The 72,089-nt window shown below is 36.9% G+C and overlaps 3 protein-coding genes across 4 annotated transcripts; 2 read left to right on the forward strand and 1 right to left on the reverse strand.

Moving 5' to 3' along the window:
- The first annotated feature begins 2,162 nt into the window (after positions 1–2,162).
- LOC142847153 (olfactory receptor 8B3-like) lies at positions 2,163–3,095 on the forward strand. Its single transcript, XM_075967882.1, has one exon. The coding sequence runs from the start codon at positions 2,163–2,165 to the stop codon at positions 3,093–3,095; it is 933 nt and encodes a 310-aa protein (XP_075823997.1).
- Positions 3,096–22,018: 18,923 nt separating this feature from the next.
- Positions 22,019–52,151, reverse strand: LOC142846204 (von Willebrand factor A domain-containing protein 5A-like). 2 transcript variants are annotated; one of them, XM_075966328.1, is made up of 19 exons: positions 52,039–52,136; positions 48,202–48,259; positions 47,887–48,089; positions 46,150–46,372; positions 45,861–46,036; positions 45,467–45,581; positions 43,137–43,306; positions 42,798–42,886; positions 42,479–42,623; positions 41,916–41,995; positions 29,088–29,202; positions 28,156–28,320; positions 27,794–27,894; positions 26,871–27,118; positions 25,446–25,535; positions 25,240–25,353; positions 24,603–24,733; positions 22,685–22,811; positions 22,019–22,213 (listed from the first exon to the last, which is right to left on the reverse strand). In XM_075966328.1, exons 2-19 carry the CDS (start codon positions 48,242–48,244, stop codon positions 22,134–22,136), a joined length of 2,415 nt encoding a protein of 804 aa, XP_075822443.1. In that variant the 5' UTR covers positions 48,245–48,259; positions 52,039–52,136; the 3' UTR covers positions 22,019–22,133. The 2 variants fall into 2 exon arrangements, with proteins under 2 accessions (XP_075822443.1, XP_075822444.1); XM_075966329.1 differs by lacking the exons at positions 25,240–25,353; positions 25,446–25,535 and having other exon boundaries at positions 52,039–52,151.
- A 10,281-nt stretch (positions 52,152–62,432) lies between these two features.
- LOC142847154 (olfactory receptor 8G50-like) lies at positions 62,433–63,377 on the forward strand. The gene has a single exon (XM_075967883.1). It carries the CDS (start codon positions 62,439–62,441, stop codon positions 63,375–63,377), a length of 939 nt encoding a protein of 312 aa, XP_075823998.1. The 5' UTR covers positions 62,433–62,438.
- The last annotated feature ends 8,712 nt before the right edge of the window (positions 63,378–72,089 follow it).

The raw sequence follows: 72,089 nt of genomic DNA on the forward strand, positions 1-72,089 counted from the left end.
ATACTGACGAATATCTTGCATACCACCATAGAACCTTCATCTGGTGATGGATGGAGATGGGGACAGGGACCCACACTGGAGCACTGGTCTGAGCTCCCAAGGTCCCAAAGAGGAGCGGAAGGAGGGAGAAGACGAGCAAGGAAGTCAGGACCACGAGGGGCGCACCCACCCACTGAGACAAGGGGGGTGATCTAGTGGGAGCTCACCAAGGCCAGCTGGACTGTGACTGAAAAAGCATGGGATAAAACCGGACTCTCTGAACATGGTGAACAATGAGGGCTGATGAGAAGCCAAGGACATTGGCACGGGGTTTTGACCCTACTTCATGTTCTGGCTTCGTGGGAGCCTAGCCAGTCTGGTTGTTCACCTTCCTAGACATGGACGGAGTGGGACGGACCTTGGACTTTCCACAAGGCAGGGAAACCTGACTGCTCTATGGACTGGAGAGGGAGGGGGAGAGGGCTGGGAGGAGGGGGAGGGAAAGGGGAGGCTGGGAGGAGGTGGAAATTTGTTTTTTTTTTATTCTCCTTTTATCAATAAAAAAAAAAGAATGGGCCTCATTCCCAGACTTAAAAAAAATAAAGAAAAAAAGAAATTCAATTTTTTTTTCTTTTTTAAGTCAGGGTTTTCTGTAGCTTTGGTACCTGTTCTTGAAGTAGTTCTTTTGACCATACTGGCCTCAAGCTCACAGAGATGGGTTTTCCTCTGCCTCTTAAGGGCTGGCACTAAGGGCTTGTGCAACCACTGCTTGGTTAGAAATACAATTTTAAAAATACCATCTGTGAAGTTTCTGGTAGCACAACACTAGAGGTGACTTGCTACAACACTACCACTTTCAGACACATAATTTAAAAAGTCAAAAGCCAGACCTGTGGGCAATTATTTAAATGCAGAAAGCAAGAGATTGAAAACTCCAAACTCAGATTTCCCTACACATAATTGAGGAGGCAAAAGTCTCTCTTCTTAATTATATTAGGGGAATGGACTTTCTCTAGAAAGAGTAGTAATGATGATTGTAATTGTGGGTCCCTCAGAGAATTAGAATCAAGATCCACGGTGTAATACAATTTCTTCAGCTCCGTCTTTGATTTAGGAGGAGCCTGGGCATTTTTCAGCCCTGTTTATAAGCACACACACACACACACACACACACACACACATACACACACACACACACACACTATGCAGTTAAAGGGTACTTTCTCTGCTTCCAGAAAAGACACAAATCCTTGATCACAAATAATGTTCTGTAATTCAGAAACTGGTCCAGTAAAATTAAGTATTATATATACCTTCTTTGAATCGAAAGATCTGAAACTTTGGAATCTGAAATTTATCATCCAGATAGACAGGGAAATGGGAAAACAGGAGTACTCTTTGGATTGAACTGAAAATTGAGTTCTGAATTCCAGGTATACTAATAGCTCTCTTTCTTTCCTCTTTCCTTTTAAATGAATATTAGTATTTTTTATTTTATTAAAGAGCTTTTTTCATATATTATATTCTTACAATTATTTCCTGTTGCAAACTCTTCTGTGTTTCTGCTCTTCTCTTTCTTGTATCCAAATCTACCCCTTTATGTCTCTTAATATATGATGAATTTCAGCAAGTGTCTCCATTTTCCTGTGCAAAATGAGACTGAAGTGAAACCAGCAGTAGAAAGTATTCAGAGGGATTAGGGAGTGTTAGGAGGCATTGGACACCGGACTTGCAGCATCTCTGCTGAGGTTCTCCTAAATAGTCAGAACTCAAGCCTTTCAGATTCTCTCCATGATTCTCTCATGCTTTTATTTTTAGATTATCTATATGTTTTTCATTCATACCACAGCAGCCAGCGCTGCACTGTCCCATCATCTGCTTCCAATTTTAACTTCGTAGGAAGGGCTCTAGGGAAAGAAGATATGAGATATTGAGGTTAAAATCTTCTTATTGTATTCTCCTTGATCTTGTGACTTTTTCAGAAATCATACTATAATTCACCATCAGTTTCTTCTGACTTAGGATAATTTGTTTGTGACTATACCAGTGGTTTCTCTATGTATAGTTCAGGACAGAAAAGCATTTCCAGCATATACATAGTGGATGGGACGGACCCATGACTAATGTGGATCATCCTCTAATACAGGTCTACTCTCTGTATCCACAGATTCCCTTACAGAAACATGGACTCAGCCAATGTGTCTGTGGTGACTGAATTCATTCTGTTAGGATTAACAGACCAGCCTGAACTCCAAATGCCCTTGTTCTTTCTGTTCCTAACAATGTATCTGGTCACTACATTTGGAAATTTGTGTTTGATAATTCTGACTGTGCTGAACTCTCACCTCCACACGCCTATGTATTTTTTTCTTTTTAATTTGTCCTTTATAGACATCTGCTACTGTTCTGTGTTCACTCCCCAAATGCTGATGAACCTTATATTATGGGAGAATGTCATTTATTACATGGAATGTATGACCCAAGTCTATTTCTTTTGCTTCTTTATTATTTCTGAGTGTTATGTGCTGACTTCAATGGCCTATGATCGCTACATGGCCATCTGTCATCCACTGACATATAATGTTGTCATGTCTCCTAAATTATGTTTGAATCTTATGCTTGTTTCCTACTTTATTGCATTTTCTAATGCTGTAGCTCACACTGCATCCATGTTGAGACTGAGTTTCTGTGATGCCAACACCATCAACCACTACTTCTGTGATATTCCTCCTTTGCTCCAGCTATCCTGCACGAGCACATATGTCAATGAACTTGTCATTTTTGTTTTTGGCGCCATCAATATAATTGTTTATTCTTCAACTATCTTTATCTCCTATGGTTTCATCCTTTCCAGCATCTTCCACATCCGTTCCTCTGAGGGCAGATCCAAAGCTGTCAGCACCTGCAGCTCCCACATTCTTGTTGTTTCTCTGTTCTCTGTTTCAGGTGCACTTGCATATTTTAAACCCTCCTCAGCGGTGTTTATGAATGAAGGAAAAATCTATTCTGTTTTTTATACCAATGTGGTTCCCATGATGAATCCATTAATCTACAGCTTGAGAAACAAAGATATTAAAGTTGTCCTTAAAAAAACCTTAATAAGCAAGAGTTTTTGATTAAACAGGGTTGTCTTTATCCCTCTTGTTTTCAGCACAGACATAATTTCAATTATGGGCATTACTTCAGCATAAGACTTTAGCTCTTCTATTTTTTCATAGAAAATATTTTACTTTTTACTTTTATTTATATATTTTTATTTATTTGGTTTTGTTGTTGTTGTTTTAGTTTTTGAACAGGCAAAAATCCTTGGTGTAATTATGATTCTTTATATGTTCCACTTTCTATCATAAAATGAAATATGATTCCTCTATACTTAATTTTAATATTTCCAGATTTTGTCTTCTTCATTATTGTCATTTCCACTATTTTTATTGTTTATTACTTAAAAGTTTTGCAATTGAAATGACTTACATATTGCCCTCATTAATTACAAACAAATGTTTTCCTTTCTACATTAAAATAGAATTTCAAAACATCAAATGAAGTTACAATAAGATGGAGATTTCCACTGTGTATAGTTTTTTTTTTCATTTTCAATGTGCAGTTCAAACTTCTGATTCTTTTGATTTCTGTACATCTTCAATTGGAAAGCAACATAACTCTTTCAACTTCCAATGTGATAGATATGATTTATTAGTAGTCAATAGCTTAATGAAAACAGTAGAAATATCCAGTGATCACAGTTTTCAAGCATGTTATTACTCCATATACCTTTTTCATATGTGTGTTGTCATCATTTATGAAACATGAACATAAGATTTTATTTCAGATTTGAATCTTTACTATGGTTTGTCAGTGGGAAAAACATTTGTCTATAGGTGTTTTAGTGGTAACTTTATTTTGCATTGTTATTTTTTATTTTTTTCTGTTTCTTTGGATTTTTTTATTTGCCTCATTGTTTTGCAGTGGGAGTTTTATACATCTATAAAAATAAAAGGAGAATAAATTAAATGTTTTAAGTGCCTAGTAATTCAAGAAAAGAAGATCTAGGATAGAAAGTGTGCCGACAAGTCATTAAATGAGGAAAAAAGAAGAACATACAGTGAGTACATACATGCCTTTTTATGGAAAGCCTCACTGAGGGATTCTGAAAATCATATTATCTTAATCTTAACTTTCTTCTGTAGGTCATTATTAATATTTCCCTTATTTTATTAATCTCCCATTATTTTAACTCCCACATTGACTGTATATTAATATTGTTTTGAATAATAAAGAATGTTTTACTGGGAACTGAAGACAGGCTACATTTGTTGAGTCCAAGTAGAGTGAGGACAGTTAAGTCAAGGAATAAAGAACAACTGGTCATTGAGACACTAGTTAGAAAGAAGTCTTCAGACAGTTCAGGATAGGCAATGGAAACCTCTTTCTATGCTTTCTTTTATCTCTTCTGGAACTTCCTAGAAATATTGTGGAAACTGAAACTTATCTCTGGATAGGTTAAATTATTTAAGCTAATTGACATTTAAAAATTAAGCCCAAAGAAAGATTAGTAGACAAAGAAATCATTCCATTGTAGTTGATTTGCATATGGGATTACCACATGGAATTTATCTGCAAAATACACAAACTATCACCAAACTGAACTGTGTTTGGCATGGTAATTTTATCAAGAACAAATGAATTAATAAAATATAATTCTTTAAATAACAGGCTTTTTCTCTTCTGTGAATGAACAAGACTAGGAAAGTGTTTATAGACAGGAGTCATTTTAAATTATTCAACAAAAATATTTTAAAAGGCAGTATCTGTGGAAAGACTTTCAATTATAGATAGAGGCTGCCCTACATAGTAGTGGGAGGAGAGTGGTATCCTATGAATTTTTTAAAACAAATATCTCACAGTCTAAGGGAAATAATTCCATTGTGCATATCAATATAGCATTAGGAACAGTAGTAAAACATATCCGTAGTCCAAATGCCTATGGCGTCAGGTATAGATGATGGTTTACACTCTTACAAAATAGCTATTTGCCAGCATTTGTTGCAATGAGGTGTCCTAGGACAATTCAAGACAAAACAAACAGCATTCTAATCCAAGACTGAGTGTTTTCTACTTTTTCTTTGTACGCATATGGGCAATATGGAGACAAAGAGGCCTCACTTTGGTCCTAAAGCTTTAAGGAAACCAGGAAGATATTTCAGCATAGTCAGAATACAAGTTCGTAAAATAGAGTAATGATTCAAATGTATGTGCATCCATATTTGATGAAGCAAGCACTCAGTATGTCCAGGAATACATAGGTAATTGAAATGCTGAGGAAATATGTCAATCCTGGGTGCTTGCTTAATATGTGTTAATCATTGGGGTCAAACCTGATTACCACAAATAAATAAATAAATAAATACCCCAAGGGGAAAAATAAGGAGCATATTAGCCATTGATTATTTACATAAACTGCCCATTTCATAAAAAATTGCTATAGGACTTGCATTATATAGCCATATATAAAATTTATATACTCATGTATATGTCCTGATTTGTACCACCAAATGTTCTTAAGAAGCATTGATAAGAGTGTTAATTATCTGCTCAGGTAGGAAACTAGAGCAAACATGAAGAATAAAGTCCCAAATGATGTTGTTCAATGGTAATAGAATAAAATGAATCTCATGGAAGGGAAACTACAAATGTGATGTAAAATTGTAGGAGAATCTAGACTTGTCCAGGGCAGAGACAGCCTGTTCACCACACCAAAATAGGAGTTTTCACTTACATTTATTAAAAGAGGGAAGGCAAGGTTCTGCCTAGTTGTATAGATTTGTGAAGAGCAATAAAATTATTCTATATTAATAATGTAGAGGGAGAATATATAAATTCAATTTATAGAATATTATTTTAACATATTTTGTTATCTATGTAAAGTTGCCTCTCAAATTAAATTCTTTAAATTGTTGTTAGAAAAACTATTATGATTACAGACTGGGCTCAAACTCATGGCTTCATATTTGCGAGTGAGTACTTTACCACTGAGTTGTATTCCCAGCACATTAATTTTCATTTCCACTTGCCAACAATAAAAGTTTCACATGGCACTTAATAATTCCATGTACCAAAAAATCCCAAAGAATAAAATACTGAATAATTACTGTTATATTCATAATCGAAGATCTGAATGACTTTTACAATGAAAATTGTGTAACATTGTTAGGAGGAGTTGATGTATAAATACACAAGCACATTTTTCTCATATATTAGCCATAACTTTATTGATATTTTGTTCTCGCATTCATACAAGTACAGATGCACATATCCTTGCACACCTATATGACTGCATACACTTGTGTAGCCATATCCACTGCAATAAGTTCCAATAAGTACATGCCACACACCACAAAAGTAAATACTAAAGAAATAACCAAGGAGCTGAAAAAGTTTGTAGAAGAAAACCACAATATTCAGCTTAAAGAAATCAATGAAACATAAGTACTTAAAAGCATAGCCTTTGTTATTGGTCAGAAAGCTTACTACTGTTATGGTGTCAATACATTCCAAGCCATCTATAGAGTTATTGCTATCTCTATCATATCCATTTGAGATTTTTTTAATTTTATAAAAATGTATTTTTATTGATTATTTGAGAATTTCACTTATTTTTTCAGTCCCACTTATCCTCTTGTCTCTCCATATCCGCCCTCAAAAATACATTAAAAGAAAGCAAACAAATAAATATCCATCTTGGTCTTCAGTCTTTCCAACACCTCAGTCATTCCAGTAGTGACATAGGAAGTCCTTCTGTATATGTGTTTCATTTATTGGTTAATGAATAAAGAATCTGCATTGACCTGTGATAGTGTAGAATATAGCTAGTCAGGGAAATCTCAACTGAATTCTGGGAGAAAGAAGGCAGAGTCAGGAGACACCAGACAGGAAAAACATGAGCCGTCAGCTTGAACAATGCCGGTAGGTCCCAAGCCTCCTGGTAAAATATAATATAATGGAAATGGGTTGATTAAGAAGTAGGAACAAGCTAGTAATACATTTAAGGTATTGGCCAAGCAGTGATTCAAATAATATAATTTCTGTGGGATTATTTTGGGAGATGGGCAGCTGAGAAACAAACACTCAGCCAAATAAAACACTGGCATTGGGAGCTGTGGTCTGTCACAAAGTAAATCCTTTTATCCAATCAACCCCACACCCAAAACATTCATTGCAGTGAGTCATTGGTATGGTTTAATGTCTCTTTTACACCATTGTTGAACTCTCATCTTGTTGAATATCCCATCTTGGATATTCTGCTATTGCCCTGAGTCACAGAGATCCTGCAGTTATCTTTCAAGAGTAATAAACCCTTCACATACTCTAGCAGGTCACAGATAATGTAGATTTTAGGCTGGGCCAGCCCAAAACTCAGGATATGAGTCTGTGTGGTAACCCAACTGGTTAGTCTGGGCTACTGGATGGCCACATCAGGTGAGGGGAAGACCACTACAATTAGGTCCATGCTATCAAGGCCAGCTTTCCCATGCTTATGGTGAGGGGTGGACAATTTCTACTAAGTGCAAGGGGTTGGGATGCTCTGCCATGATGGAGAGGGGCTAGCTTTCCTGCTTCAGTGTCCAGAAAGTGGCAGGCCAGATATCCCAAGGCTAGTGAGTAGCAGAGTAGGCACTGGATTTCAACACACATGATTGTTATTACCCACCATCAGTGGTAACATGAACAGAGGACATCATCACAGACCCAAGCTGTTGGACAAACATGAACCCAGACATGTTTTCAACAGCAGGTTGTACCTTCTTGTTACCATGTCCAACATGGGAGCACAGACCATATGGATCAGTATAGCCTCAGAATGCAGCAAAGTCCTTAGACATCAGCATGGTCTCAGGTGACTATCCAAATCTAAGGCAACCAGCTAGCCTAAAAAGGCATCCAGAGGCATGGATATCAACATATATGCTGGCTACTGCTGTGCTATTGAACCAGAAATGGACCAAAGAAAACAGTCTAGGCCCAGATGATACCATGGTCATGTGTGACATTGCAGGCTACCTAGATTGTCATGTTCCTGATAGGAATATTTCTTCCAAACTCAACATAGTTACAGGTTGTAATCAGGAACATGGAGATCCATGAAGCCTTTGGTCCAGAGACACCAACATGGAACCTTGCTGTGGTAGAAGCATTAGCCCAGATGTGGTTTTGGTAACATTCCAGGGTTTTATGCCACTATGGCCCCAGGTGGCAGCGCAGGCCATTCAGATTGATGTGACCCCCATGGCAGTGTGGCAAGACAAAATAAGAGCACCCCAGCTGCCCTATGAGTACATTTTGTTTTTCCATTGTATGATAATGACTTTATTTTCAAAAATGAGTTGTCTGCAAGAGTGAGGATTTGAATCTGGCTGGGTCGCTGATTCCATTCCATGAATCCACCTGTCTGACTTTGACAATATGATGCTGTTTTTATTATTATAACTCTGTAGTAGAACTTGAAATCAGGAATGGTAAAAATTCCAGAACTTCTTTTATTATTTCACTATCCTGTTTTTTATTCCCATATGAAGTTGAATATTGTTCTTTTAAAGAATGTAAAGTATTGTGTTGGGATTTCAATGGCAATTGCACAGAACATGTAGAATATGTAGATAAAATGGTCAATTTTTACCATGTTAATCATACTGATCCATGAGCATTGGTGATCTTACCATCTTCTGATTGTTCTCCAATTTCTTTCTTCAAAGACTGGAAGTTCTTGTTACATGGGTCTTTCACTTGTTTAGTTAGAATTACAACAAGATATTTTATAGTATTTGTGACTTCTATGAAGGGTATTATTTCCCCTTATGTCTTTTTCATCCAATTTATCATTTGTATGAAGAAGGACTACTAATTTTTATGAATTAATCTTATATCCTACCACATCACTGAAGATGTTTAGCAGTTGTAATAGTTCCCTAATAGAAAATTTCTTGTTGTTTTTATATACTGTCATATCAGCAGAAAATAGCAATACTTTTTTTTTATTTTGAATTTTTATCTCTTTGACCTCTTTCAGTTTTGCTCTTGCTCTAGCAAAAAACTTCAAATACCATTTAAATAGATATGGATAGAGTGGCCAGTCTTGTTGTAGATGAACATTATAAAGTAGCCCATCAATAACTGAGAATTGAGTATTATTTTTTAGGATTTTACCATTTATTGGTTTGTTGGTCAGTTTTCAAATCTTAGTGAAACTGAAAATAATCTTAGAAACAAAAGCAATGTTGGAGGACATTCCCTAGTTTCAAGACAACAAATACAAAGTATATAATTAGAATTACAAACATCATAAACAATATCAAGAAAAACATATGGTAATTGTTTTAATTGTTACCCTATTTTAAGAAGTCTGTCTTGTATCAGAAATGACTTGGCAAAGTCATGAGATGAAAGTAACTATGACTATCTAGTCTTCAATTCCACTGAAGACCTGGCAAGATAAATAATATTACTTGAACAAACAGGAAGTGCCATCAAGCAACTTCCAAAATAAGCAATTAATGACAGAGATAACTGACTATGTGCAATCACCCAAAATCTCATTTGCAATGTTGGTTCAACCAACTTTGTCTAAGGCCTAGAGTAACTGACAGACCATTTTCCGTGGCAGTAAAATTTTCAAAACCATCTTACCCAGTCTTGGCAAGGTTTTACAGTATTTTTTTTTAATCCTGCTTGCCCTGTCCACACACCATGTATTTTGTCAGTGACTGAGGCATGGGCACCTTCTTGCCCAAAGGTCATTTTACCAAGAAGAAAAAAAGTTCCAAATGTTGTGTCTTTGTTGTCCAACATTCTCTCTGGAATGATCTGTGCTGCCAGGAGCAATCATTTCTCACATCAACATCTCACATCCAACAAATAATTATTTGAATGCCATATTCTACAGATCTTTGATGTGGTTGCAAAGTATCTGTCTATCCAGAACACAATCTCTATGTATTTATAGAACCTGATTAGTCTAAATATAATTGTGACAAACATTTATGACTATGGACCTATAATTATTGATATCTAAAAAGCTTAAAGAGTAAGGCCTCATGTAAGAATATTAAACTACATCATAAACAATACATTAGCCACATATGTTATCAGTCTTCCTCTCTGTCATTCTGACTTTATTCATTTAACCCATCTCATACTTTGTTTCATTTAACATATGGTTCAAATTCCTAGGAACTGAACAACTGCTTTTTAAGAAGCAAATGAGGCCAATTTTATGCCAGGATTCTAGGGTAAAGATAGCCACATGCACACCCATGTCCAGTAATCCCTCAATTACAATGTTAATTAAAAACACTCCTAGCTTTGGTCTTTGATCATTTGTAGAAGTCTGTCAAATTATACTTTTCTTATTTTCTTTTGGAATTTTTTATTCATTCTCCATGTTTAATTCTTTATCCAGAACTGTATGGTATGGTCTGTTACAGCAGTCATTGGAATTTTTAATTTTCCTGATGAGACACGTCCTCAACAGGGACTGGGAATGACTTTACCATAATTGAAATGGGGGCCTGTGAGAGCCCCTAAAGAAGCTTCTGATGGTTTCTGGTTCCCTTGTTTGTCTTTGTTGATCTACATTCATTGATCCAATGCCAGGCTTTGCCACAACTTCTACATAATCCAAAAGATTGAGATATATTTTTGTTGTTCAAAATGAGACATTATTTCTAGTAATGCCTTCTGTGCAATACCTTCTCAGATGTCATATTCTACCACAATTAAAACATTTGGCATTTTGATGTCTCCTCATAATTTTGGAAATTGTTCCTCCTCAATATTATACTCAAATGTCTCAATATTCATTGTATGAAGAATCCTTCCATCCATTGGTGCTTATCTAACTTTTAAAGGACCAAGAAACTTTTGCATTCAAAGTTTTCATTTTCAAATGTCAGAGATTTAATAAGTCATTTCCTAGTTTCTGGGTCTGCTACTCCTATTTGTACAGCCTTAGTCTATTTTTTAAAAAGGTCATTAAAGTGTTCTCTTTGACCTTGTTTAACCCTAGTATGATTCATTTCTTTTTTTCTAGCTCTAGAATCCTGTCCCTAGCATTTAAGACTGCTGTGTGGCAGAGACAAAATGTGTTCAATATAAAGAGCTTGACCTTGTGGGTCAGCATAAGTGCCCTCATCAAGAATTTGATCTCGGGAAAGTTAGATCCTTTTGCTCTTCCCTATTGTTTTAAAATTTTTGTCTCTTCCCTCTAGTAACATTTTCACAGTAGTTGCAGAATATCTTTTTATTTATTTATTTATTTATTAAGGATTTCTGCCTCCTCCCCGCAACCGCCTCCCATTTCCCTCCCCCTCCCCCAATCAAGTCACCCTCCCTCATCTGCTCGAAGAGCAATCAGGGTTCCCTGACCTGTGGGAAGCCCAAGGACCGCCCACCTCTATCCAGGTCTCCTAAGGTGAGCATCCAAGCTGCCTAGGCTCCCCCAAAGCCAGTGCGTGCAGTAGGATCAAAAACCCACTGCGATTGTTCCTGAGTTCTCAGTATTCCTCATTGTCCTCTATGTTCAGCTAGTCCGGATTTGAATATCTTTTAAGACCACTGGAAGCTCATGTCTTTACCATCTCTGTAACAAATGGTGAATGCAAGCCATTAGATACTACTTCTTGCTTAATTTCCTTTAGATCATTTATAGTTATAGGTTTCAATCTATATTCTTTGGATCCTTTTGGGCATTTAGTACTTGATTGTTTGTCAGAGGAGATTATGGGGTAAGTAGCTAAAACCCTTGGTAAGTCATCTTTGACTATGACATATACTGGGGAAGCTAAATCCTGTCCTCATAGCTAATCTACCTGTTAATCATTTTCAAAGATTTCCTCAACCATATAAAATATATTTTGCCACTTTTGTAAAACCTGAAATTCTTGACCTGTGAATATTTCTAGTGTTATTATTGACTCACAAATCATCTGGTCTTCATTCTGCACTGATGATTCTGAAGTATGAAATTTTTCCATTAAGGATAACTTCTCATCCCTGGATACTATTTGGATGGCATAGAGATTGCCTTCCAGAAGAGAAACTTTATCTGCTAACTTTTTTATCAGATTCTGATTTTCAAATTCAGCAATATGAATTCTTTCAGATAATTTCTCAGTACTTTTTTTTTTTTTTTGGATTTTTTCGAGACAGGGTTTTTCTATAGTTTTTGGTGCCTGTCCTGGAACTAGCTCTTGAAGACCAGGCTGGCCTTGAACTCACAGAGATCTGCCTGCCTCTGCCTCCCGAGTCCTGGGATTAAAGGCATGCGCCACCACCGCCTGCCTAATTTCTCAGTCCTTTTTGACATGGATTAAATTTGTTCTGTCAAATTAATGTTATCCTTTTTAATAGTATTATTTTTTTCATTTAACTTTTGATATTTGATGGCATTAATCATGTCTCCTAGCTGTTCATTATTAGTCTGTAAACTGCATCATTTCTAAAAGTGTCTTATTCTTGACTATGTTATCAAGCCATTTTCTTAAGGATACAATATGAAAAATAAACCTAATTCCCAATATCAAATAAATTGATGTATCAGACAAACCATATATGCCTTGCAGAATACCATCCATATTATAAGCAAAACGGTTATTAAATTCCTGGGTAGTGATATTGTCTGTAATTATATAGCATTCAAATTTATTGGTTTATTTACTAATCAACTAATGGTACCTTTGTTATGAGATTTCAGTAAATTTTTGTACTTGTAATAATATTTATTAGCCAGCACAGTTGCAGCCTCGTGGTGCAGAGATGTAACTAACTGGTGGTATAGAGACTCAAACAGTAGCACCATGAATAGTCTCACTTGGCTCCATGTTGATACCTGCTTAAATACTGAAAAACATTCTTTGACAAATTAACAACAATTAAATTGATTCTGAACACCAAGAGAGTTTTTTGGCAGCCAGAATATTAAGAAAACCAGAGTTCATGATTTGGGGAACACAAACTGGAAGCTATGCATGTTGTCACCTGGCAGGGAAAGTGGAGGCTGTGGGGGGAGAATGCAAGCATGACCCTGGAAATTGCCAAGTCTCCATGCAGCAGGCCCACTAAAGGTGTAGCTCTGCTGAGGTGGGGTTTTTGCAAAAGACCAGTTTTTATGTGAAATCAAGCCTGGTGTGTGGGAGTAGGAGACCTTCTTGCCTGTGGACCTTTGGGCTGCAGACCTTTTGCACTGATTCTGGTATACCTGGAGTTGGGATGCATGGAGGTGCTAGATGTAGATGGATGTTATAAAGTAGTTCCATACTAGTTCAGAATTGAGTTTAATAAATGTTCTTTGTTTAGAGCTAAACTCACAGTCATAGGTCTCTGCACTTGTTGGGAACAGGAACCAAATCCAGGAGGAGAGAGAGAGAGAGAGAGAGAGAGAGAGAGAGAGAGAGAGAGAGAAGGAAAGAGAGAGAAGGAAAGAGAGAGAGAGACATGAAAGCTTTAAGTCTTCATTTATAGTGCAAAAGATCATGCCCATGTGGGCTGGTATGTTAAAGGCTATTGACTGAAGGAGTCCCCACAGCACCTTGTCTTGTTTGTGATTTTGGTGAAATTACTATGAGTTCTTCTCTATTTAATTTGATTTTGGTTATTGGCTTGCTATATATTGTCTTTATGATATTCAGTTACATCCCTTGTATCCTAAACTCTCCAAGACTTATAATGAAGGGATGTTGGATTATGTCAAAGGTTTGTATATCATCCAATAAGATGATCATATGCTATCATTTTTTTTCTTTCAGTTTGTTTATATGGTGGATTGACATGTTGTCATATGATGAACGATCCCTGCATCTTTCAGATTAAGTCTACCTGTTCATAATGGATAAAAATTTTGATTTGTTCCAGGAATCAGTTTGTAAATATTTTATTGAATATTTTTCCATCATGGTTGTAATGTTCTGTCTCTTTAAGAGACAAGCCATGCCCACTCCTTTCCTGCTTTCAGCCTTATCCTCTCTCTTTTTTTTTGTCTCCCTCTGGAAAAGGCAGCTTCTGGCTCCTCTCTCTCTCTCTCTCTCTCTCTCTCTCTCTCTCTCTCTCTCTCTCTCTTCTCTCTCTCTCCCTCTCCTATTCTGCCCTTCTCCCTTACCTTCCATAATCACTAAATAAATATCTAACATCACTCTGTATTGTGTACCTATCTGTTTGTCTGTTGCCTACCACTGCCACATGGCTCACCAAAGAGGATGTCACTGGGAAACAGCCACCTTCAGAGACCTGCCCAATGGTCTTGTTTGTAGTCCCTGACTAGGACTGACTGCTCTGGGGACCCACTGTCTTCCGCCACCAGAATCCCGCAGCAAACTGTTGGGACTTGAAGCATTTTAATGTCTCTGTTGCCCCCCCCTCACCCCACCCCACCTGCCCAGGACCAGCCACAGGGCTGGCTGCTCTCAGAGGCTGCTGCCTGCTGCCACATGGTCTGCTGCCACCACTTGGGGACCTGCAGCAATTTTTAATGATTGCAATGATCATGAGTGAAATTTGTCTGTAATTCTCTTTCTTCATTGAGTCTTTGTATGAATTGTATATCAAGGTGAATTTGGCCTAATGAACTGCATTTGGGAAGGTTTATTCTGTTTCTATTTTGTGAAATAATTTGAAGGTTACTGGTATTAGCTGTTCTTTGAAAGTCTAGCAGAATTTCACCTCAAAATCTGGTTGTAAGCTTTGTTTGTTTGTTTTTTGTTGAGAGACTATTACTGACTGCTTCTATTTCCTTAGAACTGTAGGTTTATTTAAGTTGTTTATCTGAACTTGTTTTAACTTTGGTAAGTGGTATTTATGGAGAAAATTGACCATTTCTTTTATATTTTCTGATTTTGTGGAGGATATATTTTTTTAAATACGACTTGATAATTTTTTTGCCTTTTCTTGATATCTATTATGTCACCCTTTTCATTTCTTATTTTGTTAACATGGATATTCTCCTTCAACCTTTTAGTTAGCATGGATAAGGGTTTGTCTATCTTGATGATTTTCTAATAGAGCCAACTCTTTGTTTTATTGATTTTTTTATTGTTTTCTTCGTTTCTATTATATTGATTTAAGCTCCCATCTTGATTATTTCCTCCTGTCTTCTCTTGGGTACATTTACTTCTTTTTGTTCTAGATCTTTTAGATGTGCTGTTAAATTGCTACTGTGATATCTCTTGAGAATCTTTATAGGAGCACATAGCGTTATGATCTTTACTCTTTTTGTTGTTTTGGTTTTTTATTTTTTATTATTGTCAAAAAAGAAAACAAACTATTTTTTTTATATATCAACCAAAGTTCCCACTCACTCCACTCCTCCCATTCCCTCACCTTGCCCCCACCCACCCCCATCCACCCCTACAGAGAGGGTAAGACACATCACTTTTGGGAAGGTCCAAGACCCTCCCTACTGTGTATAGGCCAAAGAATATAGGTTCCCCAAAAAGCCAGTACAAGCAGTAGGGATAAATCCTGTCACTTTTTCCTCTGTCCTCCCCATCCATGCAACTGTCAATCACATTCAAAGGGACTAGTGTTGAACTGTAGTTGGTGAGTAACAAGTATCTTATGTAGACTGGTTCAATGAGTGTACCCATCATTGTCTTGACAATTTGTTCATATTCTCAACCCGCCCACTCTTCAAATAGATTGGGAGCTCAGTAGAGTGCTCTGATGAGGGAATCTCCTCTGTTTTCATCAGTTTTTAGATGAAGTTTCTATGGTGATTTTTGGTGAAGACCGCTTGTTCGCTCAGGCTGCCCAGACACAAAATAATCACAAAGAAACTATATTTTTTTGCAATAATGTTTGGCCAATACCTTACCTATATTTCTAGATAGCTCTTATATCTTTGATATCATTTCTATTATTTTATATTTTACCATGAGGCTCATGGCCTACCAGTAAGCTTACAGCTGCCAGTTTCTGTTTATCTCCTCTAGCAGCTCCATGGCTTCTCACTGACTCTGCCTTCTTTCTCCTAGCATTCAGTTAGTATTTTTTCCACCTAGTTATGTTCTGCCCTGTTATAGACACAAAGCAGTTTCTTTATTAATCATTGGTAATCACAGCATACAGAGGGGACTCACACATCCCCTCCCCTATTCTGTTTAAATAAAAAAGGAAGGTTTTAACTTTAATATAATGAAATTATACAAAAGATATGTATAAAACAAGAATTACAATTACAACATTTATATCTACTTCATCTTTTATCATAACTAAAGAAAACTATAATTATCTATTCTTCAACTCCATCAAAGACCCCAGAATGATATATTACCTCAGTAAACAGGAAGTGCCTTGTAAGCAACTTCCAAAACTCTAGAATTGACAGAGATATCTCACTGCCTAGACAGTCACCAAAAGTTCTTCTGTATCATTGGAGCATCCAGTCTTCAGCCCTCAGGCACATAGTAACTAGAAGATTTTCCCATGAAGGAGGAACTATCAAAGAAAATTCTGCCTATATTGGCAGTTTGTCAGTAACTTTTTTCTGTGTCCTGCAGAATCTCTGTCAGCCTATTTCATGGTACAGGAACCCCAAAGAATCATCTCACTTTTAGGCAAGTTCAGCAGTCATTTTTCTGTGGGTCCTGCAAGTCCAGTCAAGTGTTTCAGGTAAAAGCAGTTTCTTGCTCCACTGGCTAACAAACTACTTCAGGAGCCTCTTCAATGCCCATCATCCTCTTTCAGTAAACTTTTGCTGCCTGGATCAGATGTGTCTCATTATCATAAAACGTGCTAAGTTATTAAACATATTTTAAATGTCATATTCTACAGTTTTTGAAAGATCTAAAGAATATATCCATCTGAAACATATCTCTGTAATTCTAGAGAACCTAATTAATATGACTATAAGACTATAAGCTTGACTGTTATATCCCTTCTCAGGTCTTCAATGAAGTTAAAGATTAGATAGTTGTAGTTACTGTACTCTTATGATCTAGCCAAGTCATTTCATATAAAAGACTTAGACTCCTCAGGATAGGATGTTTATTAAAACATTTAGTACATGTTCCTTGCTTAATATTGTTTATTCTGGTTATAATTCTAATTATACTTGATATCTGTTCCTAGTGTTTATAGTTTGGTCTTTGGTTTGGAATTCTCTTATTTAAATAAAAGGGAGAGGTGCTATGGAGGGACATTCCACCCATTAAGCCAATAGGCTTTAAGATACCAGCCCACTTGGGCATGTTCTCTGAAACTCTAAAAGCAGTTGCAAAGCATGCACCAGCTCGCTTGCTTCCAGCTCCTAATTCTGGCTGCTAGACTCTGTTCCTGTTTGCAAAGAAAACTGTTTTCTAGGACAGTGATCTGTAAGTTTTTCCCTTAAATAAATAACCTTTTTATTATTCATAGTTCTGAACTGGTGTGGGATTATTTTGTGATTTCCATCTTCAGTTAACCAATAGGAAGCTAGAGTTAATAATCCAAGGAGTATTTAAATAATATAGTTTCTGTGTGATTATTTCAAGGATGAGCAGCTGTGAACAAACAAACAGCCTCCAACCACATTCCTTGAGGTGCTGATAAAAAAGGTTATTCTTTAGTATTTGGATGAAATGTTATGTTGGTATTTTCTAGATTCATTTGCTTCATAATATCTGCTAGTTCAAGTACTTCACTATCTAAGTTTTGTCTTGATGATCTGTCATTGGTTCAAGAGGGGTATTGAAGTCTCTTTCTATCCGTGCGGAAGGATTGATATGTGATTTAAGCTTTAGCTATTTCTTGTGGGTGTCTTTGTGATTGGGGCATAGATATTAAGAATTAAAAATTCATCTTGGCTGATATCTTTTGATATCTATGAAGTATCCTCTATCTCTTTTGATTAACTTTGACTTGAAGGATATTTTGTTATATATTAAAATGACTAAACTAGCTTATTTCTTAGGTACATTTGCTTGAAAAGTCTTTTCCCAACCTTTTACTCTGAGGTAATGTCTATATTTTGATGTTGAGGTGGATGGAACATGTTTTTCCATCCATTTTGTTAATCTGTAATTTTTTAATAGAGAATTGATTCCAATGATATTGAGAAATATAAATGGTTGATTATTTTTAATTTCAGTTATTATGTTGGTAATGGCAGTGGTAGAATTGCATGCATGTGTGTTTCCCTTAGGAATTTGCTGGTTGATATTTTTATTACCTGTATTTTCATAGGTGTAGCTAACCTCCTTAGGTTGGAGTTTTCTTATAAATCTTCTGTGTAGATGGATTTGTGGATAGATGTTGTGTGGTTATACTGTCATAGAATATCTTGTTTTCTTGATCTATAGTGATTGTATGGGATATATATATATATATATATATATATATATATATATATATATATACATATATATATATATATATGTAAAGCAATCTTTGATGGCATCTCTGGTCTCGTAAAGTCTCTAAGACATCTATATACTTCCTTGTGGCTTTTACTGTCTCATTGAAATTTGGGAGAATTCTAAATCAGCTTATATATATATTTGTAGAATTTAATGTTACCTCTTTGTTTCATGTGTTTAGTGTTTTGAGTATTCTGTGACAATGAGACTTCCTTTTCTGATCTAATCTAATCTGATCTAAGGTAACATCTTGGACCTTTATAAGCATCTCCTTCCTTAGCTTAGGAAATTTTTCTTCTATGAACCAAAATAACCACACAGAAACTGTATTAATTAAATCACTGCTTGGCCCATTAGCTCTAGTTTCTTATTGGCTAACTCTTTTTTTAAATTTATATAGTTTTTTTAATTTATTTATTTATTAACGACTTCTGTCTCTTTCCCGCCACCGCCTCCCATTTCCCTCCCCCTCCCCCAGTTAAGTCCCCCCCCTCCTCATCCCAAAAAGCAATCAGGGTTCCCTGTCTTGTGGGAAGTCCAAGGAACCCCCACCTCCATCCAGGTCTAGCAAGTTGAGCATCCTAACTGCCCAGGCTCCCACAAAGCCAGTGCGTGCAGTAGGATCAGAAACCCATTGCTATTGTTCTTGAGTTCTCAGTAGTCCTCATTGTCCGCTATGTTCAGAGAGTCTGGTTTTATCCCAGGCTTTTCCAGAGCAAGGTCTGCATTTAACCCATTTCTATTAGTCTGTGTATCGCCACATGGCAGCGGCTCAGAGGGTAAAATTCCCAGTGTCTATCTCCTGTGGATCCATGGTGTACCCTGAGTCTGCCCTTCTTCCTCCCAGTATTCTGTTCTGTCTTCCCCCTTACCTAAGTTCTCCCTATCAACAGGCCAAGGTAGTCTCTTTATTCATTAACCAGAAAATGCAACACACAGACAGAAGAACCTCCAACACCAATGTATTGTGCTCATAAATCTGTAGGTATCAGTGTGGGAACAACTGAATGAAATGATGCACTCTTCACTCTAGTACACATTACTTGTCCACCGTCACTTAGAGGGGTGTAAGATCATATAGGTTTCTCCCATATGCTTGATTTTATGTAGAAAAATTTCATCGTGTGCAAGTAACGACAGTTTCATTGAGCTCACAAGTGTCAGGTCAAGTCCAGGATAAGCTGTTTTATAGCACTCCCTACCATCTTCTTACTCTTGGGTTTCTCTGTGGTTTTGGAGCCTGTCCTGGAACTAGCTCTTGTAGACCAGGTTGGTCTCGAACTCACAGAGAACCGCCTGCCTCTGCCTCCCGAGTGCTTGGATTAAAGGCGTGCGCCACCACCGCCTGGCCTCTTATGTTATTTCTGCTTTGTCTTCTGAAGTGTATCCCAAGCCTCATAGGGGTGATCTACTCTTCTATACCAACTAACACTGATTTTTATCTTAACAACTTCAAGTTGGTGTAAAGCCCTGCATTAACAGTCACCCACAGTCAAAAAAGCTGCTCTGATGAAGGCTGAGAGCATCACTAATGTAGAGATATATAGTTATCAGTATAATTTTTAATAGTTCAATGAGTCAAATCCCTGAAAGCAAGCTATATAAGATGGGATCTCCTGGGATAAACATGATCAGTAAGTTTCTGGGTCTCACCCTTTGATTGTAAGGGAAACATTAACTGAAGTAGCTGTGTGTCTTTGGGTTAGTCCTCATATCTTTCATATCTCAATCTTTGTCTTCCAAGTCATGTGGCAGTTTCAATTTAACCTCCTTGTTGTGCAAGGATCCCAGTAAAGTCCATCTACAGAGATTCTAAAGCCTACTCTCTCACCAATAGATAAACTAGAGGGAGTTTTGAGATACTTCTTAGGTAGGGAAAAAACCTTTATCAATACACAAGTAACAGAAGGCTCATGATTACCTTTCATCTCTTCCAAAAACTTTTCTTCTTCCTTGACTCTCAGAGGAAAGTTGAGGGAGAAGAGTAGAGTTGGGGAGAGTAGCAGCAAGATTTGCACATTAAAGTTACCACTTTTCAGAAAGACTGAAAATCATTTCCTATCATAGCTATGTACAAGGAACACAGCATGCATAGGAGATTGCTGGTATAATGTTAATATCCTATATAGGCTCAGAAGTCACTCGTGGCCTAAAGCTACTGAATAGCTTCCCCTTTTTAGCTCTTTATCCTACTTCCACACCCTGGACTACACCTTGTATTTCTTTGGTTACCTTTTTATTATTTATATGTTTGTTTGTTGGTGTGGACTACCTGTTGACCATTGCTACTTGACAAAGTCTTATGATTTTGAACTTGCAGGCCACACTTGTCCATCATGGATTAACTTTCATTTTTAATGATTCTCACTGTTTATGCTTTCCCTTAAGGAAATCTTTTGCAGGCTTTGATAAAGGATGAAAATGTATACAACAGTAGTCTCTCTAAACAAAGAATTATGATGTGAAATTTGAATTGCTTGAATATGTTTTATTACCACTGGTCAATAAAGAAGCTGCTGCAGCTTACACAATGTCTAGATGGACTGGCTAGTGAGCTCCTGGGCTCTTCTCTCTATATCTGTAAATGCTGGGTATAGAGGTAGCTCTACCATATCTATCTTATTATATCAACTCTGAGGATTGAAACTCAGGTACTCAGACTTACACATGAACAGTTTACCCAAACAGTTATCCCCACCCAAAATCTTTTTTCTTGAGATAATTTTCTCAAGTGTTTTATCACAGTGGCAGAACAGAAAAAGAAAGAATACCAATAGACATAATCCTTTAATACTAGTTTTTCTTCTCTAACAACTGTGTTTAACCTGGTTATAAGCTTCATAAAACAGGTTAAGTCAGAGGACTTACAGCCATCTCACAATGTGTTTACTTATTTAGTAGAAGAAACACATTTATTATTGTGATCCAGCTGCCCTCACTCACCCTGACTAACAGCAGAACTTCCTTGTGGTCTGTAATTGACAATCATGTTTGTGTTCTTTCTGGCCTGTGAGTCTCTACAGAAGGAGTAGAGGTATAAAAGGTTGCTGGGCAAAATAAAGGTTGCTGTTCTTCCACCTGAAAAGAAGCCTTCGTGTCTCAATCCCAGCACCCCCCTCCAGTCTTGGCTGTCCAGGCTGCGCTGGCCGCAGCAATTTATCCTAGAATTAATTAAACCAAGGTAATTATAAAATAGAAATAAAAATATGTAGCTATTATGACATGTACTCATTTTTACATGTACTAAGTTTTGACATGTAGCAAAATAGATAAAAATAATCTATCCTCGATATCTGAGCAGTTCTGAAATGTGAAATGTGTAGTTTTTGTTGCTTTGTGATAAGAACTGGCATTTAAATGATGTTGCTTTTCTATTTTTATACTGATTCCTATTTCTTTGTGTAGAAAAGATAACTCTCTGGTTTCAACAATCATGTAAGAACAAAGAAGAGTGGATAACAAAAATGTTGATTATTTAATTAAGCATTGCCCAGGATCTATGCTAAAGTACATACTTGAGATTCCATGTCCCTTATTTTACTGCAATTTCTCTGGAAACCTTCAAGTGTTTTTCTGCATTTGACTAAAATAAAAGTTGCAATGAAGAAAACATGATGGGAGACAACAGTAACTTCTCACTGAAGAAATGATGGGATCTGGAATAGGTAAGCAAGAATGTGGGCACACCGTTTATTGTTAGGACAAAAAGAAAAGGGTTAAGATAAGACCCAGGGACTCGGTGGTAGATAGGAAATGCTCATTTAATGAATGGTATTCTCAAAAGCCAAAGACAGCAGGAGTCACAGACACTTTCAGGAGACTATTGGCAGCTTGCACAAGCATGGGGATGAAGGATCCTGTGAGGAGGGCAAAAAAAGAGTCATAACTATGGGACATGGGAGGAGAGGAAGGCTCTTTTTTTTTAAGCCTTCTTCAATTATTCCCTTTGACCTTGATTTAACTTCAAGCAAGGTGCCAATTCTATACCTTTTCTTGTTCTGATTCTATTTTTGTCTATTCTGTCCACAGCAACACAACAACTAGTACATAATAAACATCCAGGAGTACTTGTTACATGCCTAGGACTAGTTTTATTCAATTAAATATCCACATCTATGTTCCTTTCCTCTGCTTATCTTGTACCTACCACCAAGTATATGTCATCCTAATCCTGGAAAGGAAGGATTAGATGAGGAAACAGACAATGTTCTGAGATAACATGGTAGTGGCAACTATGTGAACTCTCTAGTATTCACCCTCTGCTACACATAAAGGCAGAGCTCTTGGCACACATCTGGAAAAAAAGGAGAGGGGGACCTGTATCCTACCTGCATTGTCATGGAGCCAGGCCACTGCCTTCCTTTCTAGAAGCTCCCACTCACACTTCAAGTCCTTGCCATTGGCGTGTAGCCAGAGGACAGCCAGTACTGTGGCCCACATTGAAGGGTCCCTATCCTGCAAAATGAACAGAACCTTCTGTGATGTTCTAGGCAGGCCACCAATCCACTTGCGAGGAAGCAGAAAGATATATTATCTTCTTCTTCATCACTCCCTAATATGTGGCCCCATGGAATTTTGGGCCCATCTTTACCAAACAGCCTGAAGGAGCCTCAGGACAACTTTCAATTACCATGTAGAAAAGAACAGAAGTTGCAATTCAATGTAACCATCATCACATTCTTCAAGACACCACAAGAAACTCAGTACACAGACGATCAGACTGTACAATGTAATGAAATTTTATATTTGACTTCTTTTAAAGTTTTTTTCGTTAATTTTTCTTTGTGTCCACTCATGGCAAAACAAACACCCCCAAATATAAAAGCATTTCTTGACTTATATTTTCTTTTTTTTTGTTTTTTTTAACTTCTATTTTCTGCCATATAATTTTTATTAGATTTTCTTCATGAAAACTTAAATATACTGAGTAGAGATTTAAGGGATTGTGATTTTGCCTATAAATCATCATTTTTTTTCTGTCATATCATAAAAAGTTGATAGATTATATTCTAGCTTCATTAACATCATCATTCAAAATATAGACATGTTAACATTTAGAGCTTAGTTGGTTCAAATTTAGGTTCATATTTTGTCATCAATTTGATATATAATAGTACTACTTTTAACTGAACTATATCCAATCAGAGGATCTGTCATTTTAAATTTTTAAGTTTCCAAATGAAATTTAGATAACACCATGAGATATTTGCTCAAATTTACTATTCTTTTTTTTTTTTTTACTTGATTCAGTTCATGACCTCTTATTTTCTAGAGGTATGTTTTGCTGGTGACCAATGTCTCCAGCTAGTAGTGAATCTTATTTTTAAAAATTAAAGGTTAAAAATGAATTACCATTTTGTCAAGCAGTGAATGTAAAACAATTTTGATGAAATATTTTCATAGTTTTACCCTAAGTATTTATGTAAGTTTGCATTTTCAGCATAGATACTTCTGTTAACTAAAACATTTGAATCACATACATATAGCCAGCCAAAACTAGAAGATACAGTACAAGTAGATAACTAAAGAATACGTGAAGTTTATTTTATTATGTCTCACATTCTAATAATGCAGAGCAATATTTCTTCTTCACTATTAGTTAAATGTTTTATAGAAGAGGATTTTTTTCCCAAATAGTATTAGAAGACCCAAAAGATAACCTAAAATTCTAAATGAAGTTTATTTCTTATTTAACCTATTTAAGAACATTTAAAATAAACAATACTGGTACTGTTATTGGAGTCTCTGCAGACAGGATATTTTAGCATTGAATCTAGTTCTGCAATGACTAGTGCAAAGTATTCATGTTCTTAATACTTATTTCTTCATTTATACATAGCCATATAAATAGAACATGCCTTAACAAACAGAATCAGGAAAAATAAGTATATTAATATTAAGAATACTAAGTGCTTAAAAAACTATCTGGTACCGTGTGAAGATAAAATGATATTTTTACAAACATATCTAAGGGAATATGATAACACAGAAGAGAATTTTCTTTCCCTTTGACATCCATGAGTCTGATCATACCTTACAACAGCTAAGCTATTAATTTCATGTTGTTTATACTCTGGCTTAAATGGAAATAATTTCACCTTCTAGATGATACACATTAATTTCACATTTGCATTATCTATATTCTTATTTCTTAGCTTGGCCCTTGTTCATTTCAATTTCTATCATTATCCTACCATCATGAATCTCACACACACACACACACACAGATACCACTGTGTATCTCACCTTGGCAGGGTTTGCAGCCGTGATATCTTCCAAACTAGTGTCCAGGATCTTCGACAGATCCTCATCCAACTCCCAGGAGCCATTGGCATTTTGAAGTGAAATCAGCTGAATAGCAAAATTTTCTCCAAAACCTTTGTGAAAAAAATGAAAGAGATATCATAGGAAATTATAGAGGTCCTGTGATCACAGGCCAACCAAGAAAGTCCTCTGAGATCAGAGATTGTAGTGAGACTTCTGCAGGATATCCACTGACTAGTCTGTGATGGGTGGTTAGTTGATCTGGGCACTGAAGACAATAGCAGCAGAGTCTTCTGGAGTCAGGAATTGATGACAGGTGGACTGTGTAGGCAGACATTGGTAAGAGGACTCAAAAAATTAGAGCTCACTCAGTTACAGTAGATTAGGAGGCATCAAGTATTGTATCAATTGTAAATTACAGTAGGTTAGAAAGTATCAAGGTATTATAGATTAATGAAGCTTGATTATTTCTGGCAAATATATGCAAATGTCATATCTCACCTCCTGTCTGATGCCTCTAATAATTCACTCCATAGACAGAGAAAGCTCCAAGATGAAGAGGATGGTAGGTTAGTTTGTGAATGCCAGAAGTCAGGGACTTAATCTGAGGCCATTTTACCTTTCTTGTTGTTTTGAAAGTTGGCTTTCTTGGTGTAAGAGTCTGATGTTTTCACCATGCCTACAGATTCTAATTTTCTCTTATAAGGATTTAAAGGGCCATAATATCCAACACCTGTGACAAACAAACATTGCTGAGAAAACTGTTCCTAGGAAAAAACTCCCTCAAACTCAGAGTAAGTCTTTATGGCCTCTCAATATGCTCACCATTTTTGGGTACTGGAAACAATTCCACACCCTCATCCAATACTTCATCTGAAAAGTCGGAAACTGTATCCAGCGAAGGCTCATCATAGTCTGTGTTGTGCAGCAAGAAAAGACTTAAAAAATGTGAGTATTCCAGACTTGAACCCTTCAGCTTCCACCTAACAATGATGTTTCATTACAGTGTATCCTTCTCCAATATGGAGACATATCGGATCATTCTACTTCCTATTGACTTTTCTAGAACTTCTGACATGTGCTGAACAATCACAGCTGTGTCTTACCTGCAATACTGAAGGATTCTTCCAGATAATCCTCAATTTGAAAAGATCTTTTACTGTCTCACAAAGCTATTTTATGTCTGTCCATTTCAAACAAAGCTCAACCCTAAGGACCCAGGTTCAGAAGGTTAGCTTGGCAATTGTCTAAGCGTAAAATAAATCCTTCTCTCACACCTGAGTTGTCTTTTGTGTGTCCCTACTACTTTCAACCATCAGTAATAAAATCACCTCCTGCCAGTAACCAAAGTACACAAAAGTCATGCCACAGGCCCCCAGTGGACTCTAAGCTCTTTTGTAAATTTGAGCATTTTCATCACCCATGCTTTTTAAAAGAAAGATGTTGCCTTCCTCAGACCCAGTACCTATTGCTCTAACACAGATCTCCCATACCCTCAAGTCAAAGGTATTATTCAGAATTGTTTTTGTATAAAAATTTTAATTTTATTTTGAAATACAGCAACATATTTCTAGTCATTTAACTTAGGGTTTCCTTTATAAAATTAATCTTTGACATGACCTTCTAAGTCTTTGATTCTTATATTTTTTTCAAATATATCACCCTCATTCAAACGTTAACTTTTAATCAACCTCAACTTCAATCAAGCAAATAATCTCCCTCTTCACTGTCTTCAATCTTAGCCACAACTTCTGATCATCAGAGCTATAGAAAAATCCCACTTTAGAAATCAATTCATCCCTTAACGCAATTTATTCTTAAAGTTGATGACACCTGCTGTAAATTATTGGGAAAGCCAAATACTCTAATTAGGGCTTATATAATGAAACTGGCACCAAATACATCTTTACCTTATGCCATCTCAGCCACTGACTAGACATCAAGAACAGAAGTTAGATTCAAAATAAAAGATTTGTTAAACCAATGTTTATAGATGTTCTTGAATCGTAGTATGTCCTGATCATCTTCTGTACATCTGTAATAAATCTCTGCCCCAGATAGACAGAACCTACTTCTCTTGAAAATTTCAAGTAAGTCATACATTGTAGGTATGGAAGGAAGAAGAAAACATAACAAATTTAAGAAATGCAATTAAATTCAAAGTTTTATATTGTGAAATTTATCATTTATATTATGGGCTTAGATATTTAAGAACTATTATAAAAGAGTTTAAATTGGGATAAAACTTACTATAATCAAATCCACATACGGCCAAATCTTGAAGCATCATTGGCCAAAAATTGGCTCTGTGAGCCAGAGGCCCCTGCACTGGCTGATTGAGCTCCTTGTTAATGGCAATGAACGCTGTGAAGGAGCTGAGGACCCCAGACTGAATGCTGATGTTCACCACATCCTCCTTTTCTCCTTCTGAAGTCTCATGGGAGCCTAAGTCCTTCCTCTGAATCAAGGACTTTGCAGCCAACCGATGAATGGTGAAGCTGAAAGAAAATACTGGAGAAAATTAAAGAAAAGCAACTTCAAGTGAAGTTTCAAAGACTTTTTAAAGCTAGTGATTGCACCTGAAAAGGAATGTGGAGACAAAGAGTTTAGATGAATGAATCAGGAAACGAAGAGCTTAGTGGAAGCACCAGAGCACAGTGACAAAAATATCTGAGAATGGCAGAGGAAAAAGAAAGGGAGTGTGGTGACCTCAATAAGAATGGCCACCTCGGACTCAGGTGTTTGAATGCTTGTCCAATAGGAAGTGGCCCTAATGGGAGGTATGGTCTTATTCTTGCATTTGTATCCTTGGAGGAAGTGTGCCATTGTGGAGGTAGACTTTAAAGTCTCAGATGATTGAGGCCATGTATGTAGCCTATGCAATATTTTGATTCAGTGTGGCATTCCTTTTATTACTGCCTCAGATCAAGAGGTTGAACTCTCACCTCTTTCTCCAACACCATGTCAGCCTGCATGCCACCTTGCTTCTTGACATGACAATAATGGTCTAACCCCCTTTACCATAAGTCAGTCCCAATTAAATATTTTCCCTTATAAGAGTTGTTGTCCTTTCACGACAATAGAAAACCTAAGCAAATCAGTGAGAGAAAGAAAAAGAAGAGAAGGGAGAGGTAGGGAAGTGTGGAGATGGAGAAGCAAAGCTGAATTCTTACCTGTTATTTACCTTGGGTTGTAGGGAAAATGTCACCCTGTTTTCAAGACTCCTACCCTGGAGGGTATACTTGAGGCACACTTCTCCTGAGCTCTCCACTTGCTACAAGGAAGAGGAGAACCAGAGTGGCAAGGAAAAACAAGGAAAACGGTGAGCACTAGGGAAGCTCCTGAACTCAAGGCAATGTTACACTAAGAATCATGTACTACAAGATAACATATAGTGGGCATGAAGGAGAGGATGGGAGTATTGGTGCCTGGCAAGTGACATATCTTGTTGAAATCCCAAACAAACATCTGTGGCCATTAAACTGCTGATGCAGTGTTTCATTAAGTAAGTGAATGAACAAAAATTTGAACTCACAGGCAGAGTCCCAGTCAATTGGGCATAGATGATTAACCTCTGACCCCTAAAGATGACAGTATGCTCTGGTGAAAGCATGGTAGCTGACAGACCAGGAGGCAATTTCCAGCTCAGAGAAATGTCACCCACTGATGCGTTTAGAGCAAACTTCAGAGACCCAAGAGCCTGTTGGAGGAGAAAAGAGCCAGAATTATATACAAGAAAGATAATAATGGCAGTCATCCATTGAGTATTTATCAGGACCTAGGATGCAAAGTATGACTTATTTAGTCACCAATGCTAAGAGAAAAAGGCAATTCTCTCTCTGATTATATGTCTGGAAAAGTTATACTTGAGAGATGTAAAATGCAGGTGTGAATGTGGGTAATAGTTAAGGAAGGAGACTTCTTCAAATATGAGTTGGAAAAGGGATATGAACAACATGGAAAGTTTAGCTGAGATATATGATCAGAGATGTCTTGCATTTTTGTATACTAATAATTGAATGTGAACTCATTATGCCTTTGAGTCTATCACATACACACAAACACACACAGACACACACACACACACAAACACATATACAAACACACCTGTCTTTTCTTTTGTGCCTTTTGCATGGATAATGAATTTCTACCTGATCTGCTGAGAACACAGACTAGTCTCAGACAGAGCCATAAAAGCTTTCACCTTCTTCCTCCTTTGGAAAACAAAAGTCACAACTTCTTTATCTATTTGCTCTCTGGATTTCCAGCTACTACTGTCTGATGCCAGTCTTTAGGTATTAGAGTGGAACACTTTTTAACAAAGTATCAAGTAGCTCATTATGTCTGTGGCCTGAGACTCATAATAGTGTGTCCTCCAGGAGAATGGATCATGTGACTTTGCAGCAGTCTCCCTTCCTTTCCTACACAGTCTGTACATGCAACACTGGACACTCTGCCTACTCTCACCTTGGTCTGCATCCTGTCCTTGTCTGTGATAAACTCTGCAGTGCCACCTGTTACCCGGGCAATGCTTTTGATTAAACTGGTGGAGGCTCCTTCTCCAATGCCAAATGAGAAGCATCTGCAACAGAGACATGAAGAACATTAGACATAGATTTTCCATAACAGAATTATCAGTTAACATGTGCTGGTAAAGATGTCATGAAGAGATAAGTTACTTACCTCAAAGTCAGTGCAATACTATAATCTTTTTTTTTTTAGAAATCAGATTCTATTTCTATGGACTTTAATAAACATTTAAATAAATGAAACAAGGTTTTTTATAACGAAAGGCTTATTTCCATTTGTTAATGAAGAATTGGGCCTTGGGACATTTGAAATATTTGTTCTAAGTTCTGTTTTTTTTCTTTATCTATGAATTTCCTCTAGTAAAGTCAAGTAAAAATATAAATATTTTTCAAAATTAAATAGTCAGGCAAATGCACTGACACCGTAGGTGATATATTCAGTATTTGTGGATTTTTCATTAATGTGAGTCATCAGCTTTAAATCCCGTGACATGGGACATTAGAAATAGTGTTTTCCATATGGAAGTTTGAGGACCAAAGTTTATACTGCAGTTTTATTCCTTCTTAATAACCTATGAAGCAGTAACTATGGTCTTTAGCATTTTTAAATTGATTGATAAGACAAACTGATTGGTGGAGTTTCCAGCACTTACTCTGGCAGATGAGCTGAAGACAAAATATACAAACTCTTAGATTCTGACAATGAAGAACTTATACAAGGATCAAATAAAACACTGAGTTCTACTCACAGAAATACTTGACTGTAGGGATAAGTCCCACCCCTTGGGGGCGTGTTTGCCTTGGGCTAATGTCTGCCTATAAATTTGGCGAGCATGCTCCCAGCTGTCGCTTCTGCTTTCCTGGTCTCCGCGGGAAGGGTGGTTCTGTAAGTCTATTTCTACATTAAAGCTATAGATACATATATATTTTTACAATCTGTCTGCATTCGTTTACACCGTTACATTTTGGGATCCAAGGTCGGGCTATTTTGCCCCCCAAATCAAGCTGGTAGCCCGCTAGCTAACACAGCACCCTCCCGGGTACTGTTTTCAGTTCGTGACTCCGGCCCCAGTGTTGAGTCCGAGACATACTCGGCCACACAGGCCCATTCTGCCTGCCTTGGCTAAGTTTTGCAGAAGAACCCCACTGCCTGAATTAGCAGAAGCTCAAGTACCTGCGGTTTTGCAACAAAAGCTGCCACAGCGGCAGATTTGGTCTGATACAAAGTGACTTGACCGGGCAGTGGTGGCGCACGCTTTTGATACCAGCACTTGGGAGGCAAGAGCAGGAGGATCTCTGTGAGTTTGAGGCTGGCCAGGCAGTGGTAGTGGACGCCTTTAATCCCAGCACTTGGGAGGCAGAGACAGGCAGATCTCTGTGAGTTCGAGGCCAGCCTGGTCTACAAGAGCTCTAGGACTGGCTCCAAAAACACAGAGACCACCACTGGCAGGAACTGATCATTGCAGGTAAAAAAAAATTTTCTTTTATAAATAAAATGTCTGAACACATTACTGTTCAAGAATTTAACAGTTTTTTAAATTGTACCATGTGGGAGATTTTACAAGATGTGTCTATCACCCCACATCTATGGATCCTTCTGGGATTCGTAGTTTTCATTGGCACCAAATGGTTTGATAATAGAAATATGATAAAGTCTTTACGAGACGAATCCAGGATTCTTAAGGCAGAGATTGAACGCTTAAAAACAATTGAGAATGACAACAATCTTCTCAAGAATCAGTTTGAAGTTCTCCAGGCTGATAACAATCTTCTCAAGAATCAGTTTGAAGTTCTCCTGGCTGATGTTAAGGAGAAATTCATTACTATGGAAGAGGGAACAGCTGATCTGGATTGTAAGCTTCAGTCCCTTTCTGTAGGAACTGAAACATTAGTGGCTGATATTAAGGAGAAATTCATTACTATGGAAGAGGGAACAGCTGATTTGGACCATAAGATTCAGTCCCTTTCTGTAGGAAATGAAACATTAACTGAGAGAATCAAAACTGCTAAATGTGACAATCGGAATTTGTCTAAAGCTTATGACAGATTGATGGAAATATTGTCAATACAAGAAGGCACGGTTTATGCCATAAAAATTATGTCCAAATATGAGATGTTATCTCTAACGGACAAACTTCATACTTTAGAATCCTCAATGAAGGCTTTGGAACATAATTCTGGACAGGAGATTCAGATATTGCAGAAGGCAATGGTGAATAGAATTGAAAAGATTGAGGAATTTCTAAATTTTGATGAAGAAGAGCAAAGGGTAGAAAGGCAAATTTTAACTACATCTGTGGGTAAATCTCTCCGGGACAATTTCCACAAAGCTCTACCGACAGCTCTACCTGCCTTTCCAGTAATAACAACAGAGATGGTGATTAGTTCCAGAAACCCTAGGGTCATCAAGAAGGATACATGGGAGCCTGTCCGCATGAATGATATCAAGGAAATAAAACAGGCTATCATGACTTTTTGGATGCAAGCCTCTTTTGTTAAAGAGATGCTAAGATCTTGGGCCACAACAAGCAGAGCAAACCCCTCGGACTGGCTCCAGCTGAGCTCTGCGGTACTTGAGAGTGGACCGCAATTGAAATGGAAATGCTTATTCAGGCAAGAGGCTAGACTTTTAGAACAGCAAGAAAAAGCAAAGGGAATTAACATTTCCCTAGATAAAATTCTAGGTGAAGGGCTCTTTTCCGACCCTGAGGAACAAGCTAATTTGGATGAAAACACACTCTCCATGTGTACTACAGCAGCCTTACGGGCTTGGGACAGGGTACAAGACCCAGGACAGAGAATGGAATCATTTGTCAGAGTTAAACAGGGTCAGAGAGAACCCTTTAGTGACTTTTTACAAAGATTAACTAAGGCTGTACAAATAGGGATATCTGACCCAGAAGCAAGACGTATAATGATTGAGTCTTTGGCTTATGAAAATGTAAATGTGGAATGCAAAAGGATTTTGGGGCCTTTAAAGCTCAGATCAGCACCCTTGGAAGAATGGGTCTTGCATATACTCAATGTTGATACATTTGATTATGGCACTGAAGCATGGGTAGAAGAAGCAATTTCCAATGGTAAAAGGAGACACCAGAATACCAAATGTTTTAATTGTGGCAAAATGGGTCATATGAAAAGGAATTCTAGACAACGGATTTTCAGAAATAATAATAATAATAATAATAATAATAATAATAATAATAATAATAATAATAATGCATCTTTCAGAAATAATAATAATAATGAATCTTCTAGAAATAACAGAAATAGGAGAACTCAGCCTTCAGGTTTATGTAAAAGTGTGGAAAAGGCAGACATTGGACGAATGAATGCAGGTCTACAAGAGATAGACAAGGCAACCTGATACAGTCGGGAAACGTGAGGGGGGGCTCACAGGCCCCCATGGCAAACATGGTTCAGTCATTTCCAGTTTCTGCAGAGAACGTGCCTCATCAGGACAATTAGGAAGCCCCATGCCTACTGTTACAAGCAATAATGATCAGAAAGATAAGTTACGTGTGTTTTGGCAAACTTCTATAAATGATCAAAGACCTAAACTGAGAGTGTGTGTAAATGGCATTTTTATTACTGGCCTGCTGGACACAGGTGCTGATGTAAGTATTATTACCCCAGAATCTTGGCATCCGTATTGGCCTCTTCAGAATGTAAATGTTTAGCTCCTAGGAATTGGAACCCTATCTCGAGTAAGGCAGAGCATGAGATGGGTTGAATGTATAGGGCCAGAGGGACAAATAGAAAAATTAAAGCCATATGTAGCCAATATCGCAATAAATTTATGGGGTCGTGACCTATTACAAAAATGGAATACCGAAATTAACATTCCTGCTACTTCTAGAGCCTATAGTTCTGAGAATAATATTAAAAGATATTACAAACGGAGAAAATCGGCCATTCGGGCTGTACAAGAACAAGCAATTGATGTCCCTTCAGAGATACCAACAGCCTTGCCTCTAAAATGGTTGACTGAGAAACCAATATGGACAAAGCAATGGCCTTTAGCTGAGGAAAAGTTACAGGCTTTAGAACAGCTGGTACAAGAACAATTAGATGCTGGACATATAGAAGAATCTACCAGCCCTTGGAATTCTCCTGTATTTGTGGTTAAGAAAAAAATCAGGTAAATGGAGAATGGTAACAGATCTCAGGGCCATCAACAAGGTTATTCAACCTATGGGCCCTCTGCAATCTGGAATTCCTTTTCCCTCTTTATTACCAAAAGGATGGCCTCTCATAGTTATTGATTTAAAGGATTGTTTTTTCACTATACCTTTGCAAAAAGAAGATAGAGAAAAATTTGCCTTCACAGTGCCTACTTATAACAATGCTCAACCTTCGAGGAGGTACCACTGGACCGTTCTCACCCAGGGTATGTTAAATAGCCCCTCCCTGTGCCAATATTTTGTGAACCAACCATTGCAAATAATATGCAAGAAATTTCCCAAATCTATAGTATACCATTACATGGACGACATCTTGTTATCTGATTTAAACATGGATACCTTGAACAGACTGTTTGAAGAAATAAAGATGCTTTTACCTAAATGGGGATTGCAAATCGCTCCTGAAAAGATTCAGAAGAGAGATTCTGTTAATTATTTAGGTTATAAAATAGTTTTGTAAAAAATTAAGGCACAAAAAGCACAAATTAGGAGAGATCGCCTACAGACTCTTAATGACTTTCAAAGATTGTTAGGAGACATTTCCAGTCTACGACCAGCTATTGGAATAACACCTGATCTAATAATTCATTTGAACAAAACCTTGGATGGTGATAAAGATTTAAACAGTCCCAGAGAATTAACAGCTGAAGAAGAAAAGGAACTGACAATGATTGAGAAAAAATTACAACAGACACATGTGGACAGGGTGAATCCAGAGCTCGATTGTATTCTCGTCATACTACCATCAAAAATTTCTCCTACAGGAATTTTAATGCAGAGAGATGATATTATTTTGGAATGGATCTTTTTACCATATAAACCAAGTAAGAAACTGAAAACTTATGTGGAAAAAGTCTCTGAGTTAATTATAAAAGGCAAGCTGAGACTTCGTCAACTAGCAGGCATAGACCAAGCAGAAATTATAGTGCCTTTCACTGCTGATGAACTAAAGAAATTATGGGAAGATAATGAACCATGGCAAAGAGCTTGTGCTGATTTTTTGAGAGACATTAATAACAACTATCCAAAAAGCAAGCGGCTTAACTTCATAAAGAGAACTTCTTGGATTCTTCCTCGAATCATCCGTGATGCTCCAATAACTGGAGCCCATACATTCTATACTGATGCCAATAAATCAGGGAAGGCAGGTTACAAATCAGAAGACTTGGATAAGGTGGAACAAAGTCTGTATAATTCTGTCCAGAAGGCGGAATTATATGCCATTCTTATGGTGCTAAGGGATTTTAAAGAACCTATTAATATAGTTACAGATTCACAATACGCAGAAAGAGTTATTTTACATATTGAAACTGCTGAATTTATACCTGATGATACAGAACTAACCTCATTGTTTCTCTAGGTTCAAGATTTGATCAGGAACAGGCTTTGCCCTATGTACATAACACACATCCGATCCCCTACGGGTCTGCCAGGTCCTCTAGCACAAGGTAATGCAGAATTTGATCAATTATTGATTGGCAGAGTGCTACAAGCCTCTGAATTTCATAAAAAACATCATGTTAATAGCAAAGGTTTGAAGAAAGAATTTTCAATTACATGGAAACAAGCTAAGGAGATTGTAAAGAAATGCCCTACTTGCTCTTTCTATAACCAAATGCCACTGCCTGCAGGGGCTAATCCAAAGGGCACCCAAAGGAATGAAATCTGGCAGATGGATGTGTTCCACTTTGCAGAATTTGGCAAATTAAAATATGTTCATCATACCATTGACACTTATTCAGGCCTTCAGTGGGTAACTGCTTTAAGTTCAGAAAAAGCTGATTCAGTAATCACTCATTTATTAGAAGTCATGGCTATCATGAGTATACCTACACAAATAAAAACAGACAATGGTCCTGCTTATGTCTCTAGGAAAATGAAACGGTTTTTTGATTATTATAATATCAAGCATGTTACATGTATACCATACAATCCTACAGGTCAAGCAGTCATAGAAAGATCAAATTGAACTATAAAGGATATGTCGAACAAACAGAAAGGGGTGGAAAACACCCCCAGAAATAGGTTACATAATGCTTTGTTAACCTTGAATTTTCTCAACGCTAATGAGAAGGGAACAACGGCTGCAGAAAGACACTGGATAATGGAAAAGTCTACTGAACTAAATCAACCAGTTTATTTCGAGGATGTGCTGACCTCACAATGGAAGCCAGGAGATGTGCTACATTGGGGAAGGGGTTTTGCTCTTATCTCCACAGGTGAGGAAAAATTGTGGATACCATCAAAATTAAGAAAGGTTCGGTTTGAAGAAGAGAAGCCACTTGGAAAAGATAAATAACAATTCTTTCATAAGGATGGCGAACATACTGATGGTAAGAAATACAGATAGGTTGGAGGCAGGGTTCTTTTCTTATCTCCACAGGAAAATACTCATCTTCAAAGAAATTGAGGGACCCTGAATATTTAATTACTGATGGATGGACACATTTTGTAAGTATTAATTTTTATTTATATGTCTTATTAAACATTTCTTTATAAATATATAGAGCTGTTTTTGAAGTTGGACTCTGGCTCAGTCCCTCTCCAATTCCAAGCCTGTTAGTAAGAGAAAAACCCAGAGTTTCCGGAGTTTCTGTCTCATGTCAAGAGCCATGATATGGGACAGAAAGAAATATGAGTTTAGAAATCATCTTTGCTTTTCTTCATATCTATCATACTTTTCATTGAATATATCTATCATGCCTTTCATTGAATATATATATGTATGTCTATATATGTCTATATGATTAATGTTTAAGTTTTTCACAATGAACAATGAGTTTTTCCTGAAGTGACATTTGAAGTTTCCAGGAAGAAGATGGGGCCCCACAACAACAACCCTACCTGGTTGATATGATGTCATGATACTGATAGCTCTACTACAAGACCTGTTTTGGATACCAGCTGCACAAGACGATCCCAACTTGGTTAGCTGAAATGGTGCACATCTTGTACAACATTCTGGCCAGACCTCCACAAAATACTCAGAGACTATTTGCAATTTTAAAAGACATTGATCTTGAAACTTAACCATCATTTTACTTTCACAGGATCCCCCAGAAAGAACGTCGCCCCCATGACAGCTGGAAGTAATTCTAGAGGACAACGTCCCCTCTCCCAGTAAAGTTTACCCCTGGGTTTAGGGACATAATTTAGGGGTTGGGAGGTTGGGGGAGGAATTTTATAAGCTCAGGGATCATCATGAAAAAAAAGAGGGAATGATGGGATAATAGATTTATAATTGTGAGTTACTGCTCTTAGACAAATATATTGGTATCGATTCTTGTATATTGATGCAAAGTTAAATTATATTGGCTATTGTATGCATGCATGTTTCTATGTCTGTTTAAAACATTTTTATGTATTGACATATATTGTATTGATATATATATATATTGTATATATTTACCATATTGCACTGTACATTTCTACCTCTGATTAAGATACTTATATAATGATTGTGTATAAGTTAGATAGATATTGAGAATTATATAGATAAATAGTCATCTAAGTTTGTCATTTATAATTAGACTAATCAGGTTCTCTAGATATATAGAGATTATACTCAGTATAGATAGATAATCTTCAACCTCTTCAAAGAGCTGTAGAAAATGGCCTTTAATCTAACTCAGAGTTTCGTGATAGTGAGACACAATTGTTCCTGGCAACACCGCTCTATTCCCGAGAGAATGTTGAGCACCAAAGACACTCCATCTGGAGCCTTTCTATTTGGCAGAACTGACCTTTGGGCAAAGAAATGCCCATACCTCAACCACTGACAGAGATACAGAGCGTGCATCAATGGATAAAACAGGACTGTCATATCCTACCAAGACAGGGTAAGATAGTTTTGAATAGTTCCTTGCCTTTAATAATGGTATGTCAGTTATGTTAGGCCTTAGCCAAAATTGGTTGACTCAACGTTGCAAATGTGACTTTGGGTGATTGCCCAGGTAGTCAGTTGTCTCTGTCAATTGTTGCACATTTTGGATATATCTCGTTTGTTGAGTAGTGTTTATTCCCTTCTCAGGTCTTTGACAGAGTTGAAGATTATATAATTGTAGTTACTCTCTACATTATTTGGACTCCTTGAAATAGAATGTTTAGCAAAGATTTTGTTTTCAATATTGTTTGTTATATTTATTATTTGTTGTTATTGTACATAGTTGCATTTGGTTTGGTTCTGTCTTATTTAGACAAAAAGGGGAGATGTAGGGATAAGTCCCGCCCCTTGCGGGGTGTGTTTGCCTCGGGCTAATGTCTGCTTATAAATTTGGCGAGCATACTTCCAGCTGTCTCTTCTGCTTTCCTGGTCTCCGCGGGAACGGTGGTTCTGTAAGTCTATTTCTACATTAAAGCTATGGATATATATATATATATATATATATATATATATATATATATATATTTACAATCTGTCTGCATTCATTTACGCCGTTACACTTGACTAAGTTATTCAAGTGAGAGAGAACTTGAGACCTATAAACAGTAATTCTAGCAAGTCTTGTAAAGGCAGACAACTACTAAGACAAGAGGCTCCAATAACTGCTTAGAAATATGAGGCTAGAAGCTAATACCTGGATATGGTGTTTGGAAATGAGAAATAAGCCTGTATATTTTGTCTCCTTACCATTTGAATCATGTGGCAAGTATGGATGGCTGATCACCTAAGCTGTTTTAGAGAAAGTAGAAAAGTTGTAGATTTTTAAGTTTTGTCAGTGAGAGATGTCCCTGAAAACACCTGAGGATATTTCACAAACAAATGTAGAAATACTAACACCTGGGAGATAGAGATGCTGAGAAATCGTCCAGCCATGAAATTCATCAAGCTTTAATCTGCATTCAGGCTTTTGGCTCCTTGTCTAGACACACATTGAAATCAAAGAATATGACCTATCAGGCAAAAGATTCCATCTAAATACAATAGTCCAAAAACACCTACAAAGTCCAGTATGTTCGCCTAGCACATTGGCCATTTCTAATGAACAATTAAGTAAAAAAATTTTCATAAAATAGTAAAATGGCAGTGTTTATGGTTCATTTTTATGCAAGGAATACAAAGATATCAAAACCTTACAATATAATTTAAAATTCATTTGATTATGGCACCCAAACATTTGGTGAGAATATCCACATAAAGACTAAAATAACCACTTTTTTTAAAAAGGCTTCAAGACCCACAAAAGCAGGAGTCATTTGGAGCTTTTTGTAAGCCACACATTTTCAGATAGGCTCTGTTTGCTAGTGGTAAGCGGGGGGAAAGCTCCTCTAATAGAAGTCTTCTGGACTTAACCTTAGCAGCCAAATCTGCCTGGTTTGTGTTGGTAGCACAAATGGTTCTGGTTCTTTCAAGAGTTCCTGCGATGGAGAACTTAAATGGTTTTTGTGAGTAACATGTTAAAAGTTGCTTACTAATGACATAGACCTGCTGTATCCCTGGAATTGGGTCAATAAACGCGGTTCACAGAATATACCTCTCATACCTCTGCCATATTGGATGGAGTGGAGCCAGAAGGCAAAGTTACAGCCTTAGTCCTAGAAATGCTAGCTTAGAATATAAGAAACAAACAAACATAAACAAAACAAAACAGAAAACCACAATTCTCCTGGTCAGATAATGATTACAGATACATACTAAGACAGATTCAGACAAAAAGACCTCTGTATGTGTCACAGTGTTGGATTAGAAGAGAGACAAGAAAGAATAATGACAGTATAGACATTCATAGATTAAAAAATAAAAATAATAAGGTATATATTAAAAATAGAGTAAAAATAAGCCATGTAAAGACAGAATAACATTGCTTTTTCTTTGGATTTCCTGACCTTTAATAAGTGAACTGCTGAAAAAAAATTGATTCTGTGGACTGCTAAGCTAAACCAACATATATATTATAAAAGTATAATATCTTCAAAAATTGAGTCTAATGATATGCTACTTTGGAAAAGAGGTTCTGCTTCGGTTTCCAGAGAGGATTAGAACATATGGATTCCATCCAGGTTAATCTGGTTTGATGAAACAGGACCTTCCAAAATTGTAAGAGAGATAGTCTATGTGTCTGAAGAAGGCTTTACCTTGGAAATCTGGATTACTAAATAAAACCCCAATGCCAGAAAAAGGGTAGCCACTTATGAGTTGTTGGTCAACGAGTCACAGAAAATAAGACAGAGTCTAGCCATTCTTCATGATTGCCAACCTAAGAGAAATGTGAAGATACTAATGCTGAAGCAACAACAACCTTGGTTGTATGATATAGAGAAATCAAGAAATACGATAAAGGCTGCTGAAGCACGATTAATAAAAATAGATATTGTGGTTCAATCTGAACACCAGAAAAGCAAAGTAGTCTGACACTGGCTCTTACTTAGCCCTCAGTCCAAAAATAGTTATATTGCCTCCAGGAAATCTCAGAATAAGACTGAGACTGAAAGCCGTCTCTTCCTATTTTATAGTCCTCTCTAGTTCTGGGATTAAGGGTGTGTACCACTACTACCTGGTTTCTATGACAAACTTGCATGGCTACTGGGATAAAAAGTGTGTGTTATTGTGGCTACTGGGATTATAGGTGTGTATCATTGCTGCCTGGTCTGTAAAGATGGCCAATGTGACTGTTAATACTTTTGTGATATTCAGGGAAGCTTTATTTATTAAAATACAAATTAAAGGCCACTATAGGGAGAGAAAAGACAACAATGGTCTGAACCATCTTTGAGCCATACAAAATATAATACCATCTGCCAGGGACATTATGCTCACTGATGCAATACTTGCATGACCATTATGGGAGTGACATCCTAAGACTCAGTGAAAGATGTATTCATTGCCCTCAGTAGTATACCCAAGGTTAAACCCACCAAAATTCAATGGTCATTTCTAATCCAGTGGTCATAGAGATGGCACCGATTAAATCAAATTGGTCATGCTATAAAACAAAAAGACAAATCTATAAGAAGAACAGGTAGGGAAGGGAAGATTGATGGAGATGGGGGAAATAGGAAAGAATGGGAAGATATAGTAACCAGAATGTATATGTATATAACATATACATTCTGGTTACTATATATATCTGATAAAGAACCAATATAAAGAGCAAAATCCTTTGAAAGGAAAATGTAAAACATCAGAATAACTTGAATAAAAAAAACTTAACAGAACACATACAAAAGTCATAATCCTAAAGAAAAATTTCAGAGACTAGAAATTCAGATGGTAATTACTTGAGTCATGGATGGTAGCCCATGGCTCAATCCCAAAACTCTAGAGGCAGAGGCAGGCAGAATAACACCCAGTGAGACCAGCCTGAGGTAGTAAAGGAGTTCCAGACCATTCAGAACTGGACACAGAATCCTATCTTAGAAAACAAAGAAGAGGAAACAGTCTTAATAGTGAAAATATACGCTACAGAATAAGAAAATAGCTATCAGTATATTCATATTCAAAACATAAAAACAAATACATCTCAGTAAAAACAGGAAATATACTAAAGAAGACAAAAACAGAAGTATAGAGATTTGAAGGAATATCAAAAGAGGCCACTCTATTGCCTATTAAATATTAAAAGTAGTATGAATTAGATTTGTCAGGAAAATAAAACATTATACCCAGAGACACTCTGGACCCATGCACAAAATTGGCTAAATTTTAAGAACGTAAATACCCAAATTATGTGGAAAGTTACTGGAAACCATTTGTCAAGTCTATGAGAGTTAAATTACTACTACCATTCCACAGAAATTGGACAACTCTGTCTACTTAAAAAACAGTACATTTGGGTATGTTCATGTGACTGTGCTTTACATTCTGCAGTGTTGGGGTCCAGTATTACTTTAAAATACATGGCAACATGCACCTTTAGCTTACTCATATCCTTCCATATAAATCAAATCACCATTAGATGGCTTGTGATATGTAATACAATCACTACAGAGTCCAAAGAAAGTCGATCATTATGAACATCTATATAATATACACTGAGCTACTTTAAAGAAAAACATACCCTTGTGCAACTTGACTATGGTTCCATGTAAACTAAGTGTACATCTAAAAAACCTGGTGAAATTAAAAATAAAAGTGAGATATATGGAAAGTCATGTATACCACAAAATGCAGTAAAATACCAAATCAAGAAGACTTCACATAATTCACAAAAGTTATTCTTGAGCTAGGTTTAAATTAGTGAGTGATGGAAAAAGAGCAAAAGACTGATAACTGTCTAGTGCTAGACCCGTGATATGTGAGCAGAGTGCATACTTTGACAGTTCATCTACCCAGTTAACAATGATTTAAGTAACTTTCTATTTTAAATTGTCAGTACCTAAGTAATGAAAACATAATTCAATATATCCTTCAGAGCTTTGGAAAAATAAGGTCCAATGACCTATTGGAGTCAATGTTAAGTGGAAAACTATTTTTTTAAAAAAATAAAACATTATAAAAATTAAAGGGCAGCTAGTTAACTGGAAAATCCTTGAGTCACTCTGTCATTTTAGAAACGTGAGACCCCATGATAACATGTGGAAGAACCCCTATGTGGTGCTGCTTAGGGTCCAAGCAGAACAGTAGAAACCATACTCCCCCATACCTGTGCTTCTTGCTGTTTAACTGAACTTCTTTAATGACTCTAAATGTGTCAGCAACTTCTCCATCTGTGAAGACGAAGAGCTGAAAAGAAAGAAAGAAAGAAAGAAAGAAAGAAAGAAAGAAAGAAAGAAAGAAAGAAAGAACCCAGATGTATTTATCAAGCTTCTGTCTAGTTCAATAAAGGCAACAGCTTTGGTCCTCATGGCTCACAACTTTTTCCAGTCCTTATAACTTCTTCACACAGGGCTAGGGACCCTAGTGCTCCACTGTCATTTGCTCAGTGCTGCCACAGAGACTCTTCAGTGGAAAAAGTTTCACACCTTGGGAAGTTTCACATCCTCCCATGCAACTTGCACCTTAAATGTCTATGGTACCACAAATGAGGGTTAACCCCCTGTCCCATAGAATAAAGGAAGAACTCTGTCTCTGGGTTTTTTTCTTCTTTGCACAATAATAGATGACTTAAATTTACACACTATTTACACAATTTTATTGAGAGAACTGGAAATCAGGGTAGTGGATCATTTCACACTTTTTCTCTATTAGCTTCAATCCAAAGCTTACCTGTAAGGGATGTCCAAGGATGGAGGGAGCTTTGTAAATATCGCAGAGTGGTCTCAAGATTTCAGTGCCCCCTAGGTCTGCTTCTAAATCCTGCACTCTTTTCACTGCCTCCTTCATTGTTTCCTGAGTGTACTTCACACTCTCCCTTAGAGAAACAAGCATGACTAGTCACATGGCAATAGTGCAACTTGCTATTCCTATTACAAAATGACTATCACAAAATATTGTTCCTATTTCAAAACTACTCTGTTACATTATAAGTGCAGATCGTCCTTTAAAGTACATTCTTTTACATTCCATGTTTTTCACAGAAACTTACAGGAAGAATTTTTCATAGGAAGATCCAAATCCATAGATGTTGAAATAACACCCCATAGGCAAACTCTTCAGCAACAACAGCAGAGTTTCCTGAGTGTGAGAGAAGATGAGGAGGTGGAGTGAGAGAAAGCTCAACCAAACATCCAGACCCCAGTCTGGTTCCTAATGATATAAAAATACATCATGTTATGTCAGCTTTTATTTTAAGGCTGGGATCAGAATGGGCATGCTTATTATTGCTCACATGGAGAATAGAACTACAGCTATAAGTTGACCATACACATGCCCTTCCCAACCATCCTCACATGGCACTGCTGAACAATGAAGAATCTTGCTTTACCTTGGCAGCCTCTATGCGTAACTGAGAATGCATCTGGTTGTTCATGGGCAATTCCATACTTCCTGAGCGGTCCATGAGAAATACAAATTCTCCACAGGCCTTTGAGGCCTCTACTTCTGGGATATCTGGATAGAAACTCACCATTGCAGAAGGAGCTCCCATCAAACTATCTGTACATAAATGAGAAGAACCCTGTAAGGTACAAGGTAACACAAGTGTCCTAGAGTTCCCAAGAACCAATTGTCAATTCAATAGAGAACCGAGAAGCTCCAATAAAAAACCTCTTGTTTATTCTTCTTGTGCTGTGTGCACAGGAGTAAATGTGAGTTGTCAGCATAAAAAAGAAGGAAGCAGAACAGGAGTGAGAGGAAGGAAAACATAGTAAGAGTTAACAGACAAAAAAAAAAAAAAAACCCAAAACTTAGCAGTATCAGTATGTGCAAATTCTAGCCACCCTAACAATTGAATAGGGTACATTAGTTTAACACCTTCCATCAAAAGATAAAGATACAGCCAGGATTCCCAATACAGGTAAATCTCTTCAAATCTTATTACTAGGAAAGTCATCACATGGGTCACTGATTACATCTTATGTTCCTTGAAAGCCTGCAAACTTACAGAAAAGAGATGAGAAAATCTTCATGGAGCCAGGGAGATGTCTCAGAAAGGAAGAAAATGAGACCTTGGTTATCACATATTACATTATAGCTTCATGAGTTTCTGAAGAGTTTCTTTCTGACTGAAGACCAAGTTTGAGTTTTAAATTTCAAGATACTCAAAAAGAAGACCAAGAAACCAACAACTGAAACAGAGCATAGAGGTACAGGGAAATGAAGAAGTTACAAGAAACCCAGGGAAGCTGGGATTCCCCTCAGCAACCTCAGAGAGGAGTGGCCAAATATTGAGAGAAAAGAAAGAGCCCCTACACATGGTTCAGCATGAAGTCACCGTTGTCAAATATTGATAATGTTATATTGGTGGAGATCGAGTATAAAAACTCAGCATCTTGGTAAAGTCCACATGGTGCATATTACTACACTGGCATTAATCCAAGCCCAGTTGTCACACTGAGAACACAATGGCCGCCCAAGGATCTTTCGTACATCAAACCTGGAAATGTAAAGTTTCAGCCACCTTCTTGGTCATGTGAGGATCCCTGCAAACTTTTGCAGAATGGGCCAGAAGAGTCAAAGGGAACAAAAGCACTCATGTGGGCTATGTCAGGTTTAATAAAAGTTAAGTGCACTCATAAGGAAATGTTTTAAGTGACAATCACTAGATGTAGATAAGAGACAAAACTCACTGGCAAGCTACATGTAGTGTTAAAAAAAAGTTGCAGTAAGCTGCAACAAGACAGTGTGAGGTGGATACTTGTGATTTTTTTTCATAGTTTAATCTCTACAGGACACAGAGGACCTAAAATCAATTTTGTTTTGGCCACTCCTAATTAAAACTGAAAGAACTAGCAGGAAGGTTACATCCAGTTGTGATGAATTAATCAATAACACATATGTATTGAAAATGAAATTATTGTCCATGTAAGAAAGATTATTATTTTTATATTGCCTACATTATAGTCAAGTTACTTTCCTAATCAAACTATTATTTTATAAAGTTATTAGGAACTATAACTACTTTTTCTTTCTTATTATTTTGAGACCTTCTATCTAAATTTTTTGTTAATGTACATTATTATAGTAAGTGACATTATAACTCATCAAATACCTGATGACACAAATAGTGACTACATTATGTTTTTCATCATTTATTAATATTGGATACCATTATATTATCAGTCAATATCATCTGCATAGCATATAGACATTTAGTTTTATTTCAGAAGATTGGGTAATATTAGAATTATCAAAATAAGTATTCACTTTACTATTTGAAGTCCAAGTAGTTTCAAAACATTTGAAACTAATTGGTTTGTTTCAACACTATCTCACAATGTAAGCTCATGCTCATCACAGAATGTAAAAATGAGGCTTTATCAGATTTGAACAGCTCTGACCCTATGAAAGAAATAGTAACTAGATTATTTTTTATTTGCCATTTTTGTAAGATCACATTGTCACATTGTGATAATATTCTGAATAACTTCTTATCAATAATTTTGTCATACTTTCCCTCTAATTATCTAGTAATCCATGTAAATTAGCTTATAGTATATGATCACCTGATTACTTATTAAGAGCCTTCTTTTTTCCATGTGGAAATGAAAAGTCAATACTTTAATGGCCATATACTGATCCCAGAGAGCATTAGAAAATCAAGGCTAATTGGTAGTTACAAGTTAGAAAGGGACCATCATGGGAGACATAAAATACCTGGCTTCATGTCCTGCATCCCCATCTCCACAGTTACACTGGGGCTGTGCACTTCATTGTAGTAAATCAAGAGTTCCACATCCCGGTCAAACTTGTGTCCTTCAGCCAAGGAAACCTAAGTAGCAGACCAGTAGATTACCACCACTGATTACTTCCAGAGATAAGATCAGAGTTCAGGGTTGCAGGATACTTCGGTGATGATACAATCAGTAGTACATGAAAGACTATTTGAAAAAGGGTCTACACATTGCTCAGAGTAGGAAAAGTAGATACTGTGTCTCTCCAAGCATGGTCAGAAAAAGCAAGCGAGATATGGGAAGAATGAACGATGACCAAATCAACAATGAAGACAGAGGGGACTGACAATAGTGTTCTCTTTCTATTCACTATTCACCTGAGCAGACGTCTTGTCATCAGCCAGGTACTGCATAGGACTCAAAGAGCAGTTGGACTGGACCCTCTCAATGCCATGCTGAGAAATGATGGTGGCAACCATGCTGAGTGTGTAGGGAAGGTCCTCCAAAGGGACTATGGGGGTCTTTATATTCAAGCAACTATTTGCAGATTGTTCTACAAAAAATATATATTAATTTTGTTTTCCATATCAATTTCCAGCACAATCATAATTTGGAGTATTTCTTCAGCCTTTCTATGTCTAGTTTTCAAAGGCAGAAATGACTTACCAGAGAGCTGGTATCTTGGATTCAAGATTGCTGGGAGAACATAGCGCAGGGCCCCATCTGTCTCCAGAGGCAGCTCCTGCACATACCTCAGGGTCACTGCCACCTTGGCCCCAGGCTGGAGGTTCCCCACAGTGCAAGAAAAGACATCCCTGGAGAAGTCATCCTCTTCCAATAAGGAAGCTTGGTGGCCCTGGGAGAGGGCATCCTCATATTTGCTACGAGCCTATAGCAAGAGTGGGACAGGTCGAAATAAAATCGTATAAATTCAAGAAAATAAAGACTTTTCTGAAGATGTGTCATGGATTGTATGAACCTTATAATTATTGTGGTAGCTTCTACTGGATTCTGTCTGCCTTATTGATTTTAGGCAAAGAGTAATTAGAGGTGAATGAAAGAACAGTCAACATCAGCATTTATGAATTTATGAATTTTTTATAAAGATAAAAAGTAGAAATCAATTTGAAGTGAGAGGAGAAGAGATAATGTATGTTGTGGTCCAAGCATTATCCAGTGAGAATACATGTGACAATCTCTAGGCTAACACCCAAAGTGCAAAGCTTTGGGGATCTGCGTTTTGAATAACCGATGCCATTTCAGCAAAACCATTGTGAAGGTATAACATTTCTTTTTTTTTCACGGAGAGATTCATCCCCAAAACACCAAATTAAATTAATCAATTATTGACCATAACCTCCTCATGTGGTACTACACTGGATGATTTTTCATTTGGCTGTATAATCTTGATATATATATAATACATACTGGGTGCCTTGATTTTTTTGAAAAGGCTCCAGAGAAACGAAATTCTTGTCACTCAGGCACCAGCAGCAAGAAAGCTTCTACTTGGCCTGGAGGCTGGAACTGCCAGGCTGTGGATTTTACACTACCACAGTTCCCCTTTAATCTAGACACCTTAGGTGTTATCTGTAGAGATCAGATTCCATTGTCTTTGATCAGCAAGCATTTGGTTAAAGTATTGATATGGACCGAGCACCATCTCTTTCCTTCCCTCAGCTTACCTTAGTTGCCATGGCTGCCAAAAACACTGTGTTCCCATCCATTACAGGAAGGAAAGTGCTTAGAAAGGGCAATGTGTGATTTTTCTTTTTCTACAATTATCAATTACAAATTTCTAGCTTAACTAACCAAAAAATGTATTTAACTCACAAATTCCTTTTCCCCCCTCTTAGAAATCATAGCCCATTTCTTTATATACTTTCATCAGATATGCCCAAGTGCTTCATAGCCATGTTCCCTCTGAGACCTAAGCAAGGTAACAGGCACCTGCTTTGGCAGCCTATTCTGATGTTTAGGCCTTTGGAATGCATGCCTGATGTCCTTGTTATTACTATCAAGTTCTTTCTTTTTTTTTTTTTTTTTTTGATTTTTCAAGACAGGGTTTCTCCGTAGCTTTTTGGTTCCTGTCCTGGAACTAGCTCTTCTAGACCAGGCTGGCCGCGAACTGTGAGTATATAAACCAAAAATCTTGTGGGATAGTAATAACTTTGAAAGAACATCCAGAGAACACTGATAGAGAGAGATCATAAAGAAAGCATTGGAGGGATATTTTTTCAAAGAATAAAGAGACATGAGGGGAAAATGTGTTTGAGCTGATTTGTCCACCCTCAGGTCTCTTTTAGTCAGTTTTTGCTTGCTATAGTGTTCCTTCTGGATCCTGAGAGATTTAGGGGGATGTCATCACACATAAATCTTGATAAATTTACTTATCCTTCCAACCTGCATTTTCTCCTGCAATTCGGCCACAATTTTCTTCCCATCCACCGAGGCTTCAAAGCTGTAGACAGCAGAGTCTTCATCCATAGGGAACACAAAGATTGCCTCCAAGGGGACTTTCTCCTCATTCTCATAATTTAAGGTTGCAGAGACACTAGCCACAAAGTCATTGATGGACAAGGTTACTGAGATGCTCTTCAGTGGCACTGAGGAAGATACAAATGTATAGGAGATCAGCAAACTTTACTAGAGTGGCACCACAGATGAGTTGTGCTGGGTCCAATGACCTCATCAATAAGAGTTGTAAGTCAGGCTTACCTGGTTCCTTGTTGCCAGTGATTAGACCACAGTGCTGCTCCATGGTGACTGCACGCTTCTGTGGAAACGACACATCATTAAGAGGTTCATGATAGGGTTACAATATCAATAACTACAGCTTCTGTTCTCTCTAGCAGGAACAGCTTCAAATTCCTAGTGTGGGGCTAAGGATACATGATGAAAAGGAGGGGAGATGCTGGCGTTAACCCTCCTGATTAATGCTGCTCAGGTGGGGAGGCTGTAAGTGTCCCCTGAACAGGAAATCTCTGAAACACCGTAAAGTGCCACAAGCACCATTCTATATTTACAAAGAGTGTCAAATAAACTATCCACAGGACTTGGATAGGTACGATAATTTAACTCCAGTCTTCTTCACCTGAGAATCAGAATCAGAGCCATTTTTAATATTTTTTTACTTTTGTATTGTATGTATGAATATCTGCCTGCATATCTGTGCATCAAATGCAGGAAGATATGCTTATACATGCTATACAAAGCAGGGGACAGAAGAGGACACTGAATCTAATGGGACTGGATTTACAGATGGTTATAAGCTGCTATGTAAGACATGAAATTTGCACTTTGGTCCTCCAGAGTAGAAGGCACAGTTCATAAAGACTGAGCTGACTCTTCAGCCTCTATTGTCACTTCTCCCAAGCATACCTTTGAGATTCAAATAGCACCCAATATTATATTCCTCATATTTAATCACTGTTCTTTAATACTTGGTATTGAAAATACCCACTGTTTTATTTTTTATATTTATTTCCAACACATTTCCACATGACTCAGTACTGGTCCAATGCAGATTGATTGTGATTTCCTTAATTCTAAATAAACATCTATGTCATCTTGTCTGACAGACCCCCCCCCCCCAAGATCTATCACATTGCAACCAATGCTCAGAGAACAGAGAGAAGTGTCAGAAAGTTTCTAAGAGCCCAACGTCACAGAAGACTATCATGAGTCAGTGCCTTCCATCCATGACAGGATCATTGTAGTCATGAACTCAAAGTAGATGTTGTTACCTGCATAAGACATGCACCATCAAAACAGTCAATATTTTAGCACAGATCTGGGAGTAGCACATACAGCCCAATCCCTACTTAAGGAGCTTTGTGTTTGATATTTTCTTGTAGTGAGACAATCACTTATTTTTCCTTTAGGGAATTGGTTCCTAAAGTAAGTTGTCCATACTCCAAATTATGACCCTGCACTTCTGTACATATTGACAACACAATTGGATTCAATAGGTTAATTAAATAAAATGATATGCTTTTGGGAGACAGACTTTTTAATGGTTGGGACAACCTGGAAGTTGAGACTCAAGGGGATATAATCAAAAGAGGAACATGGGATGTACTGACTCATATTTGGTTTCTAGCCATAAATAAAGGACATTGAGTTTATAATTCGCGATCCTAGAGAAGCTAAATAAGAAGGTGAATCCAAAGACAAACATATAGGCATCCTCCTGAATATTAACCTTCATCAGGCGATGAAAGGAGACAGAGACAGAGACCCACATTGGAGCACCGGACAGAAATCTCAAGGTCCCAATCAGGAGCAGAAGGAGAGGGAGCACAAGTAAGGAACTCAGGACCGCGAGGGGTACACCCACACACTGAGACAATGGGGATGTTCTATCGGGAATTCACCAAGGCCAGCTGGCCTGGGTCTGAAAAAGCATGGGATAAAACCGGACTCTGAACATAGCGGACAATGAGGACTACTGAGAACTCAAGAACAATGGCAATGGGTTTTTGATCCTACTGCACGTACTGGCTTTGGGGGAGCCTAGGCAGTTTGGATGCTCACCTTACTAAACCTGGATGGAGGTGGGCGGTCCTTGGACTTCCCACAGGTCAGGGAACCCTGATTGCTCTTGGAGCTGATGAGGGAGAGGGACTTGATCGGGGGAGGGGGAGGGAAATGGGAGGTGGTGGCGGGGAGGAGGCAGAAATCCTTAATAAATAAATAAATTAAAAAAATAAAACAAACAAACAAACAAAAAACCCAAAATATATTGCACACACCTATAACATTTTCAAAAGATAATTTGAAAATATTATAGATTTTAAAAGACATTCTTACACATAAAGATGATATATGTACAATACTTTTCTTTCTTTTAAAACTAATGACTTTAAATATATTTCATGAATTATGTATTTGTACACATGTTTTAGGTAATATGAAGACAAAGAGATAGATTGATTTTACAAAGTAGTGATTTACATGATTATTTTATACACAGAGCATAAAGATTGGGCTAAACCCAATCATGGTCCCAAATAACCCTGGAAGCTGTTCTGGGGCTTTCTAAACCAGATCATTTGCTAACTTGTCTTTCATATGGTGACCAGAGTGTCCAACACCAACAAGGGTGGTTTTCACTGGAAATCCATCCTAAGGCACAGAAGGGCCCAGCTGGAAGCACACATAGTGTTTGTTCAGGTTCCTAGATGCCCAGCCTTCACTTTCAGATCAGGCTGGAAAACCCTCTTGAAGGATCATCTTTCCATCTCTGGCAATACAAACCAGCAATTCTGAAGGTTTGAGAGGGCTGTTTCTAGGTCCTTCAGGCTGATCCTAAGTACCATTTACAACTCTTAGACTTGGGTTATAGCTCAGTTTACAAAAAAAAAAAAAAAAAAAAACTTGAGTTCCCTATTTACCATAGACCTGGCTGAAGGCTGGGGACACCTCCTTCATCTCCTTGGAAACCATCCCTCTGATATGAGTGGTGTTTTCTATACAACTTAAATTAACCACACAAATCAATCAAAGAATGAGCTATGTTTCTACACTTGCTATTTTGGACTGTGGGAAGAGTCCTACAACATTAGAACGGCTCAGATGTGGGCAGCAGCACAGAGGTAGCAGCTAAGCAAGGAGGAGGAGGACAGCAAGCCCTGGGAAGGATCTTCCCTGGGGACCAGTAGAGGAGCCGAGAACAAAGGGAAAAGAATTTCTACTGACAGCAACAGGAAGTGTAGAGCAGGAGACTCACCTGAGTAGCTCAGTATAAGAATGGACCCTATCTGGAAGCAGAGATCTCAGGAGTCTGAGACAGGAGAGAGGATGATCAGGTGCCCTACAAAGAAATGGTGATTTCCTGCTTCAAAGCTAAGAAGAAATTTATCTCAATGAGTGTTTCATCCTCTCCCTGACCCATCCTGAGTCTGCAAGTTTAGGCAAGCCTTCAAGGCTGTGAGGAAAAGACTGGTTCCAGAGGTGACTAAAGTTACAACCTTAAATTGGATGCAGCTATAGAACCAAGAGCCCTGAGAGTTAAATCCTTCTCTCAGTTGCATGCAGAGAGCAGCAAGAGTCAGCAGGCCACACCCTGCTGTTTACTGCATCAGGAAGAGGAAGAATCCGGCTTCAAGCCCAGAAAGGCTACTGCAGTGTGGCTTATAGAGCCTCGAATAAAAAGAGTTATTTAATATGTAGACTCTCTATTTAAGTTCTTCAGTTCCAGGTATTTTGAAAAAGGCATGAGTTCCATCTCTCAGATATGAATGGATTAGTTGGGTGGAGAATGAAAGCTGCATTTCCTTAGGGAAAGCTTACCTAAAACTGAGAAAAGAAAAACAAAACCAAGAAGAAACAAGAAAGACATATTTTGTGAGTCAGAGGAAGAGTGAAAATAAGAAGAACGTGGGGGGAGATGAACCTGAAAAAGAGGTCATTTTTGTACTATTAATCTAGAGAAATCTTGAGGCATCATAGGCCAGGATGAGTTTCTACTGCTACCACCCCCAGACCCCAGGGCTTCCAGCTAAAATGCATTTACAATTCTTTGTGGGGTTGGCTAGAACAAAAGGTTCTTACCCTTCAGATGCAGCAGGTAGGGTTCTTTCCAGAGAGCAGAGCAGAGTCTGCACCCACTTCTGCAAGTCCTCTCAGCTTAAAGTGCTGTAAAGGAAAGTGAAAGCAGCTGGAGTTAAACATTCGGAAAGACCTGCCCGCTTCTAGGGATCAGCTATAAAGTTTCAATTGTATGATAAAGGGATGGACTGAAAATTCTCAGTCAAGCATTGAATGTCTGCTTGTTGTTTAATGAAAGCTTTTTTTTTTTAATTAAGAGCAATTGTCAGTTTTTCTCCTGCTTCGTCTACACAGAGAAACAATGTAGGGTAGTCAAATGTGGGGGTTTTGTTTATTGAGTTGAATGTTGCAGCTATACTATCTAAAACTGATATAAAACACTGTACAGCTGTAATGACACGGAAAAGTTTAAGAAGCTTTACTTGATTAGGATCTGGTTAAGATACATGCCCTTTGCAACATCATAGGAGTCAGCAGGGAAAAAAGCAACTCTCCCTAGCAGCTAGCCCCCTGACTACACCCAGCTTTGTGGTCTGGACAGGAGCAGAAGATAACTGTTTGGAGGGAGGCTAGGGGGCATGCACAGTAGCAGAAGTAGCTGCTTAAAGGAGGAAGAGGATATACAGAAAAAATACTCATTAAAACTAATCCGCTTGACCCTGAGTAAACCTGGCTTGCGGTTTTTGCCTATATGTCAAGCCCACATGATGAGGGGGTCTTTTTCCTACTGTGCTGCCTCTAGTAGTGGTCAAGCCCTCAGCCTGGTTGGAGAGCATGCTAAATAAACCTTGCTTTTGCATTCTGGACTTGACTGCATTCCGGTGGTGGTTTCTCTGGGGATCACAACTTGAGCACCACACAGTTTTGCAACAAGCTTGATAGATAAGAGCATCCTAGCTGCTACATCTGATGAACAGAAAACTTGAGTATCATATGTTAAATTGGCTTTGGTCAATAGGCTATACCTGGAGATAGGACATACATGTCTGTTTACAAATATTTTTGTCTTAAATTGTGTGTTGTTGAATCTATAAAATTAGTATAAATTCATCATTATCTCCTGGATGGTTTTAAGGTATAATAGGTCAACATGGATATGAAGGCTATGCATATATATGCAAATGTATAATAAATCACAGCATCACGTAGATTCTCTTTTATGAACAATGAAAAATGTTTTAATATTTTGAACTAATTGTGAAAGACAATGAGTCTGTGTAGCAGTATTATCCTGTGTTGTTCCACACTGTAGCTGATCTCTGTTGTTTGCAGTATCTGGACAGCAAAGTCAGAAGCTGGAAAGGCTGACAGAGCTCATTCTCTGGTCTGGTGGAGTTAAAGTCTAGGATCTGACTTTGGCAGCCGAGCAGATGGGAAAGTTTGCGTGGAACCGAGTTTATCAGGCAGCACATCTAGGATGCTGGCTGTTGTAGGACAATTATATAAGAAAGGAATACACAAGAGTTTATAGGCTTTTACTGTTATTAAAGCATCAATGGATTTTATTGAAATATTTGCTTATGCCATGCTTAAATAGAAACGAAATTTGACACCTTATAAAATACTCAGTAAGTTAAATAATCCAGGATTTTATAGAGAAACATGTAGTTCATTCTTTGGCAGCATATCTGCCAGTGACACTGTTTGAATGGAACAGAACAGTGCCCAAGATTTTTTAAATAAATAAATAAGGAAATTTATTTATTTTACATTCCCGCCAGTTTCCCTTCCCTTAACTCCTCCTCTTACAGCCCCCTTCCTCCCGTTATCACATCCCTCAATCCACCCCTGTTTCTCTTTAGGAAATGGGAGGTCTCCCATGGATATGAACACAAATGGCATATCAAGTTTCAAGAACATTAAGTATCTCCCTGTTGCCAGAGGCTTTTCTGTGCCCTGGCCCAATCTTGCAGCAACCTATGAACTTAGCATTCCAAGGTTTAGTATTAATTATAATTGTTTGACTGGTGGCTCAGGCTTATTTTTAGCTAGTTCTTCCATTTAAATTACTTCATTTTGATTAATCTGTGTACAGCCACATTACCTGTGGCTTACTGTACATGTCCTGACACTTTCTTCTCGGATGGCCGCTGGAGTTTCTGCCCTTCTTTTTTTCCTGTATTCAGTTTGGCTTTCCTGCCTAGCTATATTCTGCCCTGCCACAGGCCGAAGTACCTTTATTCATTAATCATTAGAGGCAACGCATATTCACAGCATTCAGAAGTACATTACATATCACCTCCCAACATATTAAGGATGGACAAGGCAATGCAGTATGAGAAGTAGGTTCCCAAAAGCCAGCAAAAAAGTCAGAGACAGACCCTGTTCCCATTTTAGGACGTCTAGAAGAGGACTAAACTGAGGTGTTGTGAAGTATTATTTAAAGATGCATTGCCTTTGTTTATTCTCAGGAATATCACTTTAACTGTGTAAAGGTATGTTACATTTGTTTCTGTTGCCTTTGACAATGATATAACAATGTACTGCATTTGTTTATGTTATATTTGTTTAATCATGAAAAGCTGCTTTACCTTGACTCCCTCTGGCAACTCATTTGGGTTGATAAAGGGTTGAAGGACCATAGATGGACAGAGAAAGGATAGGCAGACCCAAGAGGCAGAGAGAATAAATAGGAGATGGAATCTAGGTTGGAGAAAAGAGAAGAAGAGAGGAGACGGAGACAGAGACCCTGAGGATTCTGAAACCCAGCCAGCCAGGCAAACAGACATGGAGACACCAGAAAAGACAGACCTACATAAGGAAAAAAGGTAAAAAGCCCTGAGGCAAAATGTAGACAAAGAGAAATAGGACAATTTAAATTATAAAAGCTGGCTAGAAATAAACTAAGCTAAGGCCAGGCATGTATTAAATAATAAGTCTCTGAGTCTTGATGTGGGAGTTGCCTGTGTGGTTGACCAAAGGAAAAAGCCTGCTATACTACACAACTGTAACATACATGCAATGATTAGGTCAGTCCCATGAATGCTCCCTCTTTGTAATTTCGTATTCTGTGAACCCTTGTGTGCTCAGGTTGTTTGATTTTGTGATTTTTTCTTGTGGTGTTCTTGAGCTCTCTGGCTCCTACAATTCTTTCTCCCTGTCTTCTGCAAGATTCCCGAGCTGTGCTTAATGTTTGCCTGTGATTCTGCATCTGTTTACATCAGTTGCTGGATAAAGCCTCTCTGATGACAAAGGGATATGCAGAAAATCATTAGGCATCATTAAATTGCCTTTTTTTTCTTCACTCATATTTGATTTTATCCTAGGTCTCTGCTGTCATCCTGATGCTTCAGACACTGTCATGGGTGGGCTTACTCTCCTGGCAAGGGTCTGGGCTAAACTTGTCATTGGTTGGCCACTCCCTTACTCTCTAAACCTCCCTTACTCCAGCACATCTCATAGGCAGCACAGACTGTAGGTCAAAGTTTATGTGACTGGGTTGGTTTTCTACTCCCTCCACTGGACATCTTGCCTGGTCACAGAAGGTTGTCAGCTCAGTCTACTTATCCTCTATTGCTAGGACTCTTACCTTGGCTCATCCTTGTAGATTCCTAAAAGAGTCCCTTGTGCCAGGGATTTTTCCTGACACTTAATAGCCTCTTTCAATACTCTCCCCCCACCGCTCCCCAACCTGATGGCTCTTTGTTACCATCTGAACCTGGCCACAGTCCACTCATGAAATTTCTTCTATTCCTCTTCCTAGGGAAATCTTTGTACCCTCCTTGATTCCCAGTCACTCTGAGTATGTGAATTTTAGTATGGCTATTTTTATTTCACAGCTAATACCCAGTTACAAGTGAGTTGGTCTTTCTGTGAGGATGATGTTTTATACTTCTTTGCATTTACCTTTAAATTTTCTGGCACCCTTGTTTTTAACAGCTGAGTAATACTTGATTGTTTAAATGTACTACATTTTTGTATCCATTCCTTGATTGAGGGACATCTAAGTTGTGTCCAGATTCTAGCTGGCTATTACAAATAAAGTTACTATGAATATAGTTGAGCAAGTGTTCTTGGGACATGGTGGAGTGTCCTTTCGGTTTATGTCCAAGAATAGTATAGCTGGGATTGATTCCCAGTTTTCTGAAAACTGTTACACTGATTTCCAAACTGGCTGTAGAAGTTTGCATTTCCACCATTATGAGATTTCTGGAGGCAGGATTGCCATTTCCGACTAAGGTAGAAGTAAGAGCCAATGGCTGGCTGTTTTGCTTTTCCGACTTTCAGGTTGAACCCCAATTTCTGTCTCTGGGTTTTTATTAATTGTGTTGCAGTTGGTGATTTTGAGAACTATAAGAATACAGCAATTAGATCCAGTCTGTTCACCTTCTACTGAGACATTTTTAATAATATATTAACAGTTTATATGTGTTTTATAGTGAGCGAAATAACATTCACACAGACATTTTTCTGTGCTCATTTACTAACGTATAGTTTACTTCACAAACCACATTGTTTATTCTTAACTCTCCAATTTAAGAAAACTAGCTACTAAGTTTTCTTGGTGCATTCAGTTTCTGATTATAGTGAATTCAGAATTTTCATCTTGTACAATTATGAAAAGAAACTACAAAGGTAATATTTGTATTATGCATTCTGAAATACTTACAAAATTTCATTTTGTGTTGTTACCCAAAATTCCTATTTATTTCCAGATTTACTTATATAAACATGCTCTTCTCTATACCTTTCACTGAGATCCTTTTAGTAAACAGATATGAAAAGAGTAACATCTAATAACAATGACTAATGATTATTTCCCCAAGATTTAAATAATCAGAAAACATTGACCCAGCTTCAAATATTTTGAAAATATTTTTTTTAGTTTTAAAGTCAGTGACATATATACTTCTTGCAGACACACCCACTAAGGCTTGGCATCTAGCATCAACATAATGATCACCACTACTTCCAAACAGAGAGAATGACACACCAGGGAGAATGGCACAGGGGAGTAGAACAGGAGATAGTAATTGCATTTAGCTCACTCCCTGAACACTACATAGCTGACACTAATCATAAGAAATCTTGAAAGAATATACATATATTTATTTATTACACATCTAATTTATCATATCTACCTTAACTTCATTCCAATAGGTTATTTGTGGATGACACTTGATTCATAATATATGAATTACTTAGAATTTGAATTCTGTGTACTGTTCCACTAAGTACATAGAGTGAAGAGGTTTTATTTCAAACAATCATTACCTACTACAGAACTATTTCATGTGAAAGTCGCTGGCATTATACCTCACACAGAACTGGGACTGAAGTTTCCAAGTAGAGCAAAGGTGAGTGCATGAATTCAGTTTCTCCTAGCACTTTCCCACATTTATATGCGACAGAGTCTAAGATCCAGTCTCTAGCCAGTATAGGAAAGTAGCTCAAAATGTTTGTGCATATTTTGAGGAGACATATCAGAAAGGAGGAAAAATATTTCTGTTTAAATCTAACATTTTTTCAGGTTTTGATGTCAACCCAAAATCTATTTAATTGGCTGCCGTATGTCCTCTGATAAAGCAATAAATGTAGTTTGCCTTTGTGCTACTGGCGAGGTAGATACAAGGTATAACTAACTTTAATATAGGCATTCAATTTGCCTGGATTTTTAAAATTATCACGCTATAAATGCACCTCCGAATTAGAACAAGGCACTAAGAACTCTTATATTCCTTTCTGTTCTCTTGTATACAATCTTTGTTTGCATCAATAAAACCTTTAAATTCTTCATATGCTCTGATGATTTTTATTAGAACCATACATTTCGAATAAGAAGAATGTACTTTTATCACTTGATTTTGATTTTTAGCAACCAGGCTTCTGCCTCCCTCTCCCCTTCTGAGGAGCAGGGGCTCTGTGTTATGCATCTCTCTCAACTTAGCACCAAAAACATTATTTCTATTTGTTACTTTTGAATGTTTTTTACTGTAAATTCACACTGACATCCAAACAATATCTTCTTGAAGCAACATCATCCTATAAGTATTCGTTAATTTTTTCTATAAATTTCAAACTTTTGCATAGTATTATCAACTAACTTTTTTTTTTTCGAGACAGGGTTTCTCTGTGGTTTTGGAGCCTGTCCTGGAACTAGCTCTTGTAGACCAGGCTGGTCTCGAACTCACAGAGAACCGCCTGCCTCTGCCTCCCGAGTGCTGGGATTAAAGGCGTGCGCCACCACCGCCCGGCTATCAACTAACTTCTTGATTATTTTTTTTTCAAGATAAGCTTCTAACTCCAGGACAAATTTTAAATGTTCCCTAAGATCACACAACTATGAAATATTTTCTCTGTATTTATATACAAATGATAACTATATAATGCACAGAGAATAACTATAAATTATCAAATATTTTTGTTAAAAATATACAAGACTATTTAAATAGTTTCAATAAATCAGTTAAAAAAACAATAAAAATTTTAAAGTCTTGCTATCGTTTAGTGATTTTATAGTTGTTGTAATTGTATGGCATTGTTAATTTCTTCTACAAGAAATCAATTTTGTTTTATTCTTTAGAGGCAATTTTACAGTTGGAATCAACAGATATAAAATTGGAATACAATGCACATAAAGAATGAAGGCAGAAACTAAAATAAAAGCACTGAATTATTCTACTTAAATATTGCTAAGTATTTCAGTAAAATCCTTATAAAACATACAAATATGGTTACCATAAAAAGGAAGGCAGAGAGACAGGAGAATTGATCAATGTAAAAATCTTACCAAAGTTGTAATAGTAAATAATAAGATATTCTGTGTAGTGCAGTGCCTGCTGTTAACAATTAGGCATCTCTACAATCCAAACTTAAGAGGTCAAATGTCAAACATTCTGAATATACATAACCAATGAAAACACACAAGGAACCTTTAGGAGATGTCACTTATTGCCTTGAAAATTGTGGTGTCGTGAGTGTTTGAATGTGCACAATGTTAAAGGAATTAATCTGTATTAAATATGTACCGTTTGTTGTATATTATGTCTACTTTAGTAACACTATGAGATGAGCAAAGCTGGAGACTCACCTATCTCTGAGGGATATCACGTAGAGCACTGGTGCTCAACCTGAGGATCCCAACCCCTTCGACAAAACTCTGTCTCCAAAAATATTTACATTATGATTCATAATAGTAGCAAAATTACAGTTATAAAGTATTAATAAAAATAATTTTTAATGGGGTCACCACAACATGAGGAACTGTATTAGAGTGCTGTAGCATTAGGAAAGTTGAGAACCACTGATATAAATGAAGTCTAAGAAAACTAATACAAGGGAGAGAGTGTTTGGAATTGTCCACAAAGATCAAAGGCATCCAGACATGAAGGTATTGTTAGAGAAGAAAGCAATAGAATTTACAAGATTATGTCACACTTGAGGGCAATTAGTCAGTGAGGATCATCCAGGCACCCATGACTTGGGTCAAGTCTACAAGACATATTAAAACAAAATAGAGCTTGTATGATGAGAATCAATGTCTTCAGGCACATCCTTGTTAGAGGCAATGAACAGAGAAAACAAGTCAGTTGGCCAGTGAAAACAGTCAGACTTCAGAAGCTGTGTTTTAATATGCTTTATGATGGCGCGGAAAAATATTACATCTATAGTGATTATATATTGAGAAGAACTATATTTAGCTCAAGATCGGAGAGGTTTGGAAGTTCAAGGATTAGAAACATCTTCTGACCTGGTGCTTAGTTGCTGACTGTGTTTTCTGAGTTTTCTCAGAGGGCAGAATCAGAAGAAATGTTAGAGATAATGTGTTTACCTTCCATCCTTCCCTCCTAAGACAGGAAGTGCTTTTCTTTATTTTGTATTTAGGAAGATAAACACTCTCTATGATTGTATTAACAAATGATTGAAGACAATAGTTGCTGTTGACTGTGCAATGAGAAGTGCTCCAATACTGAAAAAAAAAAAAACAACCCTGAGTATTTGGTATAAATAAAGCAGTACATGGCAGGTAGATAAGAGATGGGAATGGCTTGCTCAGGCGGGATCTTTTTATTTCAGTACTCTCATTTGTTTTAAACTTATTACATATATATTATAATGTAGCGTATTATAAACTATGCTTTCTTCAATGTAATTCAGTGTTTCCAATATATTCATTGAACTACCCAACCATCATTTTTTTTCTCCTGTAGAACATTTTCAGCTCTATTCTAAATAAAACCCTGTAACTATGAGCAATCATCTTAGTACCTCCTTTCCCATCATATAATACCTAAATACATTAATGTACTTTGTTTAGTATGACTGGCCTCTTCACTGTACTTTCTAGAAATGGTTCCTAGCAATCTGTTGCCTTCTTTTCTTAGTTAATTTCACTTAGTGGTTTAAGGTCTTTGAGAACATGATCCACTCAATATTTTAAGTCTCTTTATTGCAAAATAGTGTTTCATTCCATGGAAAAGTGTACCTTATCTGATAATTCATCAGTGGACAAACATTTGGAGGAGGGTTAAAAATGAAAATTGGTTATAGACTTTATGAAAATTTCAACCTTATGAAAATATGATTAAATTCCTTTAATCACTCATGTACAAAGTTTTGTGTGAATGAGTGTTTTCCATTCTTGTGGTATATCACCTGAGAAAAGTTTCTGGACTTCATGATAACTCCATAGTTTTTATTTTACAGTATTTGGCAGTGTGTACGATTTTAAAACATCCCTGAGATTTCCCAAATATAAGAGGATTCCAATTCTTTTATATGAGGTGATACTTAGAATTTTCTTTGCCATAGTCCTGATATGTGTGAAACATTATTTCACTGTAACTTTGATTTGAATTTCCGTAATAGTTAATGCTAAAGTACAGTTTCCAATGCTTTCTGTCTATATGTGCATTTCCAATACAAGAATGACTGTTCCCATCTTCTGACCATCATAATTGCATTATTTGACCTTTATTTGTTAAACTGCATTAGTTTTTGTATATACTATTAGAATTTGTTCCTTGGATATATTCTTAAAATCTCTTTCCATGTTGCATGCCATGTTTTCAGATTATATAATGTTAAATTTACTAATGCTTTTTTTATTGAGTTATATATTTTTCTCTGAACTTTACTAATTTTATATGACAGCCTTTGATTTTAGCACCTTATCTAGGAAAGATTAACCATTTCAAATGTGTTAAATTTTGGTTGTATTTTTCCTCCATGCTTTAGCTGCTGTACTTACTTCCAGTGGCCCATTTCGAATTATCTTGATTGAATTTTATGAGACAGCACTACATATTAATAACAAATACCTGTTTAATAATTCTATGCCTTGTAATAAAAAAGCATTTCCATGTTGACCTATCATAAAACCCTTATTCCAAAAGTTTGTAAATATAAGCTTCTTTCTGGGATTTTAAATTCATTCCAATAATTGGCACATCTCTACTATGGCAGTAATACACCGTGCAGAATATTACAAGGCTGTAGTGAGACTCAAGAGGTGTAAGCTCAAGTTTTTATTCTCCCATTTCAAACTGATTCTGATTTTCTTGACTCAGAATCTTCATGAGGTACAATGATTCATGTGCAAGACAAACAAAAAAAAGTTATAGATATCACTAGGTTAAGAGATTGAGAGATTGATTTGGAAATATATTCACTGCAACAAAGATGTTTATTGACTCACAAGCAAGGAAGTATTTCTTTTATTTGTGTCTTTAATTCCTTTTCATAGAACTTTGCAATTCTAAGTGCAATGTATTATATTTTTTATATAATGTACATTTATACAAATTATAATTTTTACTGAATTACTAATGAATTTAATAATTATTGAGTTTTTCTTGGATCTTTTTTTCTAACACTTGCTAACCATTAAATTCACTTTCAAAGTTCTTTATGTATTAATTAAAATTTTTATACAGAATATTATATTATTAAGATGTACAGTAGTCTCATTTCATGCTTACAGTTATAGGAACTTCTTAGTGTCTTTCTGCAGTCAGAAATTAGTCAGACTTTCCTAGAAAGTCTTCTTTCTAGTTCCTTTTTATAATTAGAATTTACACTACAATATTAAAGAAATATGTTATGATTGCTTTATTAATAAACTTATGGTGAAAGATTTCAAGAGGAATTATTTGAGAGTTCATGGAATATGTTAATGTTTTAAGATAAAGCAATATTTATAAGATACACATGAGGAATTGCTAGAAAACTCCCTTAAATTAGATATATCTGTGTTTTGGGTGTTTATGGATCATAGATAGACTTAGATACATTAAATATCTATTTGTACGTCCCATGTTAGAGTTTTAATGGATAGTAAAAATGAAGAGCTATTGAAAACAGGAAACACCAGAATGGAAATCTTGAATTGAGGGTCACATATCAAGCACATATGTGATAAATAACCTTTTTCCTCACTTCCTATATAGAACATCCAGGGAGAAATGCCAGAAAGAAATCACTCCACAGTGACTGAGTTCATCCTTTGTTGGTTAACAGACCAACCAGAGCTGAAGCTTCCTCTGTTCCTCCTCTTCCTTGGAATCTACCTGCTCACAGTGCTGGGGAACCTGGGGATGATCATCCTGATCGTGCTCAGCTCCCACCTGCACACCCCCATGTACTTCTTCCTCAGCAGTCTGTCCTTCATTGACCTCTGTTACTCCACTGTCATTACTCCCAAAATGATGGTGAACTTTGTGGCAAAGAAGAATGTCATCTCCTACCCGGAATGTATGACTCAGCTCTATTTCTTCCTTGCTTTTGTTATATCTGAGTGTCACATGTTAGCTGCCATGGCATATGACCGCTATGTTGCCATTTGTAATCCCTTGCTCTACAATGTCACTATGTCGTACCAAGTCTGTTCCTGGATGATAGGTTGGGTTTATGGCGTGGGCATCATTGGTGCATCTATCCATACTTTCTGCATGCTAAGAGTGGTTTTCTGTAAGGCTAATACAATAAACCATTATTTCTGTGATCTTTTCCCATTGATGGAGCTTGCCTGCTCCAGTACTTTCATCAATGAGGTTTTCCTCCTGTATCTCAGTGCTTTTAACATTCTTGTTCCAACCCTGGCCATCCTGGGTTCTTACATCTTCATCATAGTTAGCATCCTCCGTATCAAATCCACTGAGGGCAGATTCAAAGCCTTCAGCACCTGCAGCTCCCACTTCTCTGCTGTTGCTGTCTTCTTCGGTTCCTTGGCATTTGTGTACCTACAACCCTTCTCATTAAGATCCAAGGACAAAGGCAAAGTGTCTTCTGTGTTTTATACAACTGTTGTGCCCATGCTGAATCCTATGATCTACAGCCTAAGGAACAGGGATGTAAAACTTGCTCTATCTAAGTTATTTCATAAAATGAAGTTCCATGTGTAAAGAAACTTTTGCAATAGCAAAAAGAGAGCACCTACAATCAATAAATTTTATTTTCTAACCCTCATCCAATTAACTTCCAAACAAGAAATTTTAGTTTGGAGTCAAATCCACATCAGAAAAATCTCAGTATCTCCTGCTGGAATCTAACATTCAATTTTTTTCTGAAGACTTCAGCAGCAGCATGGTTTTTCTCTAAATCTATAATAGATCTACTAGAATAAGATACATCCTAATTGCTTAAGAACTTATAGACTTGTGATTCCCATCAACTTAAAGCAGTTAAAAATGTTGCATTATGAAATAAAAATAGACATTTCCAAATAGCACATGGTACCTTGCTTGATGTACTAATCTGTGTGAGAAGCAAACCACTGGAGCCTTTATTATTCTTCCCAGCACTAACATTTTAAAACTTATTACCTCACATCTATTATTTTATCTAAATCCTATAGGAGGAACTGAACAGTGGTGACTTTGTCTTCAGCTTGCCTTCATTTACATGACAAGACACCTCTTGTTATATGTCCGTTACATCATCTTGCAACACCAAAATAGGAAAAATAGAACTTCACTTTGAAAAAAAGAATAAAAGCCCCTTGATTTTTTTAAATAATATTTGACATCTCAATCTATCTTTTCTATTATCACACAAAATTCTCTGTATGTATATCTATTTCATTATTTGTTTATGTTACATGACGTGTGGATGACTTACCACATTCCAGTATAAAATAATACATTTCCTCAAAAGTTTTAATAATTGAAGAGAACATAAATGGGACAGAAATGCCCAAGTTAAAAAGTGTGAGTGCCCTGATTCCGTTTTTTCTAGTACCCTACCACCTAAGCACATGTCAGACCATAATGAATTCTAGTCTTTAGAAATTATAAGAACCTACAGCAGCTGAAAAATGATCACTAATAATCTACAGTGATATGGTAGAAAACAGGAAATTATATTTTTTCTATATCAAGCCATACTTTTTCTAGGCTTCCTTAATGATACTCTATTTTGATGTTAACACAAAAATGAATCTCATTAACCATATTTGTCTCATCTCTTAAAGCACAGGATAAATGCATACTTTATTTTCATTATTAGTCATATAGATATAGAGCATAAATAACTTTCATGTAAGTATTAAGATTTTGTGGATAATTTCTCTTTATAAACTTCTGTCATCAAATACAGCCTCAAAGTAAGTCAATTCATCAGATTTTCTTTATGTTGTTTTCCTTATTTTACCTGTACTGTTCATTTTCCTAAATCATTTAGCTTATTCATAAGTTACAGTTTTATGCAGACTTGTTTGTATTTATCTTATCTGACTCTTAGAAATCCTTCCATGACCATCCTCAGCTAGCAACATAGCAACTTTGCTCCTGAAGATCTGCCAGTCATAATATTTATCCTATGGTCTACCCTGCCATCTTCTCTGAATTGTATTTATAAGGAGTAGGGACTCTGTATTACAAAGCATTTTTTCTTAGCATTAAGTTGGCATTAAAAATATATTAAGCTACAATTCACTTCCATATCTAACTAACTACTTGAAGCATTATCATCATAGTTGTATTTGTATTTAATCTCTATAAATTTGTATATAATTATCAGTCTATTATTGATAGACTGCTTTTGTGAAAATAATGTGTAATATAATGTCCTACAATAATATTTATAATTCTAGAACAAATTTTAGATGTTCCTTGAGTTCTCATAATTATGAGATACTTTTCTGTTTTAGGCACACAGAAACCATGTGATCTGCATAAGATAACTGTAAATATTCAGCAAATATCCTATTAACTAATATAGAAAAATCAAAATATTTCATTGTATTCTCCTAACAATATTTAATTAAAAAATATACATAAGCTTCAGCAATCCTATTATTATTATGAGTCATTAATAAATTGTTTGGAAGAGTACAATTTTGTTTGTTTGTTTTTTACTGTGAAGGAAATCTTTTTTTAAAAAACCTGGAAAATCAAGAGGTCAATGTGAAAGGTAAAATGTCAATAAATAAAAGAATTGAATGACCCTACTGGCATAGGATAATTATAACAGGGTTTTCCTGGTTCAAATAGAGAACAAAATAATATTTACCACATAATAAGAGAATAGAGACTGGAAGTAGTTTTTCACTTGGTGTCATTATGTGATATTTTTAATGAATAATTTACAAAGATGATGTATAATATAATTTATGTAGTTAAAAATGTGATAAAGAAACCGGGAGTTGGTGGCCCGTGACTTTAATCCCAGCACTTGGGAGTCTGAGGCAGGAAAAACTCTGTGAGTTTGAGGCCAGGATGGTCTACAAGAGTTAGGTCCAGGATAGGCTCCAAAGCTACAGTGAAGCACTCTTATGAAAAAAAAAAGGTTTACTCAAAACTAATGGAAACAGTTCTTATATTAAACATTGAAAATACAGAAATACAGATGAAGATTCTATGGTGATATGCAAGATATTTATCAGTATGGCTATAGGATAGAGCCATTTCAGATTCCCTCTGTTGTCTTCATCAATTTAGACCATGAAACCCAATATGGACAAATTCAACAGAAACAACTGTGTTAAAGTACCAGAATCTGACAGTGCCCCACCCCGCACCTCCATGTCCTAAGAGCAGGACAGATGATGTGTCACTCTTAAAGCCAAAAGGGAAGATGGAAGCTGATAGAAATGAACAGGGAAGGCACTTCCTCACAACAAAAAGGTCAGCAAAACAGGGACTGGAAATGTGAGAACACTAAACACAATTGGAGGAACTGACTTGCTCACACATGAGGTCAGCCACTTCTGGTAGGATGTCATTGGAGTGACAGAAACTCTTTGGCAGGAACGTAATAACTTGCAGTAAACAAATACAAGATCTTAAACTCAGCTGGAGAGGGAAAGCATGCAGCAAGTGTGGCATTAGTGCTATCCAATTTGGCCCCCAAAAATGCAAGCTCAGGTACTTACCCCTCAATGATTGAAATATATCCAGCAGATTTCAGACAACACATCCAGTAATTATCATACAGGTATACACACCAACAGTAGATGCAGAAGGGGATATCATCAACAGTTTCTATAGATCTATGGAAAAGTGAAGAAGGACAGAGAGCTGTATATACAAGGTGATGCAAAGAGGTCGAAGAGGTTAGACTCCATAATAAAACACACCTTGCATATGAAGCTATCAGACCAATAACTGCCAGATATGTTCCTTAGAGTTGGGTAATTAAACATGGGCAAGGTTATTTATTAATAGAACCAGGGAAAGTAAAGCAAAGATGAATATAATTCTTGGATAACCTATATGATGACCTTAATGTTGTCAACATATAGTGCAAGGAGAAACACGTCAGCAGCCATTTGAACGCCAGTGATTGTGTATTTAAAATAGTATTTCAAATATAAATAAATAAAAGCCAAATTAATAGTGAAAGGCCAAATATGAAAATCACCCAAATGAAGCAAAAGTGGGAAGGGTTTCGGTGACACTTGCTCCACACATCCATCTTTAGGGAAGCCTGACTTGATGGTAACATTTACATAGATGGCAAATCCATGTATACATAAGTCGTCTGGCCATCTCTGTTCCCATCCATTACTCTCTCAGTTCTGTCTCTCCTTGATGACCAGTCTTTCTTACAAAGTATTCTGAAAGTTGTTCATCTTTCTACATGAGACAAGTTCCTCTTCTGGCATACAAATTGCCCATAGTGCTTCTATCTTTCCTCCCAGTAGGAAATTCCTAGAAAAATAAACATTTATTTAGGTCTATTCTTTCAATATTCTGAAAGCCATAGTGATAGGCACATGTGTCTGTTTAGAATGCAATCAAAAGTCTCACCGGAACTCCTAATTTTTCTATCTCCACCTCTTTAGCATTCCTGATTAGGCAGGTTGGTTATGTTTCCTTAAAACTTTCAAATGTGGCAGGTGGGGATACCCACCACTAAGACAGCCTACCAAACGGGAAAAGATTTTCACAAACCCCACATGAGATAGAGGTCTGATCTACAAAATACACAAAAGAACTCAAGAAATCGGTCATCAAAAGACCAAAAAATTCTATAAAAAAAAAAGGAGACCTAAACAGAGTACTCTCAACAGAGAATCTAAAATGGCTGAAAGACACTTAAGGAAATGTTTAACATCCCATCATCAGAGAAATGCAAATCAAAACAAATTTGAGATTCCATCTTATACCTGTAAGAATGGCCAAGATCAAAAACACTGATGACAACTTATGCTGGAGAGGTTGTGGGGTAAAGGAAACACTCCAGTATTGCTGGTGGGAATGCAAGCTGGTACAGCCCCTTTGGATATCAGTGTGGCTATTTCTCAGAAAATCAGGAAACACCCTTACTCCAGACTCAGTAATACCACTTTGGGGTATATATCCAAAGGATGCTCAATTGTGCCAAAAGGACATGTGCTCAACTATGTTCACAGCAGCATTGTTTGTCATAGCCAGAACAGGAAACAACCTAGATACCCCTCGATGAGAATGGATAAGGAAAATGTGGTAATTTCCACAATGAATTATGACACAGCAGAAAAAACAATAACAATATCTTCAATTTTGCAGGAAAATGGATGGAGCTAGAAAACATCATTTTGAGTGAAGTAACCTAGACCCAGAAACAGAATTATCACATGTACTCACTCATAAATGGTTTTTAAACATAAAACAAAGGAAACAAGCCCACAAATCACAATCCCAGACAACTTAGACAACAATGAGGACCCTAAGAGATTTATACATAGATGTAATGTACGTGGGAAGTAGAGAAAGACGAGATCTCCTAAGTAAATTGGGAGCATGAGAATCTGTATTGAGGGTTGAAAGGGAGGGGAGAGGCAAAGAAGGGAGCAGAGAAAAATGTAGAGTTCCATAAATATCAATAAAATGATGTGGGAGTGTCATATATCAATCTGTTGATTTCATTGGTTAAGCAATAAAGAAACTGCTTGGCCCTCATAGGTTAAAACATATGTGGGAGGAGTAAACAGAACAGAATACTGGGAGGAAGAGGAAGTGAGCTCAGACTCAACAGCTCTGCTCTCTGGAGCAGAGAGGCCATGCTCCGCTCTCCCGGGCAGACACAAGCAATGAAGCTCCGACCCAGGATGGACATAGGCTAGAATCTCCCTGGTAAACCACCTCATGGGCTACACAGATTATAAGAAATGGGCTAGTCCAGCTGTGAGAGTTAGTCTAGAAGAGGCTAGATAGAAATGGGCCAAGCAGTGTTTAAAAGAATACAGTGTGCCTGTAATTATTTCTGGGTATAAGCTAGCCAGGCGGCCGGGGTGCTGGGGACGCAGCCCCGCCGCTCTTATTACTACAATAAAAAAAATACAAAACAAAACAAAAAACGTTCAAATATGAATTATAATTCTAATTTAACTCTCAGTTCAAGCTGGGCCGTGGTGGCACATGCCTTTAATACTAGTACTTGGGAGGCAGAGGCAGACAGATCTCTGTGAGTTTGTGGCTAACTTTGTCTAAAAGAGCTAGTTCCACCACAGACTCCAAAGCTATAGAGAAACTCTGTCTCAAAAACAACAAAACAGCAAAAACAAACAAACAAATAAAACCCTCTCAGTTGGGACTTCAGTAAAATTATATTTTCTTTATATCATCTATATTGCCACTCACTCAATGAAAACCTACAAAAATATCTTGAAATTCCTGACTGAGAAGTACCAAGCCTTCAATATCTACTTTTGAAAAGATTCCAAATAAATGAAATAAACTTGCTAAGTAAATCAACTTAATTGCTTCTTTTAAAATTTCAGATGTTGAGGAATGAATGTGAATGTACAATATTCTTTATGTGTGCAAGATTCAAGCACTGATATCTTTAAATGTTAATCTCTAACATTGGAGAATGATGAATTCACGCCTCGGAGAGGAAGGAAAAAATCACAGGCATAATGTACAATTTATATTTCATGTCAGGTGACAGACATGACTGTTATTGGACAAAGGCATTCTATAACCCTAGTATTATCATAAAAGATGAGGGTATTCTTTATATTATAAGATAATTAACAAGGCATACCTTAAATGAAGAGCATGCAAACAATGCAACTTCAAACTTATGAAAGGCAGGTTATTAAATAAGATGCTGCAATTAAAAAAAAAATCTACTGACTCTTTGGATAGTGTCAATTCACCCTTCTCAGACATTCTTCTTTGAATTTCACTTGAATCATAAGCCTTTATTAAACAGAGAGAAAGAGGTACCACGTGAATTCTTGGACCAGTCTAAAGCAGAATATACTGTGCAAACAGAAAAGGCACCACACTTGAGGGAAAAGCCTGAATAATCTTTCCTGTATGTGAAATGCTCAATGCTTGCATTCACATGAGGAGAAAGAAGGACGCTGGTTGGAAGAACCCAAAGGAAAGTAACACAGCTGAGGGTTGGCCAAGTTGAAGAAGGCTCAGTTATGAAACTGAAATTGGTTCTTGATTTCAAGTGTTCTGCAATGATAAATGAGGTAAGAGTACTATATTTTATGTTTCTTTAAAATTACATTATATTATTATCTTATATATACACACTGATCTTCACACATAACACAAACATAAAAAGGACACATGTGAATTAACTTCATCATTGCGTCATTTGAACAATGTATTTTTTGGTCAAAGCACCAAGAATTATATGACATATATACTATTTTGCACATTAGTAGTAATTCAAAAATTTGTTAAGTAAAAACTAAATTATTATTGTGAATAGATTTTAATAAAACTTACCCTATTTAGAAGATAAAAATATGGACTCAATGTAATTATTACTTTCTCTTTTTACCTTAGAAAGTCAATACCAGGTCCTGAGTCTGTAATTGTTTAGATTCTATGACAATGCTTGACCAAATTATTTTCAGGCATTTCCCAGACACATTTCTGAATTATTGCTCACAGGTTGTAATACTTCTTCTTAATTCGGTAAGACAAAAATAGGAAAACAAACCAATTTTGTTTTAATCACATCTGCTGTTTGAAACTACAATTATTTTTAAGGGTTTTATTCCATAATGCATTCAGAGTACACCAGGAACCCTCTTAGGCTCTTCTAAGGAACTGAAGACAGATATAAAAAAGGACTGAAGTGATGTCTTGTACATGCTAGGAAATCCTAAGGAAAGGAAAACAGAGAAGAGGAGAGATCTCAGTATACATTATTAATTTCCAAAATTGGCATTGTGTATATATAGTAAATATTATTATGTGAAATAAGAAGATTTTCATATAAAAACTTGTGACAAAATGATCATATTTCCTCCTTACCTGCTCATATTAGATTCTTTGTTCCCCTACATTCATATCATATTTATGTATGAAATTGGATGTATGTATTTAAAATCTAATAAAAACAAGAAAGAAAACATGGTGTTTGTTTTACAGAGACAGGATTGATTTTCATATTTTTGCATATATATATATGTCAATAAAAATAAAATTAAAAGAGTCCACAAACTTAAGTAATTTTGAGAGAGGTAGTTAGTGAGTAGGGTAATACTTGGAGTAAAGAAAGGGAACTCAGCCGGGGAATTGGTGGCACCGGACTTTAATCCAAGCACTCGGGAGAGAGAGGCAGGCGGATCCCTGTGAGTTCTTATTTAATATTTTTATCTTTTAAAATTAAAATATAATTACATAAAATTTCTGCTTTCCTTTTCCTGAACCCAGCCCTTCCAGTGCACACCACTATGCTCTCTCTAAAATTTAGAGTTTATATTTCCTTAATTGGTGTTATATATATTTACACATGTTGCTAAATACATTAAATACAATCTCTCTGTCCATATAATGTTACTTCTTTATATGAGTTCACAGCTACAATTTGATACTTGATAGTCACTTGATGAATGTTTCTTCTATAAAAAAGAATATTTGTAACACTCTCAGTATTCTTGGGCTGTTTTCAGTCCTTCATCATTTCCCCCATGTTAACATGTCTCCTCATAATGTCTTTGTTCAGGAAAACACTTTTAAAGTAGCATCTGTGATGATTCTGGTTGCAAAGCACTGTTAGTGATTTGTACAATACTCTACAACTTACAGACACAGAGCAGGACCTGGGGACAATTTTTTAACTGCAGGTATCAAGAGTAGAGAAACTCCAAACTCAGTTTTCCCTACAGATCTCAAGATAATTGGGGAGACAAAAATCTATCTCTCTATCCAAACGGGAGGATGCACGTTCTCTAGAGTGAATGGAAAGGGTAAGTATAATTTTGGGTCCCTCGGGAAATTAGAATAATGATCCAAAATGTAATACAGCTTCCTCAGCTCCTTCTTTGATTTAAATGTTATCCTCTGAGGAAGAGCCAGAACATTCTTCTGCCCTTCTCATAAGCACATACATACTGAGGTTAAAGTGCCTTTTCTCTGCTCCCAGAAAGCATCAAAGCCTTAATCACAAATAATGTTCTGTATTTCAGAAATTGGTCCAGGAAAATTAACTCTGTGTATATCTTCTTTAAATTGAAATATATGGAACCTTTGAATATGAATTATTTATACACATGAACTGAAATAAATGGGAAAGTAAGAGAGCTCCAAGGTTTGGAATAAAAATTCGTAAGTTTCTAAGTTTAAGGTATAGTAACAGACACCCCCTCTCTTTATTGAATATTTGTTTTAATTTTTATTTTGGTGAAAATAGATGTTTCATATAATACATTCTGATTA

This window comes from Microtus pennsylvanicus, chromosome 3, assembly GCF_037038515.1.
Source record: "Microtus pennsylvanicus isolate mMicPen1 chromosome 3, mMicPen1.hap1, whole genome shotgun sequence".
Classification (NCBI taxonomy): Eukaryota; Metazoa; Chordata; class Mammalia; order Rodentia; family Cricetidae; genus Microtus; species Microtus pennsylvanicus.

Coding starts and splice junctions, on each gene's coding strand:
- LOC142847153 (XM_075967882.1), top strand. CDS start 2,163: ATGGACTCAGCCAATGTGTCTGTGGTGACTGAATTCATTCTGTTAGGA.
- LOC142846204 (XM_075966328.1), bottom strand. CDS start 48,244: ATGGAGCAGCACTGTGGTCTAATCACTGGCAACAAGGAACCAG. Junction 43,307..45,466: donor GATGCAGGACATGAAGCCAG/GTATTTTATGTC, acceptor ATTTATGTACAG/ATAGTTTGATGGGAGCTCCT. Junction 28,321..29,087: donor AGGACAGGATGCAGACCAAG/GTGAGAGTAGGC, acceptor CTCCTCCAACAG/GCTCTTGGGTCTCTGAAGTT.
- LOC142847154 (XM_075967883.1), top strand. CDS start 62,439: ATGCCAGAAAGAAATCACTCCACAGTGACTGAGTTCATCCTTTGTTGG.